Here is a 72089-nt window from a genome sequence, read left to right as displayed (position 1 = left end):
AATGTGGGCGGGATTAAAACGAAATATTTCAAACGTTGATTTAAGTGTATTTTACGAATACATGGCTGGATCGTGCGTGATACGTCGAGCGTTGTTTCTATCGATCTCGAGGAAAAAAAAGTTTACCGGTAGAGAAAATTCAGCACCGAAAGGCTACATAAATTCGCATGTCCCCGCAGACAACGAACAGCTGTTAGGTTCGGCAGAGGTAAAGCTGTTTAATATCCTGTTTGCAGTAAGTCTGTCCATCGTATACGTGAGTGCATCGCCTTCGAAAACCTTAATGTCGATGAGCGTTGGAGAAAGGTTCGCTCACTGGGACTTTGTCAAAACTGCCTTTTTAACCACGGCAGGCGCTCTTGTCGGAGTAGTGATCGGTGCGGAATAAACGGGTGTCAGTATCGCCATAATCCCCTTCTTCACAGCTACAGTAAAAACGATGACACCCCGTTAGGCATATAGACGCGAGGCATACGGACGCGAGGCATAGTACGCTAGGCATAATGGACGGCAGGCATACGGACACGAGGCATATGGACGCGAGGCCGAATAGACGCAAGGCCGAATGGACGCGAGGCCGAATGGACGCGAGGCCGAATGGACGCGAGGCCGAATGGACGCGAGGCCGAATGGACGCGAGGCCGAATGGACGCGAGGCCGAATGGACGCGAGGCCGAATGGACGCGAGGCCGAATGGACGCGAGGCCGAATGGACGCGAGGCCGAATGGACGCGAGGCCGAATGGACGCGAGGCCGAATGGACGCGAGGCCGAATGGATACAAGGCCGAAAGGACACAAGGCCAAAGGGAAGTGATGTGGAAAATGTTATTATCGTCATCATCTACACAGCATTCGATAACATGTATTTCGCTTCAAAGTGTCATTTGTAAAGCAATACACTCGCGGCCTTCGGCCGACTCGCTGTTCGAGCGAATGCTGTCCTTACTCGCTACCGCTCGTTCGGACTTAACTAAGGGAAGAAAACTCTGTTTGAGTAGACCTAGCAAACCAGTAAATCAGTCGTTTGGGTGCGAGAGGCCGCCGCTTCCGACGGCGGGTCGGCGGCCGGCTCGGACTGCGGAAACCACGGCGGCTTAGTGCCGCCTCGTTTCCTTGCCCTCGATTATGCGTCTTCGCCGCATGATTTCAAGAAAGGTATTATACCCAACTTAAACTCTGTAGGAATATAATAACACCTGAACTACATTATTGGATCTCATGCGATCGTACAACATCGCATTCGGCCTCGCGTCTATTCGGCCTTGCGTCCATTCGGCCTCGCGTCCATTCGGCCTCGCGTCCATTCGGCCTCGCGTCCATTCGGCCTCGCGTCCATTCGGCCTCGCGTCCATTCGGCCTCGCGTCCATTCGGCCTCGCGTCCATTCGGCCTCGCGTCCGTTATGCCTTTTGGCAGTATGCCTCGTATCCATTATGCCTCGCATCCATTATGCCTCGCGTCTGTATGCCTAGCATACTATGCCTAACATCCATATGCCTAGCGTCCATATGCCTCGTGTCCCGTCCCCGTAAAAACTTCCACGAAACCCAGCTAGCAAGAACCGAGAACCATACTCATCGTGACCTTGGCTCAAATTTTCTACTAAGAATAATCCCGGTTACCTTGTACGGTAGGACCGGTGCAGTTAGTGTTTATGCATTGTTAGACGAGGGATCCACACTTACGCTCGTAGAAAGCGACCTTGCGACGCAAATGGGACTGAAGGGTACACTGGAACCGTTGTGCCTACACTGGACGGGGAACACGTCAAGAAGAGAGGATGATTCCGAGAAGGTATCTTTCGAGATTGCGGGTGTAGGACAAAACCGACGCTAAAGGGTAACAGAAGCTCGTACCGTTGGATGTCTCAATCTACCCAGTCAAAGTTTTGACTTAAAGACGGCAGCGAGACGATTCAAACACCTGAAAAATGTGCCAATACAGGGGTATGAGAATGCTGTGCCAAAAATCTTGATTGGCGTTGATAACCTGCAACTGGCAGTGCCGCTGAAAGTGAAGGAAGGTAATTCTGCTGGCCCTGTAGTTGCTAAAACTCGACTAGGTTGGTGCGTATACGGTCGACTCCGGGCTGGCATTGACAAAGCGTTCAGCTTTCACGTATGTGAGAGTGTCTCAAACCAGGACCTACATGACGCTATGAAGCAATTTTTCGCAACCGAGGAGGCCAGTGTAGAGCCTAAACCCGTTCTATCAGAAGAAGAAGAGCGAGCACAGATGATTTTGGAGACTACGACAAAACGTGTCGGGGATCGATTCGAAACAGGATTACTGTGGAAGCAAGACAACTTTACTCTACCGAATAGTTACCCTATGGCACTCCGTCGGCTTGAATGCCTTGAGAGGAAAATGAACCGCTGCACAGATCTGAAGGAAAATCGCCATCGCCAAATTACATAGTACCAGTCTAAGGGATATGCCCATAAGGCGACCACAGCAGAACTGACAAATGCTGATCCGCGTAGAATCTGGTATCTTCCGTTGGGCGCAGTAACGAATGCCAAGAAACCTGGTAAAATACGCGTCATTTGGGACGCAGTGCGGATATAGAAGGAATGTTCCACCAGATTCGCATTCGGGAGGCCGATAAACATTCACAACGTTTTTTATGGCGCTCTACTCCGACAGAGAAACCTGAAGTCTATCTGATTGATGTGGCAACGTTCGGATCCACTTGCTCACCGGCATCGGCACAATACGTGAAAAATCTAAATGCGAAAAACCATTCTAACCAGTTCCCTCGAGCGACGCTCGCTATAACTGATTGCCATTATGTTGACGATTACCTGGACAGTTTTGAGAGCTCGACAGAGGCACAACAAGTGGCAAAGGAAGTGCGTCAGATACATCATAATGGAGGATTCGTTTTGCGTGGGTGGCGCTCGAATAACCTCATGTGCTAGCAGAATTAGGGGAAGTTGGCACCGCGGCCTGCAAAAGTTTAGTTTCAGCGAATAGTGAACTAATCGAACGAGTCTTAGGGTTGCTTTGGACACCCCACACCGACGAGCTCAGCTTTTCTACGCAAATGAGCACTGAGGTACAGATGTTGCTCTCCAGTGGCTGTCGACCAACAAAGCGGCAAGTATTGAGATGTGTCATGACTCTGTTTGACCCATTAGGGTTGCTCGCTCCGTTTGTTATTCACGGTAAGGTGCTGATACAAAACCTCTGGCGAACCGGGGCAGAATGGAATCAGGAAGTTGACGATGTTTCCTTTGATCTTTGGCGAAAATGGAACCAGATGATCGAGTTCATCAGTACTGTACGAATACCCAGATGTTACTTTAAGCAAGCAACTGCAGAAACGTATAAAGATGCACAAATGCATGTGCTCACCGACGCCAGTGAGAAAGCCTACGCGTGCGCGGTTTATATCAGAGTTGTAACAAAAAACGGAAAGGCGGAGTGTGCTCTACTGGCAGCCAAAGCTAAAGTCGCTCCGGTGAAACCTAAGTCTATTCCTAGGCTTGAGCTCGAGGGCTGCGAACTAGGAACGCGGCTGGCGAGACACGTTCAGGAGCACCACCGCGTTATTCTGACCAGACGCTTTTTCTGGACCGATTCGACAACAGCGCTGTCATGGATCCGAGCAGATCCTCGAAATTATCGGCCCTTCGTAGCTCATCGTGTTGGAAAAATCCTAGATTCATCGAATATAACCGAATGGAGATGGGTATCATCAAAACTGAACCCGGTGAACGAAGCAACCAAATGGGGAAAAGGCCCATACTTCAGCGATGGGAGTAAATGGTTTTCGGGGCCAGATTTTCTGCGACTGCCTGAAGAAAGGTGGCCACATACCGTGGAATCTTCCATAGCCACGACGGAAGAATCAAGAGCGTTCGTTATGCTTCACACAGCGATTTGCTCTGTTATTAGTTATGAACGATTCAGTCGCTGGGAGAGAATGCACAGAGCCATGGGTTACGCGCTCCGATTTTTGAACAACTCTCGGTCCGATCGCTCGAACTATCATCGCATTCATCGCCATGCTAACTCAGAAACAGTCGTAAATGAAATGCGATAAATGTATATGATTCCGGGACTACGCGTGTTAGTGGAAACCGTATCTAGGATGTGCCAACATTGCAAAATTCGTAAAACCAAACCACTGATGCCGATAATGGCTCCGCTACCGACAGCGCGGTTGGCTCACCATATACGCCCGTTCAGCTACGTCGGAATAGACTATTTCGGCCTACTCTCGGTGAAAGTCAAACGATCAAGCGTCAAACGATGGATTGCCCTCTTTACCTGCCTCACCGTGCGTGCAGTGCATTTGGAAATCGCATATGACCTGTCCACAGCCTCCTGCATTGCGTGTGTGAGGAGATTCGTTAGTCACCGCGGATCGCCAGTTGAATTCTTAAGCGACAATGGGACAAACTTTCAAGGCGCAGAACGTTTGCTCCGCGAACAGATAAACGCAGGATTGTCAGAAACTTTCACGAATGCGGCAACTAAGTGGACTTTTATTCCACCGGCAGCCCCGCACATGGGCGGCGCGTGGGAGCGATTGGTTCGTTCGGTTAAAACAGCAATGGAAAAAGCGTATTCGGATGGGAATTTGAATGATGAGGGGTTACAGACTTTAGTCGTGGAGGCAGAGAGCTTGGTGAATTCACGGCCTCTGACCTACCTACCGTTAGATTCTGAAGAGTCCGAAGCTCTCATGCCAAATCACTTCTTACTCGGGTGCTCGGGAGGGGTGAAACAACCAGTATCAATTACCGGGATATCTAAGCCAAAGCTCCTAATGGGCATGTGGGAGCAAATTCAAAACCAACTTACCACGTTTTGGAACCGTTGGCTGGTAGAGTATTTGCCAGTAATCCGAAGACGAACAAAGTGGTTCAACGAAACCCGTCCAGCCGAAGAAGGGGACTTAGTCTTGATTGCCGATGAGGCAAAACGCAATGAGTGGATACGAGGCCAAATAGTTTAGGTGATAAAAGACAGCGAAGGTAACATTCGACAGGCAGTTGTGCGCACCTCCAAAGGTGTACTACGACGCCCAATGACGAAACTGGCCTTATTAGATGTGAAAGAGAGTGCACTCCTGACGGGCCGCAAGATGCACCGGGGGGAGAATGTTGCAACTCATGCAGCCTTAAGAACTCCGTTGGCGAATAAAGCAAAATTGCCAGTCTCTGCGCCGACAGCTTTAAGCTCTCGTTTGCCTCCCAACCATCAAGACAGAACCGTCAGATATGATGACTAGTTGAATTAGAGCAGTTGTAACCCGCACCCGTGAGAATTGAAAAAAAATTGTGAGCAAGTTTGCGACCTACTAGTTTAATATCAGGCAGTATTTAAAATTATAATCGTTCAGAGCAACAGTCGTGAGTAACTAAATTAAATAAATAAGTCTATGGAAATTCATTACACTAAATTTAGTATAGGGAAAGACAGACAGTAGAAAGGAAAGTGCATACACGAGGAAGTGATAAAAGAAACTTGTTATTTGTAAGTAAATTAGAAACATTTAAATTGATCCCTAAGGGGTTATATACCTTTTTAGTTTTCAAAAAACCGAAAAAAAAAATTATTGCATTATCTTCGAATACAACATCTTGAGAACATTTTCACAAATTTTCATAAAGTTCTGAGCAATAGGAAGAAAGTTAGAGCGATTTGCAGCGCGCCTCGCCACGGCCGCATAAGCTAAACTAGAAACTTTACACGCGATTATCTCGGAATAGTGTTTTCCGAAAAATGACTTTGCCGTGATCCTGATTGCGGGGAAACTACTGAACCGATTTCCTTCATCTTTTTTTTTTTTTTAATTTGCGTTATTAAATTCGCCGGTCCTTGAACGATCGATTTTTGCAACATACAGCTACATTTTGCCGCAAAAAAAAATTTAATGCAATTTTTAGCGCTCAAAACGTGCATTTTTTAGGAAAAACGTTCCCGTTTGCACTAAAAACAAAATTCTCATAAAAGCGATCGTTCAAGGACCCGGCACACTTCTAAACCAATGAAATAAGAGTAGTTTTTTGATTTCGGTAGACCCGCTGAGTCTCTATCAGGATCACCGCAAGCCTCTGCAAAAAAATAGCGTTTCGGGAAAACGGCCATTACTCCAGTAATAATTGGTATATCTCAAAATCAAACGTATTTTGTTGTTGTTGATAAACTGTACTTTCAGAAAAATAGCACTTCGATGCAATGAAAATGGTGCTATGCACTTAAAAATAAATTCAAACTTCCCTCATTTTTCTCGACCAAAAAGGTATAAAACCCCTTAAGCTAGAATAAATTTATTTGCAGTTGAGCTGCACTAACCAGTCCGCTACAAAAACCTCGTTTCGTTCTCCGTGTATCGAACAACATAAAAATATCATCGTACGAAATACTCTACGTCGTATTTGACGATGATGTTGAGAAGTACCATGTCAACCAAGACGCATATTGCTTCGTATGACACAGTGCGGTACGCGGTCGCAACTCTCAGGTATATGAAAACATTGTTAAATTTACCGTACCGACGATGCATTCCCTGGCACAATCAACGCCGCATTCTCTGATTTGTGGTTGTTTGCTACGATAATCGCCGTTTTATGATGCGCTGCCTACAGCTTTCTGTATCCAATTGTTTACCACACTGCTAGTGTCCGCGGTCGTCAACTCGACCTCTCCCAATGACTCACCGTGGATCTCTTGTTTTTTTTTTATACAGCAGCATATTGGGCATTACATTACACCGGGCCCAGGATGGAACCTTGCAGTACTCCTGCGGTAATTGGGACGTGGTAATAGGGCTCTGCATGTGTTGACACTACTCAGGTCCTGGTCAGGTCTTTGCTCCTCGCCCTTACTCATTGTCCATGCTTCTCGCCCTTGCTCTTTACCTTTGCTCCTCGCCGTTGCTCCTCGCCCTTGCTCTTCATCCTTGCTTTTCACCCCTGGTTTTTCACTCTTGCTCTTCGCCAATGCTTCTCGCCCTATCTCTTCGCCCTTGTTCCTTGCCCTTGTTCCTCGCCCTTGCCCCTCGTCCTTGTTCCTTCCGATTGCTCTTCATTCATGCTCCTTGCCGTGTTCATCGTCCATGCTCATCCCCCTTGCCATAACCCTGGCTCCTCGCTATTGCCTTCGCTAATGCTCCTTGCTACTACTCCTCGCCCATGCTCCTCGCCCTTGCTCCTCGCCCTTGCTCCTCACCCTTGCTCCTCGCCCTTGCTCCTCGCCCTTGCTCCTCGCCCTTACTCCTCGCCCTTGCTAAACGTTCTTGTCCTCACCCTTGCTTTTCTCCCTTGCTCATCCCCTTGCTCCTCGCTCTTGCTTCTCGCCCTTGCTAAATGCCCTTACTCCTTGTTCTTTCTTCTCACCCTTGCTCTTAACCTTTGCTCCTCGCCGTTGCTCCTCGCTCTTGCTCTTCACCCGTGCTCTTCGCCTTTGCTTTTTGCCCTTTCTCCTCGCCATTGCTTCTCACTCTTGTTCTTTGCCCTTGCTTCTCGCCCTTGCTCCTCGCCCTTGCTCCTCGCCCTTGCTCCTCGCCCTTGCTGCTCGCCCTTGCTGCTCACCCTTGCTGCTCACCCTTGCTCCTCGCCCTTGCTCCTCGCCCTTGTTCCTCGCCCTTGTTCCTCGCCCTTGCTGCTCGCCCTTGCTGCTCGCCCTTGCTGCTCGCCCTTGCTGCTCGCCCTTGCTGCTCGCCCTTGCTGCTCGCCCTTGCTGCTCGCCCTTGCTGCTCGCCCTTATCCGGCGTGACTGTATCCATGTCTGCTTTTTAACCACCTTCCATTGTGTTCGTTGGCCTTGACAAAAGCATGGATTTGGCGATCTTTTCGCGCCAACGCCGTGTTCGTGTCGTCTTAGCGGAGTCATATTTGTTATATGAGTTCCCCCTTCCCGAAGCAGTTTTTTTTTTAAATTTTTACTGAGCTTACCTTATGGATAATTACTCAGATATGGGCAAATTGGAATGAATTCACCAAAATTTCTAAACAATCCGAAAAACTGACGATTCAGAATGCATATTCATAAATATTTTTCAAAGAGAAAATAATAGAATTAACTGAGAAGGTTGGAAAAACTAAATTATAAAAATTATTCAAAACGTATGTTTTAGGTTTAGAAAACTTAAATATCTGTGCAAACAAAAATTAATACACCTGTAAAAACCGAGAAAATACAAAATCCTGGAATTACTTCTCTAGTAGAAAGATTTTAAGACCGAAAATATTCACAAAATTGAGAAAGTTGACAAAGATTTGGAGAGTAACAGTTTCAAAGAACGAAAAATAAAAACAAAAAAATATAAAATGAGCTAAAAAAACACAATTTAAGGAACAGCAAATCTAATAATATTGAAATTTCGACATAAATTTGTTGCTAAAACCTTTTGACTTTAATTCTCAGCAATTTTAGTTCAAGTCAAATGGTAAAGTGATCAATTTCACTTGGTCTAGTTATTTCGAAGATCTTTCATAGTCTTATACATATCGAACAAGGACTGGATTATGCATAGATCAAACATATTTGCGCCAATGGTAATCTACATTAAATACAAACATTGTTAGATTGACTAAGCAAAGTTCTGAAGCGAACTACTAACTAAAGAACAGGTTAGCAAGGAATCGTCGTATTATTGACAATCATCCTGTTACGCTTCGTCAGCCGGGAATTTTAAGCGTCGCTTACTGCTAAATGATGCGGGAACGGCTCTCAGTGCAAGCTAACCGTAAAACAGTCAACTGATGAAGGCACAGCACTAGCATCCCGTTTCTTCCTTCAGATATATGTGAGCATCATTTCGCTGCATCAAGGGATGGGAACGCGGAGCTCATTGAGCTGCATGCATCGTTCTGTAGGTTCATCTCCGGGGAAATTATCCAAAGTGTGATTCTTCGGCTGCAGATACATGAGGATGCAGCCGGAAACATAGAAGCTTTGTGAAAGTGTATATTACCATGTGTCTCGATCCTGTATGCTCTAGAAAAAGGAAAAAAAGTTCAGTCGCAGTTTTATTTTCGTCCAAATCTAGCTAGCAAATAAAAGTTCCCCTAACAGGCTCATTTTTGATCAAAATCGATTTTTAACTCATGCATTTCTGTACTGTGAGCTTGAATCAAGACGACAATGACCAATAAATGCATCGTTATGATTCCAACATTTTATTCTTTTTTATCTAACTCACATCACCGTTCACTTCATTTGATTCTCATATGTCCTCATCTGCACCGTTATATAAATTTTGTTGTCCAACATATTGTTTGTGTTATTAAAACTCTAATTGTCGACCTAAAGTCTCTCCAACTGAAGCCAATCGTTTCATAACCGATTTTCGATACAGGTGCACATCGAATTCGACTTAGATCTTTATATTTCAGTGCTATAGTCAAAAAATTGTCGAAAAAAGACTAGATTATCGGTATCTAAAAAAATTAGAGACATTATTCTCCCCTGATATTTTCTAGACTTCAGTACATCCAGCTCCGTTATATACAGACAGTATTCCAACGTATATATGCTATCCACTTTCGTCAGCTTTTTTGCAAGCATTTCCTGAATGAATCATTGTGTACAAATAGATTAACCGTTGGTTGTTTTATTACTTTGATTCTTAAATTTATCGATGTTGTCTGCATTGTTTACGACGCAATGCAATGCAATGCGCTGATAAAGACGAGAATATTGGTTCCGAAAGATAGAATGTACGCAAACAGCAAAAAAAGGAAGTTGTTGAACTTTCGGATTAATACTGACTGGTTATTTCGATCGATGATATTTTTAAACTATGCCGTGGGGTACACAAAATAGGAATTATGTCGGAGACGTATTCGATTGCATGGTAGAACAATCCGCTTGCAAAATGTGTTGGTTTGATAACATTAGATGCTATCGTCAAAACGAGCATTTGCTGCATATTTAACTTTCCCTCAATTGCAGCAAATGAACCCGTAAGCAATCTTTTTTAAAGCCTTTAATTTATGGAACATAAACTATGTGCCCCTTGCCGGAACGGAACGTATTCGATTTACCTGAGCCTGGTTGCCTTCCGCAAAGGTAAAAAAACTGCACCACCGGAGAATTGAGCCAATAAATGCTGTAAGCAATAAATTCATATTAAAAATGATTTATTTCAAATAGACAATTTCGATTTTCAGAGCACCGTGTGCGTGAATGTTAAACCGATTTTTATTTATGCATTGTTCAAGCCAGGCCAGTTTTTGCGCTAGCGCGGGAATTCGCCAGTTCTAGAAGATGAAAATGTTCGTTTTTCGGCATAAGTGGTATACTACTCATGAAAAAGGGTGCTTTGCGTTATTGAATGGACCACACTGGAACCGGGATATTTACAACTAATTCTAGAAATTCGACATTGAAGCAGTGCCTCACATTTATGCACGTGAGTAAGATTCCAATGTGTTCATTTTTTTGTTGTGCTTTTTATCGTTGTTTATATTCATTTTCAGTTCATTTTTGCACAATTTAATATATCTTTTGTTCATCATTAATGTTTTATCCGCATTCATTGCTCATTTTTTATTCCTAAATTAAATCAATGAAATCAGTTTTCTGGATTGAATATCGTAGTATTACTGAAATGATAAAATAATGGAGAAAGCCAGCTATTTACATTAACCTATCGTTAGCCCGAATTTGTCTGATTACTCACATTTGCCTACCCTACTTTTAATTGTTTTTTAAAATTTTACTTTCTTTCTTCCACCATCATGGTTTCATAGTTCATAGTTTCATCATTATTTTTTATAGTTGCATTTTTCACGACTTCTATTTAACTTTTTTACCCTTATTTACATTCAACATTCTCATTTTTCTATCCCATTAGAAAAAGTGTTCTTTTTGTTTACGATTTTTTTCTCCTTTCGCATTTCTTTTGCCGTTACCCTTTCGAAGTTCCTTCTCCCATTTTCTTATTACATTTGCTTTTCTCATCTCTCTCTCTATGTCTATGTTAACATCTTCATTTTTTGGGTCTCTTCTCTATTTGTTTATCATTTCACATCCCACTTTTTGCTCTGCTCACTTTCTGTTTCCCATTTTTATTTCTATTACCCTTTCCAGTTACTCTGTCTGCTTTTTCATTCCCATTTCTTTATAGCAGTTCCATTTTTGCATCATTCCTCTTTTCCGTATTCCTCTCTCATTTGAGCCGTTGCGAACCAGAGTGGTCTAAAGACCATTTTTTTCGAAAATGAGTTTCTTGCATATTCCGCATCTATACAAAAAACTGTACTTGGGAGATCAAAAATATTTCAAAAAATCAAACTTTAAAGGTGATTTATACCATGTTGAAATTGCGTCCGAAACAGAATGGCCATTCTGTTTCGGAACAGAGTGGTCTATGTACATAAATCAGTGTAATACTATCATGTAACACGTAACATGTAGCATATTACATGTGATAAGTAACATGTCACTGGTTTTGTACATGTCACACGTAATATGTAACATGTTACACGTAATGTATTACGAAAAATGTAACATGTAAAATATTATGTAATATGTAACATTTTGTGTAACATGTAATGTTACACGTGACATCTTACATGTGACATGCTATATGTATCATATAACATGTGACACTAGCCATTTTATACGATTTACCGTCATTTTCATTGTCATTTACCAGGTTTGTGTACATAGACCACTCTGTTCCGAAACGATTCGAGGTTTACAGTGAATATATATATGAAGTAAGAGTAGTCTATGTACATTGGTGAGATAAAATCACCGATTTCGCAAAAAACTGTTAACTTTATGATTTTTCGAAAATTGCTTCTCCTGAACATTTTGCTCGACGGCACATAGACCACTCTGGTTCGCAACGGCTCATTTATCTCTCCTATTTCCCTTTTACATTATAATTTTCCATTTCAGTTTTTCAACTTCTTTCTCATTTCACTTTCCTGAATTGTTCTATCGTTTTCTATTTTAGTTGTTTTTTGTTTTCCATTCACCTTTTTTTAGTTTTCTTTTTACTTCCATTTTCAAATTGACTTTTGCTCTTTTCATCTTCCATCAAGGGGAGCTCGCAGTCTCAAGGCTACAGAGTCGGTATAAGAGGGACTTTTACGACTTTCACGCGCCTCTCTTCCATCCATCGATTTGATTCCCTCAAAAAAAAGTCACACACAGTTGAATGAGTACCTCTTCAGACAGTTATAATAGCTGTACTTGGCAGGGAAACTTACGAGGCCCTGCATAGAAGAGCAGTAGAGTCTATATATACGGGTGAAGAGAGGAGGGTAAAAGTATAAGAAATAGAATAGAAAAAATCTTTGTTTTCCCAACCGACCGTAAGTACGAAGCCGGCGCCGTTATCGTTCTCTATATAATACGGAGGCTACTGGATTGTTTTCATTGAAGACGGTAAATTAATTCCAAATTAGCCATTCTTTGTGCAATTTTAATTTAGTTCATATCTATCACTACAAAATGTTCGGTCCTTCATGCTCAAGCTTAAGCTCTTCTTCCATCAATTTTTCCCATTGTCTAATTTCCTATTTTTTGAAGTAGAATACTTCTCTCAGGAAGTTCGGCTACATAGGGATGTGAAATGAAAATCTAAAACCGAAAATAGTGAAAAATATGTCCAATTTCAAATGCTCATAAATCGGTTAGTATTCGATGGATTTCCTTCGTTCTTGCAGCAATAGATTGGAAAATCTTCTAAGATTCTTCCCAAAATAAGATAATTGTAATTTTATTATTCACACTATTGTACTATTGAAAATAGTATAGCCTTGTCAAAACGAAAAGTTCGACCTCTGATTGGTCGTTATATGCTTGCTTCCCAAGCACGGTCGACAGGATCATATACCTTGCAATTGAAAACATGCTATTTGGCCTATATAAGAGCCTGTTTCAGCCGGAGCCGCTCATAATAGTTCTAGACAGCGACAACAAGCAGACAACTAGCTCTGTGGTTGGACACCACGTCTCAGGAGCAGCGCGGTTTTTCTCAGCGTGTGTTGCCAGACAGCCGGGGGAATCCCCGTGTTGGGGCAGCATGAAGATTGCCATCAGGAAATCCAATTTTGGAAATCAAAATGCCTTTTTGAAGGCAAATAAACAAGTCATTGAAAGTTAATATTTTTTGTCAATGAAAGCAAGCATTCTGGGTTGCATCCTAGCAATTTAAATTTGTCGCACTCGTCTAATTTACTGAATGTGAAATAGCTTCCACAGTGCATGTTGTCCGTGTATCTTAATTCCCCCAATGTTAGGGCAGCTCAAAGGTTGTAATTAGCAACCGATTTTGAACCGCAACATGCTTTCTTCAAGGCAAATAAAAAAATAATTGAAGATTAATAATTTTCTGGCATCAACACAAGCAGACATTCTGTGCGGGATGCAATCAAATTGTGTTGTAGTTGTCTAATTTTCACTTTATTTAGTAAACCCCCCACTGTAGGGGCAGCGCAAAGGCTGCGATCGGCATAACCGACATTGAATAATAAACTGCCCTGTTAGTACGCATTCACAAAAGCAGTTAGTTCGACTATGCAGAGCTAATATGAAGTCGATTCAATCAATCAGCATAAACAGAATTTCGTCGTCTCCCAGCTGCCAAGTTGCAACATGATGCAACACGCAACAGCGAGCAAACGAAATCGCTTGATGTTACAAAGCGCAATAAGATACGGGTTAAAACCGTTGCGTGTGTGAGAGCACCATCGGAGTTTATTCGCTGGATACACTATCTACTGTCTACTGAACGCAATAATCTGCTTACATGCGACACGGGGACGGGAACATTTTCTTCAACGAAGCTGCGCAACACGACACAAAACATGTTATTTTGTTGCTTCAATGAGAGTGCTATCGGTCCGGTTCGACAAGAAATCATTTTTGTGCATCCGTGCTACGAAACTGAGGAAAAACTTTTAGAAACTGAAAAAAGAGGTGGAGCTTATCAAATGATCGCTCTGAGCCGGAATGAAGTCACACATATTTTTCAAGTTATGTCATTCCACCACCTATGAAAAATAATTCATTCCTATTTTCATCCCTATGTAAGAGCCTGTTTCAGCCGGAGCCGCTCATAATAGTTCTAGACAGCGACAAGTCGTCCTTCCTTAGCAGCAGCACTAGCCCTGTGGTTGGTCACCACGTCTCAGGAGCAGCGCGGTTTTTCTCAGCGTGTGTCGCCATACAGCCATTATTCCCCCCGTGTTGGGGCAGCATGAAGATTGCCATCAGGAAATACAATTTTGGAAATCAAAATGCCTTTTTGAAGGCAAATAAACTAGTCATTGAAAGTTAATATTTTTTGTCAACGCAAGCAAGCATTCTGTGTTGCATCCTAACAATTTAAATTTGTCGCACTCGTCTAATTTACTGAATTTGAAATAGCTTCCACAGTGCATGTTGTCCGTGTATCTTAGTTCCCCCAATGTTAGGGCAGCTCAAAGGTTGTAATTAGCAACCGATTTTGAGCCGCAACATGCTTTTTTCAAGGCAAATAAAAAAATAATTGAAGGTTAATAATTTTCTAGCATCAACATAAGCAGACATTCTGTGCGGGATGCAATCAAATTCTGTTGTAGTTGTCTTATTTTCACTTTATTTAGTAAACCCCCCACTGTAGGGGCCAGTGCTGAGAAAAATCACTGCCTAGAAACTCAAACAGACTGATATCAAGCCAACCTTAGCGTCAAATATCTTTTCTATGCACAAACATAAACTGTAGCTAGACAACGGTCGCTAGACAGATCGAAATGTTGATTTTCGATGAACACGTTTGTTGGTATTCATTCCTCAGTCAAAGTTCACATTCGTTTATATGCTGTCAAAGTTGAAATTCATTATCATCACCACGGAAATGAGAACGAATATCAGTGTCAGTAACTTGTACTGAATATTTGTATTACGTTGAGCTCAGATGCAATATTCAATATTAAATTTCTGGGATTCGACAAGCAACCGACTGACCTATACCAGTTCATACGTAGTTACAGCAGCCATCATAGCATATAGTTCATTAAATTTATTTAGGTTATAACGTTTAATACGTTTATTCTAATAAATGATATTTCTCATAAATAAGTTCAATCATAATCACAAACTTATTATTTGAATTCATGAACAATTGATCGGCTAAAGCGACCTGTCTATTGGTGATGATTCTTAGTTTCTTCTGTGTAATTTCATCACCTTTGAATAAACCATGCTCATACGCTTCAAAAGAATGACTAGTACGGATATGCCGGATGATATTCCCGACGTCCAAAACGACTTAGGAATGTTTGCATTCGCTCCCTAAAAGAAGATTTTTTATGTTGAAGCACTTTTTACAACGTTGAAAACATATGGACGATAACCATACCTGCACAAAGCTTTCTAGTTTTGATAATATCGTTATTACGAGAAGAGCTTCCAGTTGGTATTGCTATCCATTTCAGATTATTTTCGAAATAAAAAAAATGTAACTGCACTTCAAAAAATATCAGTACCTCAAATCGAAATTGATTTTTTTGCCTTTGAGTTTCATTTTCACGGTTGCTATTTTTGAATTGATAGATGAACCAATCCGAATATCTTCTGTTTCGTTCTTGTTGGGTATTATATTCATTTTGAGACGTCAAGTAACGATGAACACTTTTGTTTACATCGCATATCGGATAGTGAAACCGATTGTCATGGTAATATGTATCACCTACACGACGAAAAAGCATAGTTTCAATGTTGTGAAACTCATTTGATAATTTTAACCACTGGTAGGGGCAGAGCAAAGGCTGCGATCGGCATAACCGACATTGAATAATAAACTGCCCTGTTAGAACGCATTCACAAAAGCAGTTAGTTCGACTATGCAGAGCTAATATGAAGTCGATTCAATCAATCCGCATAAACAGAATTTCGTCGTCTCCCAGCTGCCAAGTTGCAACATGATGCAACACGCAACAGCGAGCAAACGAAATCGCTTGATGTTACAAACCGCAATAAGATACGGGTTAAAACCGTTGCGTGTGTGAGAGCACCATCGGTGTTTATTCGCTGGATACACTATCTACTGTCTACTGAAGGCAATAATCTGCTTACATGCGACACGGGGACGGGAACATTTTCTTCAACGAAGCTGCGCAACACGACACAAAACATGTTATTTTGTTGCTTCAATGAGAGTGCTATCGGTCCGGTTGGACAAGAAATCATTTTTGTGCATCCGTGCTACGAAACTGAGGAAAAACCTTTTAGAAACTGAAAAAAGAGGTGGAGCTTATCAAATGATCGCTCTGAACCAGAATGAAGTCACACATATTTTTCAAGTTATATCATTCCACCACGTACGAAAAATAATTCATTCCTATTTTCATCCCTATATAAGAGCCTGTTTTAGTCGAAGCCGCTCATAGTAGTTCTGAACAGCGACGACAGCAGTCCTCCCTTAGCAGCAGCGGGAGCGAGCAGTGGGTACCATCGATAGCGGATAGCGGCCACAACTGTGGCATGGCTGCGAATAAGCGTAGCAGTTTCAGCGGATCTCACCATCGATAGCAGCAGGGCCAGCAGATGCAGGTACAGCGGATATCAATGGCGGCCACAACTGTGGCATGGCTACGGATAGCGTTGCAGTTGCTCAGCAGTTGGGCCAGCGTATAGCGGCCACAACTGTGGCATGGCTATGCATAGCGTAGCTGTTGCAGCGGGTATATCAGCATCGGTGGTAGCAGGGTCAGCTGATGCAACGACACTCCCTTCACTAAAATGCTGTTTCAGTGTGGTAGCGGGAAGCATCAGCAGCATGAAGTGAATACACAGCCAGCAACTTTCTCTAAGGCCTCTGCCATAGTAGACGCGAAAAGCGGCGCGAACCGATTCGCTCGGCCGTAGGTTGATGTACAGCTCTACTGATGGCTGTACATTAACCTACAGCTGAGCGAATCGGTTCGCCTCACTTTTTGCATCTATTATGGCAGAGGCCTAATGGGAAAGTTGTATCAGTTTGTTCAGAAGAATATTATTGTCGGTAATATTACAGAGATGCGATTGCGTAAATCCGATTTTAAATTGAACAATTGTTCTTTTGAGAACAAATAACACACTTATTTGAAGAGTTAATAGCTTTTGGTACTAATAGCAGTATAGTGACAGCCTCAGCGGTAGATGCAGATGCAGCCGGTACTTCCCTGAGGCCGATGTAAAGGTAAATGGGAGCAGCACGGCGAAACAGTTCGGGTTATGCTTAGACGCGCGTCATTTTTCGTTGTTGATATTCTCCACATGAAACGACGCGCTTTCGTATGATAGCGGTGGTATTAGCGGTAGATGCATTTGCCAACACTTCCTCCAGTAAAGCCGTGTCTAGTTTTCAATGTGAAAACACCTTTCTCATTGTGTTGACCGTGCGCCTTAGTCCTCACTATCAATGATAAATTGAACAATTGTCCTTATAAGGACAACAAATGAATTAATGAAGATTAAATTTTGAATTAGAATACTTCTCTCGGGAAGTTCGGCTACATAGGGATGTCAAATGAAAATCTTAAACTGAAAAAAGTGAGAAAAATTTCAAATGCCAATAAATCGGTTAGTTTTCGATGGATTTCCTTCGTTTTTGCAGCAATCGATTAGAAAATCTTCTTAGATTACTACCAAATGCATGAAATTGCAATTTTATCATTCGAACTATTGTACTATTTAAAACTCTTAAGCCTTGTCAAAACACAAAATTCGACCTCTGATTAGTCGTTATACCGCGCTTTCCCAAGCACGGTCGGCAGAGTTATGGACCTAGTAAATTGGGAATGCATCATTTGGCCTATATAAGAGCTTCATCAGATAATAAACAAACATTTCATCGGATATTAAATTGAACAACTGAAATTTGAAGAACACAAATGATTATTTGAAGAGTTAATATTTTCTCGTTTTGCGCTATAATCCAAAGTTAATTATCTTCATCTACATGCATACTCTGACTATTATTACGTGTTTGCGTCGCTTAGTGTTTCGCTACGGTCATGCAGAACGCAAATAACGGCGCGATGCGATTCGGCAAGACGAAATCTGTTGAATTGTATAGCTCTACTTCGCCTTAAAAAGAGCTGTACATTTCACCACGGTAAGGCGAATCGCATCGCGGCGGCATTCGCGTTCTGCATAACCGTAGCCTTTGTTCCGTTCCCGTTTAAATGTGCATATTACAATTTGGCAGCACTTCAACTTTTCATTTGCACAAAATTTAAAAATATCCAATGAACTTCATTCAAAATATCAGACAAAAAGAAATTACAATACTGCCAATGAACGGTCAACGTTTATTTACTAGAAAAAATGACTGACACACAAGCAGTCAGGTTATCTTTCTTGTAAAAGTATTCTACTTCAACCTTGCGGTCGTGGCTTTGCATACAACCTTCTTGTGATTTTTTCTGTATGCCCCTTTTCCCTTTGCTATTCCTCTACCTCGTATCTTCTCTCTTTTCACTTTTCTATATCGCAGTAAACTTTGCCATTTCGTTTTCCCGTTTAACCTTTTAATTACCCCATTATATCTTTTGTTTGCTTTCTCTTTTCCCTCTCCTTATCCCAAGTCTCTTTCTTATTTCCGTTTCCTGTTTGTACCCTCGCTTATTCTTTTATTTTGTTTCTTAATTTTTCCGTTCAATGTTCTTCAAATCCCCATTCCCAAAGTTTTTTCAATGTTCTTCAGAAATTTTTATTGTAGTCTATTTTGGCTATTTTACTCTTCTCTATGTTTTACAAACTGAAAATTTTAAAATTTTGTAGATCAAACACAACCAGTCATTACTCTTACAAGTTTCATGCTAAGCAAATCCAAATGAAATGTGGCTTTTTCAATAAATTTTTATTTGTTTTTGTGATCTGGCTTGAATTTTGCACAGATCTTTTGATTGGCTAAACCTGTTATTTTATGCTATGAGTAATTATTTTTAAATCACGATTTATTTTTGGAGAAGCGCCTGTGGAAAAATGGTATAGATACGATGCATTCGGCAAAATTGTAGATAATAGTTTTGTTCATCCAAAAATTATACACTTGAAAAATAAATTAAGCGTAAAATATCACAAAAAAATAAATTGGAAATCTTAGGATCTACATTTTACAAACCTGGAAAGTTATATACCAATGGCACTTCTCAGCGCCACAGAAATACAGTAAGGTCACTTTTTACGCGGGTTGCTTTCCTCCATTGCTCAAAAACGGTACAAGATATCGACCTCATTTAAATCACGTTTTCCGTTTTAGGCCACGAGTGATCATATATCATTTTTCAAAAAAATTTACAATTTTTGGTGTAAATACTCAACATTTAAAATATTGAAATTGAGTCTCTAGATTGGCCACTATCATATTCAAACGAAGTTTTAACGTTTTAGGATGGTTTTCTTTGTTATATTTGCAACTCAAAAAAGTCGTTTTTACGCGGGCCCATACAAATTTGAAACGCATCCTCCGTGTAAAAAACGACCTTAGTGTATTCAATTGCAGTAGTTATTTTTTTTCTGCAACTTGTCTAAACGATGCTAATACTAATAAAAATATTATATAAACAATAGGGTGGGGAATCGTTATACGGAATGTTTGTATGTATGAAAATTTATACGGTTTCCCATATAAATTTTCATACAAATTTCAAATGCAATGCGCCAAGCGGAGACAAAACCAATCGACTTCCAATAAGTTTATGGTTGTTTCTGGCCCTAAAAGGAATAAAAATGACTTGGTTCTGGCCCTAAAAGGAATAAAAATGACTTGGTTCTGGAAAATCGATATTTTTTTTTACAATTACATATAACGCGGAATGATTCTCGTTTCCTGTTTTTTTTCTGGCACTATTTCGTTTAACCTAATTATCAAACGATTTTCCTTGTAACGAGTACCTTGAAAGTAATGGTTTTTTAGATTTAGCAGCACTATCGTAATATTAAATAACGATATTGTAAGATTGAATTGATTTGTTTTTTATTTCATTTATTCTGCATTACATATAATGCATGCTAGAATTAATTTCCGACTTTTGCCACGTTCAAATTCTTTTTTTCTAAATAATCTGCGGTTGACATTACCGCAACAGGCGCCAAAAAAGTAGTAATTGGCATAATATTTACTCAGCCACGAGTCCTCTTACGTTCGCTTACGTTGCTTTGCATGCATCGCTGGCGGTCGAAGAGTGGATTGACCCTGCCGAATAAGTCTATTGACCTATTGCGTCTCTGGGAGAGTTTCCTTCTTCTCTCTATTCTCGGGGATGGGATACTGGATGCTGGGTGGAAGATGCACGCTAGAAGAAGATGACTTTGCCGAAACTGCAACCTTCGGGCTTTTAGCGTGGGCAATGATCCTTGCGAGACAGGTTCCGGCAACGAAGTTACCGTGGACGGTTGATCTGAGGAATCCCAATGCTTGATCGTTGACTCTAAGTTGACTAGTGAAAGAGGTAGGAGCGATCTGCACAGTACAGATCCGCGCGAAGTTTGAGATAGACCCGTAAATAGATAAAGGCAGGTTCCATTCAGAGTGGATGTGCGTAAAAAATTCTAGTGTGCAAAGTGTGCATAAAAAATCGCCACCGCTCATCGATTGCGACATCACGGATACCCCCGCGGCTTTCCTGCACAACACGATTCCGAACACGAGCATCGTCAAACGTTTATGCCTGTACGGAACAGGCCGAAAGACCAGTAATCGGCACCATCACCCTTGATGATTCACTGATCGAGGCGCAAATATATAGGCTAGACGGCTAGAGTGGAGACACCCGATTTCGACCCAACGTAGCACTGGTAGCGTGCCGATAGGACATCGGTGAAAGGACCCGCGTGGTATGAAGCAGAACGACGCAGCAGCAGTACGCCATTGTAAGCCGACCCACCCTCATGAAACCCGGTAAAGAGTGAGTACTCCCATCTAATTTTTGTCCATGCGCATGCGACTAAGCCAGGGCCGTGACCCTAAGCCGAATCTAGTGAAGATTTGCCCGCGCCGCACACTTGCCCCTTTGACGACAGCAGAATTGCACACTGTAGAAGATAGGGAATAAATCGGGAAAGGAATGAGTTAGGATAAGAAATGACTAGGCCTAGTGAAGCGAAATTGTAAATCAAAACCATTGTAATAAAATGCTGAAACGTGATAAAAGGTACCAAATCTCACTGGAATAAACCGCAGTAGTTATACGGCAGTTATAGTTAGTTATACGGCGGTTTTTTATGAAAAGCGATAGACTGTCCTAGTAGATGGGTTAAGGTTTTTCACTGGTTCGGGGTTTCGTGTAGTTTCGCTGTTTTTTTTTTGGTATTATTTTACTGGGGCGGCCGGCTCCGAAACCAGCCCGGAAAGCTCCCGAATCCACTCTGGTCAATTTTAGTTCTGCGAAACTGGATTGGGCCAGTGATGAAAATTAACCCTCTGCCGTTCTGTTTTTGCGAGGTCGAGTACCGTGGATAAAGGTACCAGGTGGGAGAGTAGGCAAAGTATCTGACGCATTCAGCGGAGTAGAGCAGGGCATTTAGGGTCAGCGGACAGCTTCCCTTCCCGTAACGGGATAAAAAAGAACCTCCCCTTGGAAGGTCTCAGGCTGGGCAATCACATCTCGGCGGGTGGTCTCTCTTAGGAGAGTGGCGCATTTAAGCCACCCGCTTATCATCGGGGAGCGATTCGGCCGACCAGCTACATCCTGAGCTGTGTAGGTGCATGAAACTGATGGTTTAATCTGTGTTAAATATTACTAAATGGCTCAATCACTGATATATAATGTGTGTATTTCAAACTTGCTCGATAATTAGAATACGATACCAGTTGGTGAGAAACAATTCTATTTCCAAAATTATTAACACCACTTTTGCGTATTTCTCAAAATAAACTGTAGAACTGCGGTCACACATACCATAATTTGCAAGAGAAGTAAATCAATATGCCTCCAAGAACGTCTTTGTGGCCGATTGTAAAGGGTTTCTTAATCAGCATACTTTTCTGACAGTTATTGGTAACTTTGTTCACATTGTGGACTTTGTGCTTTTTTCTGGTAGAGATCGATTCCACAAAAATGGGGCAACTAATTTAATCGACCATTTTCAATTTGGCTGAAACTTTGCATAGACGTTTCTATAGGCAAAAGATACCATTTTGTGCTATTGGTTGAATTTTTTGGAACACAACTCATCTTTGAGAAGCTATTTTTTTTTTCTTCATCTATAATTTATTTGACACGGCATTTGAGAAGTTATTGAAAAATGTTATTTTGGGAAGGTATTGATGATTACAAATCTTTTAGGGCCAAAACGGTTTGTTTAATCGGTGTAACGTCTTCGGTAAAGTTGATGATAAAAATTTTGTCTTTCCGAAAAAAATATACACTCTAAAATTTATTTATCTTTTGAGAAAAAGCAAAATTCAAAATTAATTATCTAAAAATGCTCATTTTTCAAAAATTATTTTTTTTATAAATACTACAAAAAAAAACCTAAACAATGCAATCGGTCCGATCATGGAGAAATTTAGGAAAAAATGTAAAGAATTCCCCGAAATTGCAAGCCCTCGACGTCACACGACGTGGGTGTTTAGAAAGCTTATTTCCCTCTTTTAAGGGGAGTAATCAATCTACATTAAAACTTGATGGTTAATATTTTAAGCAAGCTCTCCGATAATGAAGATAACGTGAGCAAAATATCATATCTTCAAGCTTTATCCTACACGAAAATGTTTTTCACTACGTAGGGGTGTTTAGAAAGTTGATTTCTCACTTTTAGGGGTATAAATCAAACAACGAATACTATCAAAATATAGGGATTGATATTCTAAGTATTTTCTTCGAAGGTACTATGAGCAAAAAATAACGCTTTCAAGCTTAATTCTACGCGAAACTGTTTCTCATCACGTTGTCGAGTTTGCAACAGTGGCATGCTGCAGCAGTGTTGCTGGAAAAATTCAATGTTGAGCCGTTCGTCAGACATTCGATCAGTTTAAGGTGAATAACTTTTTCTACAAATTTTGTAGCGCCTTACAGTCTTGAGAAGAATTATTCCCAGGAAAATTTCCTACAAATATCATGTATTGTTATAATTTTAGGAGCCAACTGTAAATTTCTAGAGGATAAGTTTTGAAAAAGTGGATTTTCCCATATAAAATCGTAAGGAAACTTTAAAAATCGGGCGCAAATCAGGGGTTCCACCGATCGATCTGAAAAGTTACACAGTTGTTACAGGACCCATAAGAAACACGAAAAGTGCATGGGAGCTAATATTTATTTTTTGTCTCAACCTAATGCACATGTTATACCATACTAGCTCCATAAATCATAATCGATTGATGCTACAACTAGTACGCCACAACACTAGCATGTTTGATACTCACAAAGAGATAGGTTTTTATTACTGAGCAGTTCCACAAAAAATGAACCAGTGTTAATATTTTATTTATATTGTCATTTTTAATTTGGCTGAAACTTTGCATAGACGTTTCTATAGGCAAAAGATGTCATTTTATGCTATTGGTTTAATTTTTTGGAGCAAGACTCGTTATTAAGAAGCTATTGAAAATTCCATTTAGGGAAGGTATTTATGATTACAAATGATTTTAGGGTTTGTTTGATTGGTATGACGTTTTCGATAAAGTTGTAGATAATAATTTTGTCTTTTCGAAAAAACTAGCTGACCCGGCAAACTTTGTCTCGCCCATATTTGTGTTCAATTCAATAATTTTAAACATTCCAAATTAATTGATTCCTTGCGATTTGTTTATGGTCTGCAAATGCACGACGAATCGGCCATACACTGAAAATATATTTTAGTTTATTACACGAAAACGTATGTTTTATATACAAAACCTTTTGTTGTTTTCTGTAACGAAACCAATGCGTAATAAATATGAAGGTACTTTCGTCAGAACTGTCAAAACTGTTACAGATTTATATTCGTATACGTAACGAAAGGTTTTAAAAATAAACGCAATCAATTTACGAAATGTGCGTGAAGAGAATAACGAAAAAATATTTTCAGTGTAGGAATTCAAAAGGTAAAATCGTTTGAAATGATTGGTTTTATCGGAATAACAGCATCCTCGACTTTTGGCTTCTGTACATCACCTCTATTCTGAAAATATCCATATTGAGTGGTATTCGATCATTTTCAGCTGTTTTTCTGGCATCAATCTGATTCCGGAAATAACCATATTGGGTGGTATTCAGTATTTGTTGTTTTCCAGAAACTAAAAGTGGTCATCTTTGAATTCAAAATAGTGTCCAGGGTCAATGCTTGGCTTCTATGCATCATCTCTATTACGGAAATATCCATATTAATAATATTTATTAATAAGTAATATTCGGTCTTTTTCGGCAGTTTTTCCGGAACCGGAAGTCGCCATCTTGGATATCAAAATGGCATTTGAGACAATTTATGGCCCCTGAGCATCATTCTGGTTTAAGAAACACCCATATTAGGTGGTATTTGGTCATTTCGGCTGTTTTCCAGAAACCAAAAGTCACCATCTCGAATTTCAACATGGCATTTGAAGAAAATTTCTAGTCTAAGAGCGTCATTCTGGTTAAAAAAAAAACACCCATATTGGTTGGTATTTGGTAATTTTGAGCAGTTTTCTAGACATCGGAAATCGCTATCTTAGAATTAGAAATGGTGTCTGAGATCGATTCCTAGCTTCTGTGCATTATTCTGGTTCCAAAGGAACTCATATTGGAAGGTAATCGGCCATTTTCGGCTTTTTCCAGACACCGGAAGTCATCATCTTAGAATTCAAAATGGTGTCTGTGATCGATTTCTAGCTTCTGTGCACCATTACGATTCCGGAAATACCCTTATTAGAAACTGGAAGTTTCCATCTTAAATTAAAAAATGGAGTCTGGAGTCGAGTTTTGGCTCCTGTGCATCGACCCGATCATTGTAGGCTGTTTTCCGGAAAACCTGGTTGAAATATCTGTTTAATTTGTATGAGAAACTCGCCTCCCCCAGAGTACGGAGGATTATCAAACCACCATAGAAATTTAAGTTTGATTTGTATAAGAGCCCTACCACCCAGAAGAGGGAGGGGTGTTGAACCACTTTGGACATATTTGTTGTATCTAAAAACATTCACATACCAAATTTGGTTGTATTTGCTTGATTGGTTCTCGAGCTGAGCGATATTTGTGTTTCATTTGTACGGGACCCCTCCCTTATAGAAGAGGGAGGGGTGTTGAACCAATATGGATATATTTGTTACCCCTGAAGACATCCATATGCCAAATTTGATTCCATTTGCTTGGTCAGTTTTCGAAATGTATAGAAATTCGTGTTTCATTTATATGGAACCCCTCCCTTCCAGAAAAGGAAGGGATCCCGAACTATCTTATTCACCTTTCTCGGCCTCTAAAACCCCTATACACAAAATTTCACGCCGATCGGTTCAGTAGTTTCCAAGCCTATATGGATCAGACTGTAGCTGTATTTTTATATGTTTAGATAGTTGAACCGATCACCGTGACGGTAGCCACCAGTCGAGCGTGTTTCTATTTGTATTTAATTTTCGGTGATAGCTTCTAAAGGATGATTTCAAAATAACTGTCGAGAGTCACCTATTTTAAATTGCTGTCATATTATTGTTGGTCATTGCGCCTTCTGCGATCTCATTTCTTCGTTGTATGGAAATTCTATTTTCGTGAACTCCACCATTTTCCTTTAAATTTTCTCTCCAAATAGTTTTCTCGCTGTAACAATGAAGACGAACACAGCAAAACAAAGCCAGCTCAAATCAGACGCTCCGTTGTAAAGTTATGGGCGGTCGCACATTTATGCAACTTAATTTTATATATCAGATATGCACTCTATAACATTTTCTTTGGTTGCATTTTTTAGGTAATCTTTTGTAATTTTTATGAAAAAATAGATTTTTAAAAAATGAGCTTTTTAGATAGGTATCGGCTCTATTATCGTTAGGTTTTACCTATTATCGTCCGGGGGGTAAATGATGTCCTAGAGCGCTAATTTTGTGCACGATGGTTCTTCATAATACAGAGCATTTTCCTGCAAAAGATTAGTTCTCTATGTCTTCATTGACCCCCGTGCGATAATAGGCAAAACCTAACGATAATTTTACATTTTTCTTTTACCTTGTTTTCAAAAAAAAATCACAGGAGGGTTGTGTGCAGAGCCACGACCGCAAGGTTGAAGTAGAATACTTTTACACAGCTCTACTTACGGCTGTACATTAACCTACGGCCGGGCGAATCGGTACACGCCTCTTTTCGCGTTTGGCCCGGCAGAGGCCTAATGCGCACGGCCAACACAATAGAAAGGTGTTTTCACATTGAAAATTAGACACGGCTTTACTGGAGTAAGTGTTGGCAAATGCATCTACCGCTAATACCGCCGCTATCGTACGAAAGCGCTTCGTTTCATGTGGGGAATAATATCAACAACGAAAAATGACGCTCGTCTGAGCACACCCGAACTGTTTCCCGTGCCGCTGCCGTACCGCTTCCATTTGCTTCTTTATAACATCCGCCTCATGGAAGTACCGACTGCACCTACCGCTGAGGCTGTTACCATACTGCTACTGGTACCCAAAACTATTAACTCTTCAAATTAAGTGTTTTATTTGTCCTCAAAAGAACAATTGTTCAATCCCATATCGGATAAAATGCAATCGCATCTTTGTAATATTACCGAGAGTAATATTCTTCTGAACAAAATGATCCAACTTTTCCATTAGAGGAAGTGCCGGCTGATGTACGGCAAAAATCTCTCCCGATCGCTCGCGTTGGCGTTCGTTCTCAGGCAGAGGCCTGAGACGTGGTGACCAACCACAGGGCAAGTGATTTGTTTAATTTGAAGGCAGGCACAGGCACAACCCGGACGGTCCATCCAGCTTACCTTCCGACTAATGAATGTAGCTAGTTTTCCCAGAAACACTCTTTCATGGCCGAAGGGCACTACGAAATAGGCCACACCTTTCAGTTCAGTTGTTCCATTCCCTAATGTTCTTCAGAAAAATTATTCGACAATTCGCATATGATTTTTGTATCCAGCGAATTAACACCGATGGTGCTCTCACACACGCAACGGTTTTAACCCGTATCTTATTGCGGTTTGTAACATCAAGCGATTTCGTTTGCTCGCTGTTGCGTGTTGCATCATGACGACGAAATTCTGTTCATGGTGATTGATTGAATCGACTTCATATTAGCTCTGCATAGTCGAACTAACTGCTTTTGTGAAAGCGTCCTAACAGGGCAGTTTATTGTTCAAAGTCGGTAATGCTGATCGCAGCCTTTGCGCTGCCCCTACAGTGGGGGGTTTACTAAATAAAGTAAACTTAGACAACTACAACAAAATTTGATTCCATCCCGCACAGAATGTCTGCTTGTGCTGATGCCAGAAAATTATTAAGCTTCAATTATTTGTTTATTTGCCTTGAAAGACATTTTGAGGTTCAAAAACGGTTGCCGATCGCAACCTTCGGGCAGCCCTAACAGTGGGGGAATTGAGATACACGGACAACATGCACTGTGGAAGCTATTCCACATTCAGTGAATTAGACGGGCGCGACAGATTTAAATTGCTAGGATCCAACACAGAATGCTTGCTTGCGTTGTCAAAAAATTATTAACTTTCAATGACTTGTTTATTTGCCTTGAAAAAGGCATTTTGATTTTCAAAATTGGATTTCCTGATGGCAATCTTCATGCTGCCTCAACACAGGGGGAATAATGGCAGTCTGGCGACACACGCTGAAAAGAACCGCACTGCTCCTGAGACGTGGTGACCAACCACAGGGCTAGTGCTGCTGCTAAGAAAGGACGACTGCTGTTGTCGCTGTCTAGAACTATTATGAGAGGCTTCGGCTGAAACAGGTTCTTATATAAGCCAAATATCATGTTTTCAATTGCAAGGTATATGATTCTGTCGACCGTGCTTGGGAAACAATCATGTAACGACAAATCAGAGGTTGAATTTTTCGTTTTGACAAGGCTTGACTATTTTCAATAGTACAATAGTGCGAATAATAAAACTACAATTATCTTTTTTTGGGAAGAATCTTAGAAGGTTTTCCAATCTATTGCTACAAGAACGAAGGAAATCCATCGAATGCTAACCGATTTATTGGCATTTGAAATTGGACATATTTTTCACTTTTTTCGGTTTTAGATTTTCATTTCACATCCCTATGTAGCCGAACTTCCTGAGAGAAGTATTCTACTTCAAAAAATATTTTAAAGTGTATATTTTTTTGAAGAGACAAAAATATTAACTACAACTTTATAGAAGACGTCATGTATTTGTAATCATAAATACCTTACCAAAATAGCATTTTCAATTGCTTCTCAATAATGAGACTTGCTCCAAAAAATTAAACAAATAGCATAAAATGACATCTTTTACCTATAGAAACGTCTATGCAAAGTTTCAGCCAAATTAAAAATGATAATATAAAAAAAAATACTAAAACTGGGACATTTTTTTGTGGAACTGCTTAGTAACAAAAAACTTATCGCTTTGTTAGTATCAAACATGCTACTGTTGTATTCATTATTGTCACTAAACTCTAAAAAACAGTAACATCAACACATCTAGGGTATAACATGTGCATCCACTTGGTCTCAGTAGACAGGTTACTACGTTGATCGCGCGGTGTACGTTGAATATTTTGAAACTCAGCTTGGAAAATAGGTTCAATTGGTGGGTTAACACTGATGCTCGCCTAAACGCATCTTATAGCATTTTTTCTCAGCTTTCCAATGCTGGTCTCAGATCGTAAATCGATAGTTGAGATCACGGTCAAAATTGCATTTTTCTGATATAATCCAAGATGGTGGCCAAATTTAAGATGGCGGCCTAAATTCTGATCACTTCAAATGAGAAAAGGGCTATTTGTAGTACTTTACATAACGAATTTTAGAGATACAGCTCAAATAATACATCAAGAATTGCTAAAATTTCAACTTTTCTGAAAACTGTTCCGCCCCTTGGTGACCAAGGGGTCAACAAATTCGATCAAACAAAAATGGCATTATCATATTTTCTCTATTCCTAATAACTTTGTGCATTTATATCAAATTTGAAAGACCTTGTGCACCTAGTGGCCTAGTTTCAGCGAGAATTGCTCCTATAGAAATTCTTATGCAAATTTTCAGCCAAATTAAAAATGACCATTTGAAAAAAAAAATATTAAAACTGGGACGTTTTTAGTGGAACTGCTCTAGAGCAATCGTGTGCGTAGTGGAAATGCTGCTCGATTTATAGTGGTTCTTAATATGCTGACACAACATTTACAGGGCATTGAAATGATCTGCTATAATTGAGACCAAAACTGCATCGTTCAAAGGTATACAAAGTTACCAGTAGCTGTCAAACTCAGATGCGTGACGTCACCGTGCGATGGTCTATTGTAAGACGGTTTTTCCATCACCCAGGTAGGTAACAGTTTTATTCATCGTCACATCGCTGTTTAATTCAGACGGATTTGCAAGTTAATTCTTTGGTCGTGGCAAAGAAGGCCAGGGAAAGACAAAATTCCGTTCATCCCGTGCTGGGCTTAAATAGATCATCTCACTAAATTTTTTGCTCCACTTTTTTCACAGTTAGAGGAAACTTTGTAGTACTCTACCTGTTCCAGTAACCTCAATAATTATTTTCGGATGGTTTTATGTCAATGGACAGCGCTTTTTTTCAAGGTTACTTATAATTTAATAGGGAAAAGAGTTGAAAGAAAACTATGAATGAAATTTGCTGCTTCATACCTTCAGATTAATTAACCCCAACCGTGTGTATTGCTACATCTATTGCAAGAAATACATTCACATAACGCAGGCTGTCGTAATTCTACGTTAACCTTGCGGTCGTGTCTTATAAACGGTCGCTTCAACTAATTTTCCTTTCAAAACAATACACACTGTTTTCAAAATTTAGTTTTCCAAATTCTAGAGGTGCTGCCACACGGACGCTATTTCTTGTACATAGTTGGCTATTATTTAGAAAACTAAGTCTTAGCTCATAGGAACACCTACACTGTAACGTTATAGCTCATAGCTATGACTTGTAAGTTAAATTTTAAGAGCTATGACGTAGAAAAAAGTGGTTGCCGTGTGTACACTCAAGCATTATCTTCTGCGTCATAGTTGCTTGCTTTGATCTATTCCGTCATGACGGAATAGTTTATAGTCACTTTGTGATAGTTTTTTGACAGTTCAATTCTGTTCGCGCTCGCGTTGTGTTGTTGTTCTGGTTTTCTGACTGTACTTTTTGGTTTTGGCCGTGAGTGTTTGTTATGGATCGAAATCAGAAGATCCGGCTTATTGAATTGTGGGAGCAGCATCCAGTGCTGTGGGACTCGACGAATCCAGACCGAATGCGTAAGGGAGCGATTGTTTCATTACTGCGAGCTAAACTACACAATTTGTTTTACTCGTGTGAACGTTGGAAGATTCTACTTCGTAGTGCCTACTTCATAGCTATCTATTCCATAGCTTCTATAACGTTATAGCTCCGACTTTTTAAAAATTGTTTCCCAAATGTCATAGAACTATGACATAGAAATCTATCACGACTATGTTATAGACTACTATGCCATAATTTTCGTGCTCCGTGTGGCAGCACCTTAACTTCCAATTTGGAATTCGTACTTCGAGACCAACTGGGAGGGTATTTTGTTCACATACAGGTGATAATAAATCATTTAAAAATTAGCACTTGGTAGGGTTCGGTTGCATCCTGATCATTTATATTCCATTTTCCATTCTCCGTTTTTCTTCTCAAGACTTCAATACCTCTTTTCTAAACCCATGCATTCCTTTCTTTTCTGTTATTTTTGTAGTCGTTTTTATCGTTTCTTTATATTTTCGTTCTATATTTTTTCTTCGCAGATTAATTTAATTTCCGCGATTTCAAATGCCGTTTCGTTTCAATTTTCCATGTCTCGATTTTGAATGCATAAGTTTCGTACAAGTAGAAGTAAAGCTAAAACAATTAAAACTATACCACAAATTTCGATTCTTTTAAATCTCAAGTTACTTTTAAACTACTTATAAAAAAACTGATGTCTTTTTGTCGTACTAATTTCTATTTAAGCCACAAGTTTCTACCCGTCAACATTTACTCAACAACAGTGTATGCGATTTATAATCTAAATACGTTCTTTTTTATTCTCTTTTTTATTTTACGATCTATTCCATTCGAGAAGCTCCCAGATGGTCTCGAGGTACGATGCTGGCCTAACAAGCCAGTCGTCGTAGGTTCGAGTTTCGGCTCGGGAGAGTCTGTTAGTGTCAGTAGGATCGTAGCGCTGGCCCCGCAATTGTCCTGTACACTAAACAGTTGGCTGCGAAGTCTGTGATCACAAACAGGTCAAGTTCCGAATTGGAATGTAGCACCAAGGTTTTGCTTTGCTTTTCCATTCGAGAAGCATTCTGAGTATGAGTACTATGCAGAGCTTCAGCCAAAAAGCTTCTTTACCATATAAACGAAGACAGATGGCAGGCTTGATGGTGTTTTCAAGCATGCGCATACGCAGGTTGAAAAAAAGAAATAATTACTACCCATACCAAACTTAAAACTGTTTGTTAACAAGCGATTGATGCTACCGGGCTATAATATTATCCACTTGTTTGTGTTCACTGAGACTACTGAAACGTTTGGGAGGTGAACGAGCGGTGTTATTTGTTAGTAAACAGAAACTTTTAATTTTTAGATTAACGTTTCAATACTGAAAAGAGCCATTACTCTTTTATTCACTATTGTTTATTAATGTTACTCTTCAGCACGGAAACCTATAATGTCAGCGCAAAAGAAAAATGAGTATATTAAAACGACTCTCCCACAGAAAATACTGCAACAGTTGAACCGTAATAGTGATGAAGTTTTGTATACGACTGTAATTACTCCAGAGCATTTAGATGGATTTATGTCCGCTATACATAGGTTGGAGGTGGTAGTTAAACGAAATAACGATAGGTAAAAATATACCAGGTAGAAAATTAAACCTGATGGTCAAAGTAATGAAAGGTGATGAAACGTTCAGGGAACATAACAAGGCAAAAGTTCAGTTTTCCAATGAAATTTTTATCTATACTGAAGTGCTCCCCCAGTTTACGCAACTACTGTTATCGAGTGGCAGTCCAATTAGGGGTGACGCCTGGTACCCGAAAGTATTATACGGAGCAGCTGGAAAGTTTCCTGACTACAGTGACCAATTCGAAACAATGTTAGTAATGGAAAATGTGGCATTGAATGGATTCAAAGCTGGACCACGACACGACCTGGATGAAGATCATTTGATGCTGATGGCCAACATAATTGCCCAATTTCATGCTTGCACATATGCCATGAAAATTATGGACCATAAGAATCTGGATCAACTCCTTATTGGAATCACGCCGCTTAATTTCGCTGCAGATGGGAAGGAGCTCCATAGCAATGCTGTTTTAGTCAAATTGGGGCTGAATCGCGTTCTTAAGTTTATTGATAAGCATCCTGAGGAACTGGATTCCGAATCATTTAAAAAGGATATGATTAAACTACGTGATAAGTATGCAAAATCGCCAGTTGATTTGATGCAAAAGTTCCTTCAACGTGATCAATATTCGGTATTTCTTCTTGGAGATTACAATCGAAACAATGTCTTGTTCAAATATGAAGAAGGTCATCCGGCGGATCTTCGTATGTTTGATTTCCAGCTAACTCGTTATGCAAGTCCTGCCATCGATTTGAGCCTTTTCATGTGTATGAACATATCTTCCAATTTAAGAGCACGTTTATGGAGTCAAATCCTACGTCACTATCATAATAATTTAATCAAAACTTTAACTGACATATTGATTTGCAATCCAGATGATGAAAAACTGAAACCATACACGTTTGAAAAGTTCATAAAACACTTTCAAAAGTTTGCTTTGTACGGAGGAATGGTAGCAACTCATTTTTTGCCCTGGATGCTTTGTTCAGAGGAAGAATGCGCTCAGCTTGCGTACCACTTCGCTAAGGATTTGGACTCAGCCGAAATGAAGCACTGGGCAACGGTTTGCGGAGGAGAAGTTATGGCAGGAGATTGGTGGAAATTTTCCGGCACCTAAGTCAATCAGGATGTTTTTCTATAACAGATTAGGTTGAAGTAATAAAATTTTTATGCAATTCAAGAATGTTTTTCTGCGAACTCCAAACAGTTTTCAATGCTCAGATGACCACGATGGATTGCATCTAGACCAATTAGTACTTTATGATCTCGTTTAGCATAGTTTATCATTACACCTTGCACGAAACATTTCAAACAAGTTGGCAACGTGATAATACTAACGTGGAATGCATGTTGGTTATATTTTAGCGTCAGCAAAACTAGGCTGCCGATGCTAGCCAGCATTCATGCATGTGTTTGCAAAAAGGTACTAGCCATATACAATTACTAGACTCTATTTGAGCGTTGTCAAAACAAACTCAGTGTAATGTAACTACTAAACTACTGAATAAGTTAGTGTGCTTTAAGTAGCGTTGATATATACACATTTATTTTATGATTATTCTGCCGAGATTTACCGTGTAGGTAAGCAATTAGTTTAATCGTCGTATGCTGCATTAAATAACTGCAAGCGACAGTTCACAAGCAGTCTGCACTGCACTCTTGAACGGTTTGGTTGAAAGAAGAATCCGAACTCGTTACGAAATCCTACAATGACAGAATAAAAGAAGATTGAATTTATCAGAGCCATTTTACCGCAGAAGATATTGGAGCAGACGAATCGTGATAGCGATGAAATTTTGCATTCGGCGGTAAGTACTCCGGAACATTTGGATGGATTCATGTCTACTATACATCGGTTGGAGATGACAGTTGAACGAAGTAACGATGGGTAAAAATACACCAATTACAAACCAAAGCCAAAAACTAACTGCTTTGTGTTTATTTCAGTACAGAGGAAAAAATGAGCCTTACGGTAAAAGTAATGAAAGAAGACAAAAAGTTTAGGGAGCATAACAAGGCAACAGTCCAGTTTTCCAATGAAATTTTTATCTATACTGAAGTGGTTCCTCAATTTACACAACTACTCTTATCGAGTGGCAGTCCGATTAGGGGAGACACTTGGTGTCCGAAGGTATTATACGGTGCAGCTGGAAAATTTCCTGACTACAGTGATCAATTCGAAACAATTCTAGTAATGGAAAACATGACATTGGATGGATTCAAAACTGGTCCACGACACGACCTGAATGAAGATCATTTAATGTTGATGGCTAGAAAAATTGCCCAATTTCACGCTTGCACATATGCCATGAAAATCACCAAAGACAAAAACCTGGACCGTCTCGTTGAAGGAATCGCACCATTGAATTTCATTGAAAACGGAAAGGAATTCCACAGTTACGCTTTACTGATAAAACATGGATTGGATAGTGTACATGAATATGTTCGGCAACATCCAGAGGAACTAGATAGCGAATCATTTAAAAATGATATGATTAACCTCCGTGATAAAAGGAGCATTCAAATGCTGTAGCAACCCGGTATTCGTAACATTTGGGCGCATCTTCACAAGCAATCCCTTTTATCGAATAAAATATAATTGAATCCAAAGCAATCGAAGAATAGATTACGAAAAAGCATTTTATATATAAAAAATCAACGTTATCTTTTGATAACACTGGTCGATAAAAGTGAAAAAAAAAATACCCTGGAGCTTAAACTGAAAAAAATGAAAGATTATAGTATTTCAACCATTCCTGTAAATTTAAGGGTCCCGAGCCAGCTCGGGAGTACGTTAAAACACCACTGAGTAACGGGAAAACTTCGTTTAAGTCTCTGACGGCTTTTCGCACTTCCAATTTGGCTAGTAGCATCAAAGTTCGCAGGAAAGGTTAAAAAGCTATAATCTTTCATATATTTTCAGTTTTAGTTCTAGGGCAAATTTGTTTTTTCGTTTTCGTCAACTAGTTCTCAACACAAGGGCAGCTGGTAGCCAGTAGTTATGCTTGTTGAGGGTTGGGTAAATGGATGCAAGTCGCTTTTTCATCGATTGAAACGCAACATGATTCTAATCGCTCATATGATTACTTCATTTGGCAAGGTGATTCCTGATCCAACGTAAGGCAATTAAGATGATCGGAACATTTAACGACCAACGGGTGACAACTAAAAATTTGGAATTTTTTTCTACAGTTGCCAAAAAGGTGGAAGAACTTAGCTTAGCTTAGCTTAGCTTGACTGACTGCACATATCAATGATTGCACTCCGTGATTGATCCGAATCAGTAAAATTGTACAGTGAATCAACTGAATGGGGTTGGGAGTGACCAACCATTCTCATTGTACAAGTTTTAGTGACTCAATACTTTAAAGGATCAATAACGACGCCGGCCACGTCCTTGCAATCAGGTGGGAAGAGGGGAGGGATGATAATGTGACCCTTGCTATTTGAAGACCGTGTTTACCTCTGCATCTCTACAAGATTACACGAAGGAGGTTTTTGTTAGTAGGGGAGGGCTCGTTGGATCAGGATTCACTTTGATAAGTAATGCGATTATACATATAACTCCTATCCGTCTCTATTTAGCTATATTTGGTTTATTCGATAGCCAGCCGGCTGACTATAGAAACACAATTAGCTTATTTATATTTGGTACCGGTTTAGACCAATAGTCATTACCAATGCCTTTGGGGCCGCGCACAGATGTGCATGGTTTATTTCGATGGAGCACAAAATTATTTAAATTTATCGATTTGCGACCGATTTTCACAATATAATGTTATTGAAGCCACGCATATTAGACTATACGATGTGGATCTGATTCAAACCAATAAACTTTAAAAATGCCAATCCCGAGTACCAGAAACGCACTTCGATAAATGTGGTTCTTTCAAAGGTATACTTTGCGTAGCCATTAGATTATTCAAGATATTTATAGACCGAACGAAACCTTTTCCGATTTACGACACGTTTATATCAAAGCAACGCACGAGCAATCTCCGGCTAAATGGTACAACCGACCCGCATCTCCTCGGCTGCGTCGGTACGGAATGTTTTTGTTTTTTTTTCACCTTTTTCGTCAAACAACACGAACAAGTATCTAAGCATTTGTCTTTTTTTTAAGGGGGGGATTTTTTAGTAGCTTAAGTATTTATGATAAATATTAGTAAATAATGAGTATGTGTGTCCAATCACCAATGGTGACTTCTCAACACTGTTAGAAATTTATAATTTTAATTGTTAGGATTTGTTTGCTTTCGCAATTAGGACTTATCATTCGTAGGGATTTAAACCTACTTGTCAGAAAAGGGGAAGTAAACTTACAACAAACTTAATTGCTAACTTATTGGCTATAAAGAGAGCTCATCGTAGCAATTGAGGATTGCAACGATTTTTGTCGAAAATTGTTAATAATTTTATTTGACATAGCTTCTAATGGTTCAACACCAGTAAGTCTATGTAATTCGAGTGTACCAAACCAAGGAGGACGCTCCAAGATCATTTTTAGATTTTTGTTCTGAATCCTTTGGAGCATTTTCTTCCTTGTTGAACAGCAACTTGACCAGATCGGTACAGCATAATGCATTGCTGGTCTAAAAATTTGTTTGTAAATCAAAAGTTTGTTCTTTAATCAAAGTTTAGAATTCCTGTTAATGAGAGGATATAAACATCTCGTATATTTGATGCACTTGGCTTGTATACTCTCAATGTGCTCTTTGGAAATAAGTTTTTTATCGTAAATTAGTCCCAAGTACTTAACCTTGTCAGACCAACTTAAAATAAACCCATTCATCTTGACAACGTGATTATTGTTTAACTTGAGGAAAGAAGCCCAAGGCTTATGCGGAAAAATTATCATTTGAGTTTTAGAAGCATTGGGTGAGATTTTCCACTTTTGCAAGTAGGAAGAAAATATATCTAAACTTTTCTGCAATCGACTGCATATGACACGAAGACTAATTCCTTTTACGGAAATGCTTGTGTCATCGCAGAACAATGACTTTGTGCATCCTGGAGGTAAATCAGGAAGATCTGAAGTGAATATGTTGTACAGGACTGGACCCAAGACTGAACCTTGAGGTGCACCTGCTCTGACAGGAAATCTATCAGATTTTGAATTCTGATAGACAACCTGCAGAGTTCGATCAGTAAGATAATTTTTAAAATTTTAATTAGGAAAATTGGAAAATTAAAAGTTTGCAATTTCGCAATCAAACCTTTATGCCAAACACTATCGAATGCTTTTTCTATGTCTAAAAGAGCAGCTCCAGTGGAATAACCTTCAGATTTGTTAGCTCGTATCATATTAGTAACTCTGAGCAATTGATGAGTAGTGGAATGCCCATGTCGAGATCCAAACTGTTCATCTGCAAAAATTGAATTTTCGTTGATGTGTGACATCATTCTGTTAAGAATAATTCTCTCAAACAGTTTACTTATTGAAGAAAGCAAACTGATTGGTCGATAACTTGAAACTACAGCTGGGTTCTTATCCGGTTTTAAAATTGGAGTATTTTTTGCGTTTTTCCATAATTTGGGAAAATATGCAATTCTGAAGCAGTAATTGAAAATTTTCACTAAAAATTCGATTGTGCTCTCAGGGAGATATTTGAATAATATATTAAAGATTCCATCGTCACCAGGTGCTTTCATATTTTTGAAATTTTTAATAATTGATTTAATCTCATACAAGTTAGTTTCAATTATTTCTGCAGGTAAGAAATTCTGGGAAGGAATTAAATCAAATTGACGGGTGACTCCATTTTCAATTGGACTCACATAATTCAATTTTGAGTTATGAACACTCTCAAACTGCTGAGCAAGTCTTTGAGCCTTTTGTTCATTGGATACAAGAAAACGTTCACCATCTTTTAAAACTGGAATAGGCTTTGGAGGTTTCTTAAGAATTTTCGACAGCTTCCAAAACGCTTTTGAATATGGTTTCAATTTTTCAACTTTAGTCTCAAAATTTTGATTTCTCAGAAGAGTAAATCTATGTTTAATCTCTTTCTGTAAATCTTTATAAATAGTTTTAAAAACAGGGTCACGAGAACGTTGATATTGACGTTTCAAACGAATTAGAAGTTGAAGATTTTCGTCAATTATTTGTGAATCAAATTTCACTTGAGCCTTTGGAACAGAATAATTCCTGGCATCAACAATTGCACATTTTAATGCTTCCAAAGCGGAATCAATATTCCCTTCGTTTTGAAAATCAAGCTCATTATTGAAATTTCTCTCAATATGAGTTTTGTATCTTTCCCAATTAGCCTTGTTATAATTAAAAAATCACAAGAAGGTTGTATGCAAAGCCACGACCGCAAGGTTGAAGTAGAATACTTTTACAAGAAAGATAACCCGGCTGCTTGCGTGTCAGTCATTTTTTCTAGTAAATAAACGTTGAAGTGCTGCCGAATTGTAATATGCACTTTTAATACGACATCATTAAACGGAAACGGAACAAAGGCTACGGTTATGCAGAACGCGAATGCCGCCGCGATGCGATTCGCCTTACCGTGGTGAAATGTACAGCTCTTTTTAAGGCGAAGTAGAACCATACATTTCAACAGATTTCGTCTTGCCGAATCGCATCGCGCCGTTATTTGCGTTCTGCATGACCGTAACGAAACACTAAGCGACGCAAACACGTAATAATAATCAGAGTATGCATGTAGATGAAGATAATTAACTTTGGATTATAGCGCAAAACGAGAAAATATTAACTCTTCAAATAATCATTTGTGTTCTTCAAATTTCAGTTGTTCAATTTAATATCCGATGAAATGTTTGTTTATTATCTGATGAAACTCTTATTTAGGCCAAATGATGCATCCCCAATTTACTAGGTCCATAACTCTGCCGACCGTGCTTGGGAAAGCGCGGTATAACGACCAATCAGAGGTCGAATTTTGTGTTCTGACAAGGCTTAAGAGTTTTCAATAGTACAATAGTTCGAATGATAAAATTGCAATTTCATGCATTTGGTAGGAATCTTAGAAGATTTTCTAATCGATTGCTGCAAAAACGAAGGAAATCCATCGAAAACTAACCGATTTGAGCATTTAAAATTTTTCTCACTTTTTTCAGTTTTAGATTTTCATTTCACATCCCTATGTAGCCGAACTTCCTGAGAGAAGTATTCTAATTCAAAATCAAATCTTTATTAATTCATTTGTTGTCCTTATAAGGACAATTGTTCAATTTATCATAGGATGTAGTGTTTATCTTACATCTCTGTGTAACCTTGATAGTGAGGACTAAGGCGCACGGTCAACACAATGAGAAAAGTGTTTTCACATTGAAAACTAGACACGGCTTTACTGGAGGAAGTGTTGGCAAATGCATCTACCGCTATCATACGAAAGCGCGTTGTTTCATGTGGGAAATATCAACAACGAAAAATGACGCGCGTCTAAGCATAACCCGAACTGTTTCGCCTTTACATCGGCCTCAGGGAAGTACCGGCTGGATCTGCATCTACCGCTGAGGCTGTCACTATACTGCTATTGGTACCAAAAGCTATTAACTCTTCAAATAAGTGTGTTATTTGTTCTCAAAAGAACAATTGTTCAATTTAAAATCGGATTTACGCAATCGCATCTCTGTAATATTACCGACAATAATATTCTTCTGAACAAAATGATTCAACTTTCCCATTAGGCCTCTGCCATAATAGACGCGAAAAGCGACGCGAACCGATTCGCTTGGCTGTAGGTTAATGAACAGCCATCAGTAGAGCTGTGCATTAACCTACGGCCGAGCGAATCGGTTCGCGCCGCTTTTCGCGTCTACTATGGCAGAGACCTTAGAGAAAGTTGCTGGCTGATGTATTCACTTCATGCAAGCCTGCTGCTGATGCTTCCCGCTACCACACTGAAACAGCATTTTAGTGAAGGGAGTGTCGTTGCATCAGCTTACCCTGCTACTATCGATACTGATATACCCGCTGCAACAGCTACGCTATGCATAGCCATGCCACAGTTGTGGCCGCTACACGCTGGCCCAACTGCTGCGGAACTGCTACGCTTCTCCGCAGCCATGCCACAGTCGTGGCCGCTATCCGCTATCGATGGTACCCACTGCTCGCTCCAGCTGCTGCTAAGGGAGGACTGCTGTCGTCGCAGTTCAGAACTATTATGAGCGGCTTCGACTAAAACAGGCTCTTATATAGGGATGAAAATAGGAATGAATTATTTTACGTACGTGGTGGAATGATATAACTTGAAAAATATGTGTGACTTCATTCCGGCTCAGAGCGATCATTTGATAAGCTCCACCTCTTTTTTCAGTTTCTAAAGTTTTTTCTCAGTTTCGTAGCACGGATGCACAAAAATGATTTCTTGTCGAACGGGACCGATAGCACTTTCACTGAAGCAACAAAATAACATGTTTTGTGTCGTGTTGTGTAGCTTGGTTGAAGAAAATGTTCCCGTCCCCGTGTCGCATGTAAGCAGATTATTGCGTTCAGTAGACAGTAGATAGTGTATCCAGCGAATAAACACCGATGGTGCTCTCACACACGCAACGGTTTTAACCCGTATCTTATTGCGGTTTGTAACATCAAGCGATTTCGTTTGTTCGCTGTTGCGTGTTGCATCGTGTTGCGACTTGGCAGCTGGGAGACGACGAAATTCTGTTTATGCTGATTGATTGAATCGACTTCATATTAGCTCTGCATAGTCGAACTAACTGCTTTTGTGAATGCGTTCTAACAGGGCAGTTAATTATTCAATGTCGGTTATGCTGATCGCAGCCTTTGCGCTGCCCCTACATTGGGGGGTTTACTGAATAAAGTGAAAATTAGACAACTACAACAGAATTTAATTGCATCCCGCACAGAATGTCTGCTTGTGTTGATGCCAGAAAATTATTGACCTTCAATTATTTTTTTATTTGCTTTGAAAAAGCACGTTGCGGTTCAAAATCGGTTGCTAATTACAACCTTTGGGCTGCCCTAACAATGGGGAAATTAAGATACACGGACAACATGCACTGTGGAAGCTATTTCACATTCAGTAAACTAGACGGGTGCGACAAATTTAAATTGCTAGGATGCAACACAGAATGCTTGCTTGCGTTGACAAAAATTATTAACTCTCAATGACTTGTTTATTTGCCTTGAAAAAAGCATTTTGATTTCCGAAATTGGATTGGAATAATGGCTGTCTGGCGACACACGCTGAGAAAAACCGCGCTGCTGCTGAGACGTGGTGACCAACCACAGGGCTAGTGCTGCTGCTAAGGAAGGGCGACTGCTGTTGTCGCTGTCTAGAACTATTATGAGCGGCTCCGGCTGAAACAGGCTCTTATATAGGCCAAATAGCATGTTTTCAATTGCAAGGTATATGATCCTGTCGACCGTATCGACCGTTTCAAAAATGTTTCAGTAATAATTGTAATATGCACATTATTTACTGTTAAAAATTAAAAAGCTCATTCTCATTGGCCTTCAATGAGCGAGCGTTCCAATCTAAAATTTTGATCGGTTTATTTAAAATCATTGCTAAATTTTAAATTAGAAACAATTTTAATTATAAAATTTGTACCTATTTCAATGGCTTCAAACATTCATTTTGCCTGCAACATGGCGTTCATAAGATCGAACCTTGCCTGTTGCAGAAAAGAAAGTTTACCTGCCGTAATAGGCCTCAGGCAGTTGACACTAGAAAAAATATTTTCGGTAGCAATATTAGCTGGGGTAATAGGTGTACAATTATTTTCTAGCGTGTTTTGCTTACCCATATTAGCGGTCATTTTTGAACTACCAACATTTGGCGGTAGAACGTTCGAACTACCTGTAACCTGTGCATAAGTTAAACGAGTATGCAGAGGGGTAGAAGAAGTGGGCGTTATTGTAATGCTTGGAGAATTTTGTTTTGATTTGGAAATTGATATTTGTTTACCTTGCCTTGCCTTAACAATTGCTAAACGGACTGGGCATTGGTAAAAATTTGACATATGGTTGCCATTACAATTCGCACAGCGAAAATTTTTACTCTCTTTCACAGGACATGTGCCCTTTTTGTGAGAAGAGTCTCCACAAATGAGGCATTTTTGGTCCATGTTACAGAACTTTGAACCATGGCCATGACGTTGGCAAATACGGCATTGGGTGCTTTTCACCTCCGCCAAACTTCCTATAAGTTTCCCACTTTACACGCACGTTATATAAAGCATGTGCTTTTTCAAAAAAATTTAAGTTATTAACCTTACTGCGGTTAAAATGAATTAAATAATTAACAAGGGAAATTCCAGTGCGCTGACTGTTTTCGCCTTTTGTTTCATTAGAATTACTTGGGTAGGGGCTATGCCAAGTAATTCTGTTAAAGTAAGTTTGATCTCATCAACGGTTTGATCGTTCGTGAGACCTTTCAATACGACCTTGAACGGCTTGGCGCTCTTCGTTACCTATGTAAAAAATTTATTCATCTTTTCAGTTAAATACTGAATAAGACGATTACGACCCTCTATAGAGTCGGCTAATAAGCGGCATTCGCCTCTACGACCAAATTGATACGTAACTTTAACGTCAGAAACAAACGTTGAAAGTTCCTTTTTGAGAATATTAAATTCAGAAGAAATAGTAACCACAATAGGTGGAACTTTCTCCTTTTTTAAATATTTTACATTTTGTATAGTTTTATTACTAATAACTTTTACCAGCTTCTTGCTCAGGCAAAATATCAAAAGGGTTGTCACTACAGCCACCCGAAGTGTCAGAAAGAGACGCCTCTCTTTTCCTCCCCGCAGTGATGCGTGGTTTCTTTTTTCGTCCTGCCATTTCAGGTGATATGAAAAAAGTTGAAACAAATGGTAAATTCAAAAATAGGTAGTCTTGAGAAAGACTGATGGGAAATAACTTTCAGGTAGTCTTTAAAAGACACACTGACAAAACACAAACTTTGAAGCTATAGGCAGTCAAAGACCAGTCCACAAGCAACCGAAAACACGTCTGACCTGTAGGACAGTTCAAGACGCACTGGCCTAAGCATTTGTCTCTTGCCAATCCCGAATATCTCCCAGATGGCAAACGCACTTCAGTGGATGCGGTTTTTCGAGATACATCGCGTTGTCATTAATTTAATCACGATATTCATCGACGGAAAAAAATTTACCATAAACATGAATAAATCTGAGTTCACCTCGCGAAGTCATTACATTTCGAAGCCCCATATATGAGCAGACCAAACCAAGGCTGAATACGCATTAACACCGTAACATTGCACGCGACCGCTTTATTCTCTCCAACCGACGCGGACGCGCTGAAATATAGCGCTTTTATCGATTCTTTTTTACTTCTCGACACAAGAGTAAATTTCTATTGAGTATGATTCCTATTAAGTAGAAAAACTGGCAAAGTTCCATGCATTCAAAGCCATAAAAATTTTGAACATGCAGATACACATATTCGCCATACCTGCATAACTGTATTGAAACCGAACAGAATTCTAAGTCTACACTGGGGTCGCTTTTTACGCGGTTGGTTATACCGCATTTAAAAGATTAGATAAGATATATTCATACTAAACTTATTTGATACCGCGTACTAACCATCTTCCGAATCGAGTAAAAATAATTCGCGTTATTGTAGAAATATCGCGTTCAAAAAAACGCATAAAAACCACCCGCGTCAAAAGCTACCCCAGTGTATTTAAACCAACTGCCAAACCAATCACAATCAAAGTAAGTTTGAATATTATCGTTCTGAAAAACGGTTTAAATACAGAAATATTTACCCAAAAGCTAGGAAAATCATAAAATGAAATCATCATCATGATACTTTAGGACAAACAATGTCGACTTGCCGTAGTTAAAATAAAACGTGTCTACTTCTGGATCAAAAGATCGGATCGGAACTCTATCTGGGCACACCGGTTAGCCAAAAAGACCTGAGACATGCTGGTTTTTCAAAACTTGCAAAATTACACCACAGGCGAACGCATCAATCAAACCTTTTGGTATCTTAAACGATATAAAAATAATGTCAACCGTCGTGCACTACCTCGCATACAGCTTACAGATTGGACAGATACAAATGGTACAACACTTCGATGATGTCTGAGTCACTTACTGGAATAGAGGGCGATGCAATTTCTAAAAATATATACACCAACATGGGAAGTTGCTCGTGATACATATGAGACAGTGATTACTCAGGTGGCGGTATTGACTAAATACAAGCGGCATTCATCTCGGAAGTATGAAAAGCAGATTGTTTGTGGGATGACTAGCTTATGCTGCGCTTCAGATGCTCGACAAATGGCAAAATCCGAGAATACCCTACTTCAGAAGAGACGTATCACAAACAAAAATAAGGGTATACCAGCTGCGATGGTGGAAGCTCTATAAGCTACAGGAACTCTATAAAAAAGCGAGTCGGATGATAGTCCTATTTGGTATTATTGATAGCTGGATTTCACAAAAGCAATTTTCAGGCTGTAAAATACTTCAAACACAAATCTAATACCAACAGTAAATTTAATCATTTTGAAATTCTCACTAGAACCGACACAAAGAAGTTTTTTTTTGTGAGCTAGACACTTTTCAACAAATTTTATATATATTTCGGCTGATGACAAGCTAGATGCTTGAGTCACTATAACTTACTATGCTCACAGCAACACATTAATTTATCTAAAATCCTATACCTATTAGATTCCATTCCAAATTCGCTTGAAATTTAAACAGATAAACGTTGATGACTGCGAGACGCATGAATCGATATCAAAAATCGATCCTGCCAATCCAGACATTATTTCTGGTATTGATGTACCTTATTGAAAGCACCTCTGCAATATCACACAGTACATATATCGATTCGTGCACACAGCACCCTCATTGAAGGATATTAACTCTTATTTTATAATTAAATACAGTCAACACATCAGTCACACTATCCAGACTTGGTGAGGTAATTAATTGAAATGAAGATATTAGCACAGACAAACAGGCGTGCCTCTTCGAAGAAAATTCCTGAAAAATCTTCGTCCTTATTCGAAACGTTACACTCATGCGCCACCATGTGAGCTTATTGCCTACCAACTTATTTTCTTAAAACGGGTTTTGTCTCCGCTAATGGGTGTGCGCGCTTGCTCAAATCAGCAACAGAGACATTACTGACGGTTTTTGTCTTTGATAATAAACGTACCCGCTTGCTTATAGCGACACTAGCGGCATTACTGCCCACTAAGCAAAATCTCAAAATAATCGTTATTTTTCTGGTCGATGAAATCGTCTTCGAGTGGCACCTCTTTTTGTCTGTGATATTAGTGTAAGTCACGGCATCATCAATATTATCGATAATGAGAATCGATTTAGTAATCGAAACGATAAGTTTCATGATATTATCCATTCGAATTCAACCCTAATGAAAACTGCAAATGCCATTATTTGTTAGGGGTTCAATAATGAATTTCTTTCGGTAATTAGAGTTTGTGTGCCAAATATGCTGATTTCAAAATTTAGTTTTTAGCTGTCTTTATGTCATGAACATAAGCTTGACATGTCTATTTTGTGACTTGAATTAACCATCATTAAATCTGTAGATATACGGAACACTGCTGTTGAAACCAACGGCTATGCACTTGCAACACCTATAGCATGGTTATTACACAATAATGTAAGAAAAAAAACATATATGAACGCCCCCCTCAAGCAATATTGAACTTAGCTTTGAGTACATGCAGCCGGGAATCCAGACACCTTCCAAATTGTACGAGACTCCTTTGAAAGGCCCTCATTTCACTCTTCACGTCCAGTAGTCAACGCTGCCCACTCGTTCCACACACTCGAAACCGTTTTCTTTTCGTAAAACAACCACTTTTTAAACTCAAACTGGAAGAAACAGGCACATCAGCCATTGTCCGGTAACAGCGTTCTGCCAAAAAAGGTGGAAGAACTTAAAGAAAAACTGATTTATTTCTCATGAAGACATTCATTGTGAACTTACAAAAAATATTGAACATTTGAGATAGGTCCGTTACCTCCCGACGAAGGTTCCTGATGATGCCGAAACAAGAGCGTTGTACGGCCTTCAAGTCCGCTTTTCGAATGCATCTCTTGATTCTACCGATCAACTGTTCGCATTTCGTTGGTCTCCAGTTATTTTTGCACCGAAGGAACTCAAAATCCCAAAGAAATCTTCGATTGAACGACACTGAGATGGATTCGTTGTGTTGCGTATTTGGGGTACAAATGGAGTCGGGTGTTGGTTCAGAAACGTTTGTGTTTTTTTGACAAACTATAATGATATTTTCTCTGGCCAAGACACATACTTCTCATCTGTATGGTGTTTTGGAATAAATGGAATCATAATGTTGTTCAAACATTCGTTCTGGATATATTTTGATTAAAACCACTAGGCTCACGGTTCGAATTTGACAAAAAGGGAAAAGCCCTTTTCTGTCCACCGCTCTGGCCGGTCTTCCTCTACCTTCCTGGCGGATCATAGTTAAGGTTTGCAAGAAACCATACACAATAGAAATCGGAAGATTTCCGCTTTCAAAATGGTTTACAATGAACTTTTTGCTAAAATTGTAGTGTAGTTGATAGCGAACTGTACAATGCACTTGTGTAATGCTCCTTGTTAGGATGCTATTTTGAACCGAACTGAGCATGCATGAATGAAACACAAAATACTGGCATAAGGAGGAAAGACAGAGCTTTCATATACATGTTTTCACTTCTCTCGTGTTTGTGGTGGCGTGAAAGAGCCCCAAAAAATTCCAGATTTTTAGCTGTCACCCGTGATATTTATGGTATATAGATTTTCATGTCACCATTTCACCAATAATACCGCATGGAATCATGAACAAATTATGTTTATCGAAACAATCTGTCTATCTAGTTTACAGAAACAACAATTTATAGTAAATCCGACGTGAATTTATTTGAATAAATCGTGTATAGTATAGAATTTGTATCATGATCGGAACCAAAAATGTATCATAATCGGACCAGCCATTTTATTTCAGATCCACTTGAATGAAAGTACTTTTTTCTTTACAACTTGACTGTCTAAAACTATTCTCAGCATTCCAAAATGAACACTCAAGGAAAAAAGTTTTTTCCAACATAAACGTTTCCATCAGTTGTGTCTACGTGAAATCCATCATTATATCAAGCATAGGTACAGATAAGCGGCGAAGTCTCAGAAGTAAGCTGTTCCGATTACGATACAAAATAGTCCTTTGCATTTCCTCAATAATTCCAACTTTAAAGCAAACATTTTGAACAAAAGTGTTTTTAAATGGAATTTGGAAGGTATGGGAGCATTTTAGGAAGAAATATACTGCAATCCTTGAAAGTTTTATTCCATTATCACTGCTTGCAAATAAGTCATGATAGCAATTTTGTTGAATGTTTGATGTTTTTTGTATCTAATAGTGGAGAAATTTTGTACAAAAACAAATTTTCGAGAAAATGTACATGATCTTACCCTTCTCTACCAACGAAAATATCCTTCCTGTGATCGTTGTAGTGATGCAGAAATTAATACAGTCTCCAAACAGCTAAAATCCCTTCTATTTTAACCGAAGTTATGGGCTGTGACGGTCCTTTTTAGTTTAGTTTAGCCTGTACAAATAGACTTCAATTATTGAGACCTGCAGCAGAGGATCCCCTGGAAAATAAAATGGTTATAATAGTTCTTAGCCCTGGCTTTTGCGTAAAAACTTTATGGTTAAACCCCTAAACTAAGGTGTATTGTGACCCGTGTTGAGAGATGTATGACGGAGTAGAAGCAAGAGGTTCAAAATATTCCCAGCCGCTAACCGATCCTGTGGAATACCTGGTGTTCTCCGTCGTACCTAACCCAACTGCGTTAGGATATTTGTGTCAGGCAACGGACCTTTCTTTGGTGGCGACTCGTGGGATCAAAAAATGAATAAAACCAATCAAATATAACAATAAACCTTACTCTACCGGAACAAATGGAGTTGGCGTACAGTCCTACACGATCGCACGCAATAAGCAGGACCGAGGAAATGGAACTGGAGGAGGACTTCAATCACGACAGCGAATCGCTGGGCGAAGGATCTTCGGCTTCATCACTTGGCGTTAGTTCGTCGAGCAAGAAATAAGTGTACCCGGAGGGTTATCATGCCGATCCGGAGATACGATTGAATGACAGGAGGAAATCTAAGTCATATCGTGCTGCTGTCAACGTCTCCCCCAATCGCAACGGCAGCGTCTGAAGAGATTGTCGAGTCTATACCATTCACGCGAGGAGGCCATAGGCGTAGTTCGTGAACCAGTCGACCGCTCAGCGACAACGGTCGATTGAACAGCAGGCCAAACGCAAATGTTGAGGGCCCGATAAGCAAAAAAACCTTGAGATCGTGAAAGGCCCAAAAAATCGAATGTACTCGATGTGCCCACCATTTTTCCGATGACATCCCAAGACAGTCCTTCGGTATCGACAATCACGTGCTCGTTATGACAGATTTCAAAGTCCTTAAACTAGGATGAGATATTTTACAGGCTTCTGCTACAACATACGCTCAAATCGAATAATCCAACAGGTCAAGGTCCGGATCTCTGGAGAGCCGCAAATCTTTCAACCAAAACATTTTTTTTTTCATCAGTCATTGTTGAATCCTATTTGACCCATAATATAGCATCCTGTTGTAGAGCAACGTATTGATTCTACGAAAAGTTGGCTTCCGTCCAAGGATGCACTTGGTTCTTTCAAATGGCGATATACGCTTTGGTATTCATTTTAACACCAGCATCAATGAAAACATGCGGCATTTGCAAACATTTGGACACAGTCATGCCAAAAACTATGAAACCCGCCGTATGTTCGATTTGGAACAAAACTATTACTTTTTCGGTCTGTGTAAGAAGCTCTTCGTCAGAGGACAGGATTAGAATTTTAACACTCTTCATTAAAAAAAAAGAAATCACCACGAAAGACTCACTCGTAGAGTCGTAGGTTCTTCATCCGCTCCATAATGAAGCGGCATATCGTTCTAGCTCTTCTAGAAGCGTGAAGTTGTCTATGATAATTCTTAGCATCGATTTTACAGAAATCTTGGCTGAATAGTGAGGACTCTGCGCGTGAGTGCAAACCGCGGACCTTCACTTTCGGGGATCTGCTGCTTAGGACCATCCTGTAGACTTTTCAACGCGATAAATAGTGGCCAAAAAACATCCTACCACCCAGGAAACCTCCTTTGGCGTCTACTGGGCGTGCAGCAAACTTCGTTCCAGTTAAAATGCTATCTTCTCTCATTTTTTCCAGTTTTATCTTCAGGATATTTTTTTTACTTTAGTCGACTACTGTTATCAAAGGATGACGATTAACCGTTCCTGTTAGGGGAGCTCGCAGCCGCAAGGTTCAACAAGCGGGTGGTCGTGGGTTCGAATCTCAGTAGAATCTGGCCATTTGGTTGTCAAAGGACTTTAACATGGGTTTATTCTCAGTCTTTCCATTACATACCCTTCCTCAAAGCTGAATTAGTAAAATACGAAGTGCCCTGCCAGTCGTTGCCATCCAGTGTGAGATAGATCTCGTCATCCATCACCAGGTCGCGATTTGCTTGGAAAATCGACGTGACCATCTTATTCAACCGCTGCCGCTGCCGCTGCGCCATTGCCTGCAGCGCCGAGACCAGTGGATGAGACTGCCGCTGCCCGTATGTTCATGTTCGCCAGGTACGTTTTTATTGTTCGGCCGGTTGCACCGATCAAGCGGCCGAGCGCACGCAGCGATGTAGCAACTTTTCCCTAAGTCTTTTATTTCAACATTCTTGACGCTCAGGGTTGTCGGCCGGCCGAATTAATCGCTTTTGCGTTTGTTTACGGGAAAAATTCATTGAGACCTCTGAAGACGCACTTTTGACTTGGCTAGAAGCACCAAAACTTACAGGAATGTTTGAAAAACTATAATCTTTAATTTTCGCAGTTTGAGCTTAAGTGCATTTTTTCTCTTTTGTCGACCATTTGTCAATACAGGGGGAGCTGGTAGCTGCGAGGTATGCTTCTTGGGGAGCCTTTGGAATACTTGGCAACAAACTTTATACAGAGTTTTCGAAATCTTACTCTGCCAGAACAAATGTTAACATTAACATACACCACACCGTGCAGCCCTTCAAGGCCGCACGTAACAGGCAGGACCGAGGAAATGGAAGAGGACTTCAACCTCGACAGCGAACCACTGGGCGAAAGATCGTCGGCAAGGGGAAACCTAAGTCACCTCGTGCTGCCGTCGAACGGCTCTTCCAATCGCAACGGCGTCTGAAGATTCTGCCAAGTCCAGACCACCTAGTTTGTCAACCAGTCGACCAGATTGGCCGCTCAGGTCAGGTCAAAACCAAGCGACATGAGTTGACCGTGATAAAAGCCTGGAGACTTAGCATGCGCGGAGCCATCTGCACCGCGACAAATGGCAAGTGTGTTTTATAAAGAAATGATAGAGGCGCCTCAACTGTCTATCACCTCGATCGACTATTCAGTTTCTCTACCTTCTCCTTAATAGTTAAAAGCTGCTCGCGAAGCCATTCTCGACTGCATCGCAGACTAGGAATAACCCGCCATCAGGCCTAAGTTTGAGAGTAGCTTACTGAAAAATGGCCTCCTGCAACTTGACTGTTCACAGTTCGATGGCTGGAGACCACGGCGTCTTCTCGAACCGTGATGGCACACCTTCGTGTTTTTTATACAAAAAAGGCTCTAAAATTAATAGGGTACCTCTGGGACAGAGTTTTTCGACTACTTTAAAACCAGGACGATGGTTTCTCCATACATCCATGACAAGTTGACTATCGCAACGTCACTGGTGAAACAGTCGAGCGATTAAAAAGCTACAATCTTTCATTTTTTCCAGGCAACTTTTTTCGCTTTTGTCGACCTGTTATGAACACAAATTTGCGTTAGAGATCCAACTGAAAATAAATGAAAGATTATAGCTTTTTACCCGTTCCTGTGAATTTTGGTGCCCTGAGCCCAGTCGGAAGTGCGTGAAGTCATCAGAGAACCCGTAAGCAAACGTAGAGGCGACGAATTTGGCGAGCAATTAGTCTGTGGCCTTCTGACACTCTCCGAAGCTGGCTAAGCGTATTTAAATTCATAGGAACGGTCATAAAGCTATGATTCTTTAATGTCTATTTACACTTGGAGAGGCCAAAATTATCTTATATCATGGCTACTAATATAACATTAGGAAACAGAATAACACACATACACATACCGTAGAAAAAAGCATCTAGACACTTATGCACGAATTTTAAACTACATCAGCAGAAAACTTTGTTTCCAGCGAAACTAAATTAAAACGACATCAGTTATTGTAGTTACCATTTTTTCCTTTTTTAACGATGTCAGCACTAAGTAACATTGAACTACGTTTAAAAAAAATAATTTTTCTCTTATTACACTGGGGTCGCTTTTTACGCGGTTGGTTTTACCGCATTTAAAAGATTAGACTAGATATACTTATACTGAACTTATTTGATACCGCGTACGAATCATCTTCCGAATCGAGTAGAAAAAATCCGCGTTATTGTAAAATTTATTATTGCCGGTTTTTTTTTGTAAGCTGCTAGAAGTTTCACTAAGTTTGAATTCTGCTGAGTACAAATAGCTTGCCGCTCTCAATCTCAAACCTTGCACAGAACATTTCATACAAGCGATCAACGTCTAACTACTAACGTGGAATCTATGTTTATCATGTTTAGGCGTCAGCAAAAGCAGGCAAATAGTCGGTGCTACCCGGCAGCAATACGTTGTGTGTGCGCATGTGTGTGTTTACAAGCACAAGCTGTAGGCAAACAATCAGTTTAATCTTTACGCCCAATCACCGGTTTCATCGCTTCAGGCGACAGTTTGCGAACATTTCGTACTTCACTTTTGAATAGATTGGTTGGTGTATAGAGTATTCAATTGGATGTTTTACAATGCCAGAGCAGAAGAAAATTGAATTTTTAAAAACTATTCTACCGCAGAAGATATTGGAACAGTTGAACCGTAATAGCGATGAAATTTTGCATACAACTGTTAGTACTCCGGAACATTTGGATGGATTCATGTCTACTATACATCGGTTGGAGATGACAGTCAAACGAAGTAACGATGGGTAAAAACACACCAATTACAAATTGAATTCAAAAACTAACTGTTCCGTTTTTATTTCAGTACAGAGGAAACAATGAGCCTTATGGTAAAAGTAATGAAAGGTGACGATGCATTTAGGGAGCACAGCAAGGCAAAAGTTCAGTTTTCCAATGAAATTTTTATCTATACTGAAGTGCTCCCCCAGTTCACACAACTACTGTTATCGAGTGGCAGTCCGATTAGGGGTGACTCCTGGTGCCCAAGAGTACTATACGGTGCAGCTGGAAAATTCCCTGACTACAGTGACCAATTCGAAACAATGCTAGTAATGGAAAACATGACATTGGATGGATTCAAAGCTGGACCACGACAAGATTTGGATGAAGATCATTTAATGCTGATGGCTAGAAAAATTGCCCAATTTCATGCTTGCACATATGCCATGAAAATTAACAAAGACAAGAATCTGGATCGTCTCATTGAAGGAATTATACCGCTGAATTTTCTTGAAGAAGGAAAAGTATTTCATAGTTACGCTGTATTGATAAGATTGGGGTTGGAACGCATACTGGAGTACATTGAGAAAAATCCGAAGGAACTAGACACTGAGTCGTTCAAAAAGGATATGGTTAAGCTACGTGATAAGTATGGTAAAGCGCCAGTTAATTTAATGCAAAAGTTCTTGAAACGTGATGACTACTCTGTGATCCTGCACGGCGATTACAATCGCAATAATGTCTTGTTCAAATACGAAAATGACCGACCGGTGGATGCTCGAATGTTCGATTTTCAAGAGAATCGTTACGCGACGCCGGCCATCGATTTATCCTTTTTTATGTGCATGAGTATGCCGACTGGTTTGAGAGAACGTTTCTGGAATCCTATGCTACGTCATTACCACGAAAGTTTGACCAATACCCTGACTAGTATTTTGAATTGTAAAGCAGATGATGAAAAAATACAGATCTACAACTTTGAAAACTTCATGAAACATTTCCAACTGCGTGGTTTGTACGGAGGAATGGTGGCGGCACATTTTTTGCCCTGGATGCTCTGTCCGGAAGACGAATGCGCCCAACTTTCGTATCATTTTGCGAAGGACTTGGATTCCCCTGAAATGAAACATTGGACATTGGTTTGTGGAGGCGAAGCTGTAGACAAGCGCTTGGTGGAAATTTTCCGACATCTGAGTCAGCTAGGTTACTTCGGTATAATAGACGAAGATTGAGCATTATCATGATAATGCTAATCATATAGTCGAGTTTCTCTATTATAGTTTTTATCGAAAACGATTTTACTGTTAAAATATTAAAATATATAGGCTTTTTTTGTTTTACGATGATATAACCGATGTAACGGTTTAATTTTCTTTAAATAGTATCACAGACAAATAGATAAACGCTCTGCTTCATCTTGAATTTTGCCCTTTTGGCCCAACAGTGCGTAACCATAGAAAATGTCTACTTTTCAATAAAAATAATTGAAAATGCGAATTGACTCCAAATACAACTTTCACTTTATATATATATATATATATCTCTTTCTATTAACCTGACAATTATAAATGCGTTAATTTCAGATCTCTCTCGGTAATTATATAATAAATCGGTAAATTTCAGTATTCGTGTACCAATATAAGGAGAAAGATACCTCCAGAGTTTACGAGCTGATCCACAGCAATATGAACAATGGTTTCTTTTCATTAAACCAAAGATAGCAGCTGTGTGTGTTCATCGTTATGATTAAAAAAAAGTTTAGGAAGGTGATAAGGTTGGTCACTGCACCTACGCAATGAATAAGAGTAAGGTTTCAGGAAGAAACGTGACAAAAATGATATTATTGGATATTATTGAAATCGAAGTACTTCGCTTCAAAGCTTTAATCATAAATCTCCAAATAGGTTTTACTCTTTGATTCGAGCAGCAGATTCTGCTGCAATCGTCATGATAGAGTTTTTTTAGAGGGATTGTAAGTAGGTAAATACACTAAATAAGAGTAACACGAAAGGTGTTTTACAACTAGAAAGAATATTTATTACAAAGAATCGAGCTCCAGAGACACAATCAGCATCTTCGTTTTTTTACTTTAATCAATCTGCCAGAAATTGCATATATCCTTTTCGGGAGCAATGTAACATAACATTAGCAATACGCCTGTTAGCATTTTCACCCCCAGCTTGCCTTAGGATTTTCCCGAACTGCTCCGCATAGACGTCATTTTCGAAGTAGTGCACAATTTCGTCCAGTTCTTCAGGTGATGCCATCATTGTTGGGATAAATTTCACCGCAATCATTGCACCATAGATGAAATAGTTCGACAGATGTGACATCAAATTTTCGTAACTGAAAAATAGCCATTGAAGGAAGTTTTCACAAATTTGTTTTATAATTTACCTGTACAACTTCAGACGATCATCGTTGGCTGGTAGTTTTGTAATCTCCAAAATACATCTGAATAATTCCTCGTGATAAATTTCAAGTATTTTATCCCATAGGTACTCTTTAGATTCATCGTTCATGTTCATAAACATGAAAAAAGACAAATCCACTGCGGGAGATCCAAAGCGGTTTTCCTGGAAGTCGATCATTAGAACGTCGACCGGCGTTTCTCCGTCATATTTAAAAAGTACATTGTTTCGATTGTAGTCTCCGTGAAGAATCACAGAATAAACATCATCTCTCTGTATACATAGTTGCATTAGTTCCGAAGGTTTCCCTTGATATTTTTTCTGCAACCTTGCAATGTCCGTTCGAATTTTATCATTTTCCAAAATACTAGGATTTCGATCCAAATATTCGTATAATCTAGCTTGGCTGTGCTTAAATACAACATTATAACTTTTGAAGCAGACTTCACCATCTTTGATGAAATCTAATGGAATGATAGTTTCAACTAGCCGCTTAAGTCGATCAGTGTTCAAAATTCTCATCGCATAACTGCACGCGTGAAACTGTGCAATATTCCGTGCCATCAGTGTCAGATGGGCCTCGTCTAGGTCAAACCGTGGGCCTAATGTATAGCCAAGTGGTTGGACATTCTGCATCACCAGAATAGTTTCAAACTGCTCACTATAGCCGGAAAAATTTCCTTGCTTCGCAAAATAAACTCTCGGGCACCATGTATCGGTGTCAATGTCAGCTTCAGCGTCCGCAATCAATTCACGAAAAGCTGGAATTATGTTGCCGTAAACGTTAATTTCGTTTGGAAACAAAATCAGTCCCAATGACTCGCGGCGAAACGTCTCGTCCCCTTTCATCACCTTCACCAATAGCGTCAAATTACGCACCGTACTGGAATAGAGGGACAAAATACAATAGGTGATAATTTGACCATAAATAATTTGTACTTACTCAGCATCTTTTTCTGCCGCCACAACATCCAGACTGTAGATGGTGGCCATGAAGCCATCCATGGATTTCGGTGCGTTCAAAACACATTTTACTACGTGCAGATTTTTGAGATCTACATTTTTGGCAAACACTTCCTGCAGTAGCTCGTTTTGCAGAAACTTCAGCTTACGATCGTCTTCCATCCCCTAGCTCACACCGCACAGTACTATCGGAAAGATACACGATTACGGGATGAGTGTAACAGAGCCAGCATGACTTAGACGCTTTCAATGTTTGAACAGTAATCGCATTTCGTCTTATCAGCAGTCGGCTGTCTGAAATTTTTGCAACATCGTTCGGATGGATGAGTGACTAGAGTAAGTGTTAGCCTTTGGAGTTCCTGCTAAATCTTAACATCTTCATTTATGTTTTACGCAGATTACGTTCAGCCCATCTAATGTGGTTGGATGAGGTCAGAAAGACGATAGTAATGTGATTTCAATTTTAAATTCATGAATGAACAGTAGGAATAGTTTAGCTCGAATTTGTAAGTTATGAGTTAGGATCCTATCCGTTCACTATGGCTTGGTTATTGCGTATACTTTATGCACGCTACATCATGTTAAAGAGAATCTACATAACAGAATCCAAGTCAGTCACCGTTGTTATTAGAACCTAACTGAAACGATGAAATTAGGTTGCTAAAACAGGCATGGGGTACTTGAGGTATTCTGGTGTGACATAAGTAATTCGTCGTGTTTGTATTGTATAATCGTAGTACGTTCCACACAAAGATATCAGATTAAAATTGGAATTTGCATACGGTCCTAAAACATCTGTATTTAGAAAACAAATTTATTCATCCAATATCCCTAAACAGACGTAAATGATTCTTTCATAATTGTCTGTCGCGTTGTTCAATAGTTTCTGCAAGAGCAAATGATTTTCACGAGAAGCCAACGAAGCACAACTGCTGTACTTCCCTTTTTCGCTCTCTCGCTAAACGCTGCACACTATGTGTAAAATAGACAGAGCACTCACATCCTATGACAAATCACTATCATATAATGTAAATAATATTTGCGAATAAATTACTTGGGTGTGTCTCGGAAGCAAAGACTTATCAGACTTTTTCATGCGTGTCGTATGACTAGGTAAGACAACAAATTACATGATGACTGCAACAATATTCGAAGCTCTACGGAATCAAATTCCTGCAATACATCATGTAATATTACAGCCGATAATAAAACGAAGCTTCTTTTTATCGTAACACAATTGTTAAGCCACTACAACCGGAATTCAAAGATAAAAATTGTCCGCGACGACCTGAGTGCTCAGCGAACACAAAACTAGTTTGTGCGCTTCTGTTCAAACAAGATTTTCGCTTCTGCCAAAACTAGTTATTGTGTGCGACTATTTATTTTATCTGCTCTTTCTTCCTGTTTAGCATATGTGTTGAACTTTAAAAAGAGGTGAAGTAGTATAGTCAAGTTTTGTGTGGTGTTGTAGCGTGCAAAGAAAGAAAGCGCTTTGCCGGCTAAACTGTCACGCAAATGGACGAAAATCACCAATTGTTCCAGTACAATATCACAATCGACCGAACGTAATAATTGCAGTGATGGAATTGTTTCCACTTCGAGTCGAATAACTAGCCAAAGAGCTATAAGAAATAGGCATTTGGGGCTAAACTTGGCGAATACGGGGGTTGCGAAGACGGTTTTTAGCGCATTTTTTTAGTTAATCGGTCGTATCGCGAGCAGACTGAGCGGGAGTGCTGTCTTAGTGAAAGAGCACTTTCGCCTTGATTTCCACGTCAAATCGATCCAATACGACCCATTATACGGGTTGTTGATTGTTTTACCATGTTCGAAATAGTCGATGAATGTTATGTCTTGTGATATTAGAAAAAAGAAAAAAAAAACAAATAACACCGAGCAAGAAAAAAAGATCAACATTAGATGATGTGTATGCAAATTACACCGCCAATAATTGTATGCAAATGAATGATGGAAATTAACACAATGTTATTATTTTTACTAATCATTTGGATTACCTTTTGACGGAACTTTCACCGGTTTGTTGCTAAACTGCGCATATATCGAAAAATCAATAATATTTACAGAACAACTTGAATTCTTTTCTCCCCCTTCCAATTTTAATCATTTATGAAGCGAGGGGGGAAGAAGGAGTGACATAGAATACGTAGAGTACGTTTCACTTTAATGGGGTGCCGTTCCGAAATATCGAAAATAGAGTGAAACCACTGAACGGATTTGAGTAATATCTCGCTGGGTAGAAAACAAATTTCTCTAATTTATGAAACTAATTTTTGAAATATTTTCAATAGTAAACGGGGTAAAATTCATAACCAATTTGTTTATGGTTTAACCAAGCACGTGCTCGCGAAGATGCAATCCAGGAACTTCTCTAGTGCAGCCTACATTGAAGTATACCATCGATTTGAGTTTGTAAACGATTTGTCATTGTTGTTGCTTTGTTCGCTCGAGTACACAACGGCACGCACACCGGAAGTATAACTGTCATGATTCACATATAAAATCTGCAACAATTTAGTCTTCATTCTTCATCCGATCATTGTAGCAAACGGATTATTTACCGAAAATCGGATCGATCAGTAGCAAGCAGACTTTCCGCAGCGTACCAGGCGACAATTTTATGTTGTTTCTTTTTTTCTGCAAAATATTCACATTTGATTGCAGCATTCCGTAGCAGACGGCGCCTTGGTTTTAGCGCATCCAAATTATTCAATTGATCTTTTTGATCGGCCTTTGCTAATAGCGATAAAAACATTGAAGTCTCGCGTTTCTTCTTAGCGTTCATCTTTTGACCGCAACGACAATCGAAAATGTTTTAATTTCTTCTCCATTACCTCGTTTTTACTGTATTTATACTGTCTTTATATTGTTACACACCAATGGCATTTTTTAACTTATTTATCAAACGATTTTCCCGAGTTGTGTAGTTGCATTACTCTAGCTGTTTAATTTCTATCACACATATTAAACGACTCAATAACAACAACAAACAAATTACAAACATAAGCCAAACTAGCTCGATAGTCAAAATATGATCGTCAAAATATGAATATGATATTAGTCACTATGATCGCAATTAGTGGAAAACAATTTTAGCATCACATTTTAATCGCTTCATAATTTGCTAGGTAAGAAAATTCAGCACTGTTTCAAGACCGCGTTTGCGGGCTTGAGAAAGGCCAACTGTAAGTAGTACTTGGCAGGAGGTATGTAGCAATTCACTTTGAGCTAGTGTATTTCAAAATAGCTTTACTTTAGACCCAGCGTACTCGTACTTGCAATAGTACGGGAGGCTAAACTGCACTTCGAGCGTAACGTTAAAAACAACGCGCAGGGCAGCTCAACTTTTTTTTTTACTTTTTACTTTCCTCCGTAACACCGTGCGCGTAGCCCCGCCCACTTGGCGTGGTAGTTCTCTTCGTAGATATTTGAGACAATCGTACGGATTTATTTCATCACATCATTTTAAAATCAGTTCTAGTTCACAATCATTCTTCGTGTTTCTCGGGGTGGTAAACGTAGAAGAAGACGAACGGCCAGCCCTAAGGTCACTAAAGGCACGGCCTGTACCTGTAAGTTATGTGGGTTAGCACAGAAGCTACCATTGATCAAGTGACTGCAATGTAGCTTGCTGTGGAATTGTTGGAATTGGCGGGGAACGCTGCTAGAGGTAATAAAGCGATAATCATCCTGCAAGTGGCAATTCGCAATGACGAGAGACCGGACGAACTTCTCTTCGGCGTAAATAATTTCCCAGCAAAATGTTCTTCCGAATGTTCAAGCTGTTCTGTTTTCGAAGAAAACAGGAAAAGTGGCCTCAACCATCCTTTTTGGACGATCACTTGTTTTTAAATGAAACAGTTAATGAGTTTTTTGACTTGGAATATGTTGTAAGAAATGGATCAGCGGTTTTCCAGGTTGTTATGTGATGCGCAGAAAACCTAATGTTCTGTCACGAAGCAGTAGTTAGACGGTACATTATAAGGTAGAATATAAACCGGAACACGGCCTTCTGCCGTAGTTCACTAATACAAGAATAGTGAAGTAAATAGAAAATATCTCGATGAAAGAGCGAACGGTTCTGCTACGCAAACATTGGTGAAGTAGTTTGCCTTCCCCGGTGCCGGAGAAAACGGAGGGAAAAGCCTCTCGCTTTGAGTTACGTATAGGTGTTTTTTTCCTTTCAAACTTAACGGTACACGCAAAAGTTGGATGGTGCGAAACCAGTACAAAATTGTGCGTTTTTAGCGCAATTGTTGATGTAATTTGGAACCAGTACAATGCTGCGTGTTGGGCATAACGCAATTAATGCTCTAGAGTTTCTTCAATGTATTTGGTAGCTCCAAACAACTACACTTAAACAGTTTCAACTGGTATCAAGCAGCATTGCAAAGCGAGCGAGAAGCAAAACCTTTCTCCTCCTTTCTGCTTGAGGACGAGACATATGCTACGCTTTTCAAGTCTTTTGCACATACGCTTTCGAGATACTTATTCTTCGCCATGCCTCTGAGTAGCAGAAACACGCACCGACAGTATGAGTGAGACTAACAACACTGGTATCAAGTATATACAGTACGGGTGTCTCGCTCATTTCATGAAGCAACGAGACATCGCCTTGCGCGTCACAATCCGAACCAAATAAGAACCGAAAGAGCAACCTGTGAATTGTATGTGACGTGTCTAGTCTAGTCGCACGTACATGGAAATTGTACGAGCGAGAGAGCCATTTCTCTCGTCGCTTGAGAAAAAAGCGCCTGCACAGAATGACAAATAAAAATTATTCACAATTTACAAGTATTGCCATAAAAAATCAGCAACGCTTTTGTGGCTTTGTGAAATGGAGGGTTTTCGGTGAAGCTAGCGTTGATTACAAAATGTTGTGAACATAATTTTGTTTCGTTAGTTTTTGCAAATCATTCAATGGTACTTTCAAATGACCAAATCCAACCAGATAAATCGATCGAGTATTATGGCTATATAAATCTAGTGAGTTCACAAGTTGTTGTTCACTGCTTGTACAACTCCATGAGTAGCAGTCACTAATACACTCGATGTGAGAAATAAAGTGTCGATATATATTCGATATATATATATATATATATATATATATATATATATATATATATATATATATATATATATATATATATATATATATATATATATATATATATATATATATATATATATATATATATATATATATATATATATATATATATATATATATATATATATAAATATATATTCGATACATATTCTGATTTCAATTTGTGCCAATGTTTTCGCAGTACAACTGTTGCGTTGTCCTTTTCACACATTTATTGTGCGATTTTAGTGCAAAATTTGTGCGAATCGGGAAGTACAAAGATTGTACAAGACTTGAACTTTTGCGTGTATCACAAGTCTTACGAGTGGAAGCCGTTTCAGTCAGCGTCAGCGTAAACAAGCAATGAAGTAGCTCGATTACGTGGCCGGAATACCAATCCATTATTGACATAACCCTCCAAATACCAGAGGACTGTTTTCAGATGGCTTCAGTATCCGTCGATGCAGATTGAGATCTGTTTAAGAAGTTTTTAGCTGCACTTATGTTTGGCATCATGCAGCTCTCGATAGGCTTGCGCTCGCTGTAACTGCTTCGTTGCTACATTTCAATTTTAGATTTAGGTCCAATGTGGTTGATGCTGGTGCAACCCAGCATTCTGAAACCTTCGTTGAATCATTCCAGAACGTCGTAAAAGGACAGATCTCCACTTCCTCATATTCCGTTTGCAGCATAACCGACTCGACAGGTTTCATGATTGGTGGCGCACTCCGTTGTTCGTCAAATACAATATGGCGTGACGTGAACAATATCTTTCTCTTGACATTGTCAACTTGATAGCCATTCATCACGATCTTTTCGGACTTCTGACTCGTAGTTTGTCGATTTTCGGCTTCCTACATCTCAAACGGCGTCTTTTTCTCTCCCAGGCCAGATTTCGGACTTCAATTTAGTAAATATGCAGCGGTCTACTGCCTGGACCCATAAGCTCTTGAACTGGGACTTGTTCGGAAGTGTCCAGTTCATTCTCTCTGCACCTTAGCCTGCCGCGGACTGTATGGTACAGTTGCTTCTATTCGTATACCTTCAGTGCGGCAAAGTTTCTGGAACAACTTGTTCGTATAATCCCCGCCGTTGCGATTTTCATTCCGAAAAATGCATAATACTGGTTGAACTTTTCCTCGACTTTATTCATTGAATTCAGGATATATACCCTCGTGAAGTGGCTATAGTTGTAGAAGCGTGAATGGCCCGCAAACATCGGAATGGCCCAATTACAACGGCTGGTATGAACGTCTCTGTTTCATCTCGTCGGACGGTTTCCTCGTTTGTTTGCCAGCTAGGCTTACCTTACAGTCCCCAGTCATGGTGTGGCCTTGGAGGTACGTAAGAGTCGTCTCCATTCCACTCGATCCATGGATGCAGTTCGCCAGCTTTGCAATCTGCGTAGGGTCCGCAGGTCGTCTTCCACCTGATCGATCCACCTGGCCCACTGTGCACGTGTCCGTTCCGTCCCTGACGGATTGGTTTCAAGAACCATCTAATGATGGCTGTCGTCCGACATCCTTACAACATTCCAAGCCCACCGCAACCTGCCAATCTTAGCGGTGTGGACGATAGATGGCTCCCCAAGCATCTCCTGCAGTTCGTGGTTCATTCTCCTTCTCCACATTTCGTTCTCTATCTGCATTCCAGCGAAGATGGTACGCAACACCTTTCGCTCGAAGACCGCAAGAGCGCGTTGGTCCTCCACAAGCATTGTCCATGTCTCATGCCCGTAGAGGACTACCGGTTTGATCAGCGCCATAATGTGCCGGCAGTTATCAGTGAGCCTAAGTACACGAACTCGTCAACTTGAACTCGAGGTGGGAGGTTAGCGCTGCCTTAACGTGTATGTACTTCGTCTTCGATGTATTGATGTCCAATCCGTTTGACTCTTCTAATGATACCTTCCAAGGCAATGTTAAACAGTAGGCACGACAGACCATCACCTTGGCTTTAACCTCTTCGCGTTTCGAAGAAACTCAGGAGTGCCCCCGATACTCGAACTACACACATCACTCGATCCATCGTCGCTTTGACCAACAGCTTTAGTTTGTCCGGAAATCTGTATGCGATGCAGCGCTACGACTTCAAAGTAGCGTGGATGTAGCTCGTCGTAGGTTATCCTGTCGCAACCTGGAAAGCAGAGTATTTTGCCGTTCCATATCCTAAGTTTCCAATGCTAGTCCTTATTTTGTTGCCTAGGTCCATGCCGAATGTTCCGATCCGTACTATCTCTTAAGTTGTTTGTAACATATTCTTTTCCGGGCGGCTCGTATGGCCTTCCCCAACTCTCGTCTCGCCGGAGGACCATCGTGTTAGCTCTGTTTTGAGTCCCAGGCTGACACCAGGACGTTGATCAGCTGCTCCTAACATGAAGATCAGGTACTGTTACGAGCCGTACCATCTTGGTGTACAGACGCTCGGGTTGGCGAAACGTTTCCTCTACCGCCGGAGTATGATTTACGCGCCTACGATCACGTCGCATCTTCTCACTTAGCTATTGTCGGATGAAAACATTGCCCAGGCAACACCAACCAGTTGTATCCATGTTTCAACCGGCAGTCTAGTGTAATCATATGATTCGTGGAGGTTCGAAATTGGAGCTTGTGAGGGCAGGAGCTATATTTGACGCTCCTTCCAGGTTGTCAACAGTGTGTGTCAAAACGACGTCTTCCTAGTCAATTTTTACATTAGCAGCAGCCAGCTGCCGAAGAACCTTCACGGGAGCAGAATATTCTACACAGGCATTCGAAGAGTACCTACAGTCTTTTATCTGTTTTCTCGGAATACTTTTTCTGTTGCTGTAAGTTCGCGATGGCTATGCGCACTAGCAGTTGGGTAATCACATTGAGAACGGTTTGGTAACAGAGCATCATGAAAGTAAACGAAAAATGTACTCCGTGTGCCGATTCAGCTTTATTTAAAGGATTTGTTTGGAATATTGAATGTAGAAGAGAAAAGAAGCTGTTTTTTATACGGACGTTTGTGTCTGCACTACACAAGCAGCGAGTTTTGGTAACAGCCCAAATCCATCGGAAACATTTTTCCCCCTTTTTATTTTCCTAAGACGAATGTCTGCTGTTGAAAAAGGCCGTAGGAAGAATGAGCGTGAGAAGTAGAACACAGACTGCTCGGCAGTGCCGAGTCGGTACTTTACCGGCGGCTTTCGTGCAAAGAAAAGCAAAGTTGGCAATAGAGCTGCTGTGTACTGAAGAATCTGTGTATCGTACACCGAATGTATTGTACAACCATACTTACATGTCATCATCGACATGGAAAAAACATTCGTGTATAAGAACTAGACGATAACGTTACTGTCGTAAGATATTTTTTAGTCGGCTCACCAAAATTCTCACCACTGAATAAACAACTATAGAGCTTTCTGACAGCTCAGTCACGCACACTTAATTCGGGTTGCTTGCCTCATAATTGACTCTTGCTCTACTCTACCGGGTTTGAACAAATCGAAAAATATATTCTTTTTTGAGTTGCGCGGTACTGTAAGATACTATCCACAAGCTAATCACACAGTCCGCGTAGAAATAAATTATCTTTCAAGCCAGCGCACAGTGGTTTGAAACGCGAAAAACGTGATCGTCAGTATTTTGAGTATTTTGGGTATAAAAATGCCATTTAAACGCTACAATGTATTCGACAAAGTTTTTGTAGACTTTAAGAGGCATCTTTTGATGCAAATAAATTTTTGATTATTTCATCTAAAAGTGAGATAAAAAATTTATTTTTTCATTTACTTATCAAATCAAAACGAAGTCTTCAGCAAAGTTGTAGACAATTTTTTGTAGAAAAACTTTGCTGAAAACACTTTGGTTCTACCTCTTGAAAATCGACCACATACAGGTAGTTTTATACACAGACATTCTTGAAGTTTCTAAAAACTGAAGTTTCTGAAAAGAAAATGTCAGCTCAGAGATAGATTATTATTATTTTTTTAAATTTTGTCCATACGGTGGTACCAGTGGGGACAAAATTAAATAAAATAAAAGTATCTATCTCTGAGCTGACATTTTCTTTTCAGAATTCAAACATTGGAAAAACGTCAAAGAATGTTGCTAATTTTGTTGGAAAAAATCCTTGTCATCTGCATACACTAGTGACATAAAAATTTATGCGGAAAAAAAAAATTGTTTTTTATTATCATCTTTCCAAATAATGCACGGTGCCTTAAACATAAATGCTTTTCGTTCTTTCAAATGAAAAATCGAAAATCGTTTTGATTCTGTACATCTTTGAAGAAAAAAACACGAAAAACCGCCGAAAAACCAAAAAAAAATTATTTTTTTTTCACCCACGCCCAAGTCTTTAAGAGACTGCAAGAAACTAATGAAACTTCCTGGGGAAGATAGCACTAATCCCCATCTTGAGTGAAGTCTGTTGTTTTTGCAGCTTTTAGAGAAATTTCATTTTGAAAAAGTGCATTTTTTTATCTAAAATGCCCTAAACCCTATGAAAAAGTTGAAAATTTACCCAAGGTATGTTCAGCAGAATGATATATTTTTTAAATATGAAAAAATATCTAGAACATAGAAGACCTCTAAAATCACATGAGAAAAAGTTATTTAGTATTTTTCGGTTTTTAGAAACTTCAAGAATGTCTGTGTATAAAACTACCTGTATGTGATCGATTTTCAAGAGGTAGAACCAAAATGTTTTCAGCAAAGTTTTTCTACGTAAAATTGTCTACAACTTTGCTGAAGACTTCGTTTCGATTTGATAAGTAAATCAAAAAATAATTTTTTTATCTCACATTTAGGTGAATTATTCAAAAAATTATTTGCATCAAAAGATGCTTCTTAAGGTCTACAAGAGCTTTGTCGAATACACTCCAGTTTTTAAATGGCTTTTTTATACTCAAAATGCTAACGATCACGTTTTTCGCGTTTTAAACCACTGTGCAGCGGAAGAAAATAAACATTTCGCAATCAATGCAAGGATTTGTTTGCCTCATTTTCGATCCGACTTATATAGTGTAAAGTGCACCAATACATGCACGATTGGAGAGGTCTATGAGGATCGAAACGTCTACAGTTTCTCAATGTGACAACCAGGAGCGCTGTAAATGAGAAGAAGCGTCCAAACTAACTGAAACAGACTTTAGTTTTTTTCTGATTCAGGCAAACACAAGAATAGTTTATTTGAAATATTGACGCAGAGTTATGGAATGGTAGAGAAACTTACCTTTAATATTTACCAGTACATTTTAACCTGAGAGAGAGGCGCCAGCTCAATGACAGTTCAATTTTATTTTCGTCTACTTCGTTTTTGTTTTTGTGCAAGAAAAATATCTCACAATCGTTTTAATCAAGTCAGCGTGCGCATGTGTTACTCCTTTTGATGATGATATTATTCAAAAATATGTTAAAACTTGAGATGACTGTCATATCGGTTGAATATTATAATATATTGTTGATGTAGCGAAAGTAGATTCATGGATTCAGTTTCCGTCCGCGCAATTGATAATTAGTAGTTCTGATGATATTCTGTGAATTAAGGTTAACTTGCAATAAGATCTGTCGACATTTTGTTTTCATCGATCTTCGATTGATCCAATGCTTTTAATGCGGTGGTTAGAATTCAGTGACGTGAGAGGCGGTTGGAAACGGACACATGCATTGAAGGTATGCAATGCATGTTGACAAGCTCAAAATAATAACGATGTGTCGCTTCCGCGCAATGCTCTTCAGGCTTATAAATAAATGTTAGGAACTCAAAACAATTTCAATTTTACAGTGACAGGCATCAGCAATGTTTTATTGATTTTGGGTGGTTGATGCTAGTGCTTTCGATTAGTGCTTTTAAGGTTAACATAAAAATTTAGGCAGATTATTTTCGATATGGTCTGTGCCGTCATTGCCTAGTGAGATCCCACCTATATAAGCTTCACATCTATACTGTGGGTGTCATAATTATTATTGTTCTTACTTTAAGCTTATTCCTATTTCTAAATCAGATGGTTATACATTATTTTACTCAAAAAACCTCCAACTTGTTTTACAATATATGTAAAGAGATAATAACTTCACTGTCAATATCAAGTGAATATTATATTCAAGTGAATATTATATTAAAAAGTGAATATTATATACAGTGAATATTGATTACATAGTGCAAGTTCATATTTACTTGTAAATTAAAAATAAACTATACAGTATTTTAATTCTAAATGCATGGTTGAGCGACGTCGGTTGAAATATTGATATGCAGGCTTTTGATAAAGTGAGAACTTTCGTTATAATGCTGAAATCACCAAAGCAAAAAAGTTAGCATACTTACAGCTAAATTAGACTGGAAATAACCCAAAATGAAAAAAAAAAACAATAGATATAATTTAACTTTCAGAAATATTTATTAAAAAATTATCTTGAAAAAATAAATGCCGGAAAAATTTACATCGACTACGATACTCTCCATATTTCATTTCATCAGGTTCCCAGTGACATTTCTAGCCTGGTTCACGATGACATTCGTGAGAACAAAAACAAAGCCAGCTGGCGCCTCTCTCTCAGATTTTAACCATATGAAGACGCAAATGTTCACAAATTTCATGTCTTTGTGTCTGTTTTGCTTTTCAAAGTTAATCAGATTTGAACTGTAAAAGAGCGCTCTTCAATAATTCTCTAAGTGAGCAAAACTGAACGAATATTACAGTTTAAACTATTAAATGTAATAAAACAATGAGAGAATTTTCTCTGAAATCCATTTTCCTTCAAACCACGCGTGTCACAGAGCTTATAAAATACTCATTTGACTGCGGAAGCTGTTATTCTCAAGTTTTAACCTAAAATAAAAGTTTCCATAACGCCAGTCTTAATCAGTGATCGATAATTTCTACCAGTGCAGTCATCGACTATTACCAGTAAGATAAATAACTCACTTATCGTCGGTTCGTTTGGACATTTCTATAGCTTCAGCTGATTTTCGCTTAGCGTCCTCGGATAAAACTTCAACACAGCGAGAAAAACAGAACGGCAAACTTTTGGGGTAGCTCAAATCGTCGGGACAAACTGCCAATAAGTGATTCATTCTTTTCACCGATGAAAACTGATGGCCGAAACCGGCATGTATTTTTAGACAGCCACGAACTTCTAACAAATATATAAAGTATTTTACTTGACCTAATTACTCAATTAAATTATGTGACTTTTACACATCACCAGCAAAGGGTCGTTCTAGCAAATACCAATATATGTGGTACCTATTTTCACATATTTTTGTAACGTATGCAAGTACTTAGCGTTCAATTCACTCTGTTTTTTTTCTCTCTATTTTACACTCTGGAAGTCATAATACAATAGACAAGATTAAATTTTATCATACACTTGGACGTTCGGATCCAATCCGCTAGTGGTGATTATAAAAAACTTCATAGTCCATACGAAGCACTCTATCTTTATTAAACAAACATAGAGCCATGCCATTGGAGCAACATTCAAAACTAATCGGCTGTTGTGCATGAATGAGCAGCCTATCGAAAGTGAAATCATTACAACGCTATTCGGGATTTATCCCGTACCGTTTGTGTTCCCTGTACAGTTCATAAACCATGGCGGCTAGTTCTTTGTCCAATGCTGGTCCGCCACGCGTCATCGTATCTTCAATAATCTGCTCGGTTGACATACTTTCCATTGCGAAGGTATTCTCCAATGGCTCGTGTAAAATTCCGAGGAAACTGGACGCAATGTTGAATCCGTACAGATAATACTGGGCAAACTCTTTCCGAAACGATCCATAGCTGTAATATGCCCGGATAGGATTATTATTGATACAGTGAACAGAATGAGCTGAATAACTGGAATACATTTTACTGGGGGAGTAAGACGGATTACGAGCTTGTATATAAAGCGTAAAAATTTTCGCCTTATAGAAAAAATAAGATTACTTTGAAAAATTATTCATGGTAATATAATGTAAAATTGTTGAAGTCACAACAAAAAATTTTCTAATTTATCAAACACATACTACAAAATGAATGAATAATTTGAATTTAAATAGTGACAATTTTTGCAGTCGAAAAGAGTTCTCTCCCGTCTTACTCCAGCATCCCTGCTGATTAGTTAATGCGTGCCATGACATGTAACCCACGCAAACTGATTTGCAGGCTTCTACGGTTCTGCGAATACGAAACCACGCATATGTTCGCTCATTAACTTCCTGATTGGATTACTGCGTGTGTCCACTGAGGCTAGCTCACCTGAAATGTTGTGGTAAATCGTTCGAATTAGTTCCGATAATACTGCAAAGCGTTCGCACCAACTCCTCGTGATAGGTTTTGAATAGAGCCTCGAAGTGTTTCTCCCGCACATCATAACTGGTTGAGTTGGCAATAAATACCGTGAAATCAAGCATCGGCGAAGCATACCGAAGGGTTTGGAAATCGAACATCATCACGTTGGTTGGTTTATCCGGGGCCTGAAACGATAGCTAACTATTATCCGCTTCTAGTCACCAACTATCACATCGTCAACCCTTTCATCGCCATATTTGAAAGCTATATTGTTCCGCAAATAATCACCATGGCATATCACAGCGAGCGGTTCTTTTGGTTTCACGCTTCGTTTCTGCTGACTCCAGGGATCCTCTAGTACAAGGGCGAGTTTTTTCAAATAATCCTCAGGGACAGCATCCTTGAAAGCACCCTCGCGGACGGCTTTGATAGCTCGCTTGGGAGCTGTTTTCATCGCCGTCAACCAGCTCATATTATCCAGATCAGAACCATATCGCGATTCTTTAAACTTTTTAATAATACTTTCAAACAAATCTCTTTTTTTCATCTTCAAAGCATAGCATTCACCGTGAAATCTTCCCAGCTCACGGACTGTGGCGAACATGTTAACGATAATGGAAAAACGATTTATTATTTCCTTCGAAATGGAATCGATTTTCTGGCGATAATCAACAAACCTGCCAGCAAACAGTAGTCCAGCGGCAAATTCACCACCATCGGTGCCATTTTCCAACCGTCGGCACTGAAATCGCTCAACACCATCACGGCCTCTTGTGGTTTCCGATGCGAGTAGAAGTATCTGGATGAAGTGAGCAGTGATGGGAAATGTTAGCCACACGAACGACTGTGGAATAAATCTTGTGTTTAGCGCTTACCTTGGATAGAGATCCGATTTTCCCAGCGTGGGAATAATCTCGGTGTAAGCGGTGGTTTCATTCTCGAACAGAGTGTCAAATTGGCAGCTGTTGTATAATTCTTCCGGCAGGTCAGGGGTTACCTATGGGAAAGAAAGAGATTGGAATAGTAAATGTTTAATCAACAGGGTAAAATTTGGTTCAATAACTTTAAAGTAAATATACACAACTGAGGGTTGTGATGCTATGATGGCAATCCGTAATTATCAGTGAGTAATTATAATGTTGTCATATGTTAGTAGTACCTACTAATTTATTCCTTTAAAAATTATAGAGGTCATTGTGGTGTGGCTCAAAACAGCGTCTGATCTTTATATTAGGAGTGGCTAATCAACGACCAGCTATCTACGTGGGACTTTGAACAGAGCTGACCCGACGGTCCCACAGTGTGATAGATGGTTAGGAAAGGCTTAATGGTCGTGTTATTGGTCAACCTGACGTCTGTTTTGCAACTCTAAGACTATTTAGAAGGCGGCCGCACAAACAGCTCCTCATTTAGGCCCGCACTAGGTTGTCCGGAGTAGTGTTCAACCCGCTCATTGTCAAAATATCGCTTCTCGCGCGCGCAATGCAAGGGCATACGAAGAAGACATGCTCAGAAATTTTCGCTTAACTACACACTAGGGAAACGTAGAACATCCCACGTGCTTGATGCAGATTCTGTGTCAGGTGAAAGCTAACTTCTGCATGGCGCCTCCCGACCCATCCGGATAGGATTCGTCGGTGCATCCATTCACACTTCATGGAATGGGGCCACTCCCGCTGCCAATTGGCCATCATAGATGGCCTAATGGTACTTCGTATATCTCTCGTGTCGCATAGGCCGAATCAATCTACCGTCCTTTTTGATTGTTATGCTGATAAGCTGAACGAAGTCACGCTGGCTAGAAGTTTTCGAGCTACTGGACATAATACCAGATAATCGTGCAATTGCCTTTTAGGCCCTATTACAGGCATACTCGATATGGCTTTCGAAAGTGAGGTTGTCGTCGACCATAAACCCCAGATGATTTGAAGAGCGCTTAAAGTTTCAATTCCCAAAGTAGCTTCTTCCCCCACAAAGATATCCAAAAATACACTTGGAGATCACCCGGCCAATCATATCGACCACCTTCAAATCGACGCCTGGTTCTTCTCCGATATCGTCGACGTTAGCACTTACGGCAGTGCGAGTAAAGATTCGGATCTCTACCTAGTAGCTGTGTGCATGCGCTAAAAACTATCGATGGTGCATAACACTCGCCGAAGTCGAACACCACGACCAAATATTGAGCAACTGCTGGGCGCCGAGGTTGCACAAGAATTCACGCAGCAGCTGGAGGCAGCGTTACCCACGGTAGAGCAGCTTGGCACAGCTACTCTTGAAGATGACTGGAGGAGCGTCCGATCCGCCATTGGTAGCACTGCTGTAGCGCTACTAGGTACAAGGGCTGCGAATCATAGAAATTACTGATTTGACGGCGAATGCAAACAGTTAGTCGAGGTAAAGAACGGGTGAGAATGCTGCAACACCGTACGAGAGCGAACGTGGAAGGATACCGACAGGCACGGAACAGTCAAAACTCAGTCCTCCGAAAGAAGAAGCGCCAGCAAGAGGCCGAGATCGCGTAGTGATGGAAGAACTGTACCAAGCTAACGACACTCAAAAGTTCTGAGCGAAGCTGAACAGCTGCCGTAAAGGCTGCGTACTGCAAGCCGATATGTGCAGAAACTCGGACAGAAATCTCCTTACGGACGAGTGTGAGGTGATCGAAAGGTGGAAGCAGCACTTCGATGAGCATCTGAATGGCGATGCAGTAGAGTGTGAGGACGGTATGGCAACGCAACTGATCTTGGTGCACGAGCAGAAGACAACAGATTACTAGCTCCCGATTTCTTGGAGAGGGAGGAAGAGATTGGTCGGCAGAAAACAATAAAGCTGATGGAGTTGATCAACTCCCCAGTGAGCTTTCAAAATGGTGGAGAAACACTGGTTAGAGCCGTGCACTGGGTCATTGTCAAGATTTGGGAGATAGAACGAGTACCGGAGGAGTGGATGGAAGCTATTGTGTGTCCCATCTACAAAAAAATAGCGACAATCTGGAGTGCTGCAATTACCGGGCAATTACTCTGCTGAACGCCGTCTACAAGGTACTCTCCCAGATACTCTGCCGTCGACTATCACCATTTGCGAAGTACTTCGTGGGCACTACCAGGCGGGATTAATGGGTGCCTGTGCTACCACGGATCAGATATTGCGGCTTGAAGGGTTCTGCAGAAATGCCGCAAATACAACGTTGCAACACCACTTATTCATCGATTTCAAATTGGCATACGACACAATCGATCGAGATTAGCTATGACAAATTAGGCACGACTACGGATTTCCGGACAAACTAACGCGGTTGGTCAAAGCGACGATGGACCGAGTGATGTGTGTAGTTCGAGTATCGAGGGCACTCTCGAGCCCCTTCGAAGCCCGAAGAGGATTAAGGTAAGGTGATGGTCTCTCCTGCCTAGTG

The 72089-nt window shown here is 39.8% G+C and overlaps 4 protein-coding genes across 11 annotated transcripts; 3 read left to right on the top strand and 1 right to left on the bottom strand.

Moving 5' to 3' along the window:
* The first annotated feature begins 3046 nt into the window (after positions 1 to 3046).
* On the top strand, positions 3047 to 4048 carry LOC129728919 (uncharacterized). The gene has a single exon (XM_055687395.1). The coding sequence runs from the start codon at positions 3047 to 3049 to the stop codon at positions 4046 to 4048; it is 1002 nt and encodes a 333-aa protein (XP_055543370.1).
* Positions 4049 to 31160: 27112 nt separating this feature from the next.
* LOC129726480 (uncharacterized) lies at positions 31161 to 33083 on the top strand. Of its 2 annotated transcripts, none has more exons than XM_055683233.1 (2): positions 31161 to 31607; positions 31769 to 33083. In XM_055683233.1, the coding sequence occupies exon 2, from the start codon at positions 31932 to 31934 to the stop codon at positions 33015 to 33017; it is 1086 nt and encodes a 361-aa protein (XP_055539208.1). In that variant the 5' UTR covers positions 31161 to 31607; positions 31769 to 31931; the 3' UTR covers positions 33018 to 33083. The 2 variants fall into 2 exon arrangements, with proteins under 2 accessions (XP_055539208.1, XP_055539207.1); XM_055683232.1 differs by having other exon boundaries at positions 31707 to 33083.
* Positions 33084 to 48894: 15811 nt separating this feature from the next.
* LOC129726478 (uncharacterized) lies at positions 48895 to 53299 on the top strand. Of its 2 annotated transcripts, none has more exons than XM_055683231.1 (3): positions 48895 to 49555; positions 51577 to 51974; positions 52039 to 53299. In XM_055683231.1, exons 2-3 carry the CDS (start codon positions 51971 to 51973, stop codon positions 53178 to 53180), a joined length of 1146 nt encoding a protein of 381 aa, XP_055539206.1. In that variant the 5' UTR covers positions 48895 to 49555; positions 51577 to 51970; the 3' UTR covers positions 53181 to 53299. The 2 variants fall into 2 exon arrangements, with proteins under 2 accessions (XP_055539206.1, XP_055539205.1); XM_055683230.1 differs by having other exon boundaries at positions 48905 to 49555; positions 52034 to 53299.
* Positions 53300 to 53962: 663 nt separating this feature from the next.
* On the bottom strand, positions 53963 to 56669 carry LOC129726477 (uncharacterized). 6 transcript variants are annotated; one of them, XM_055683229.1, is made up of 4 exons: positions 56377 to 56669; positions 55299 to 56117; positions 54346 to 55242; positions 53963 to 54294 (listed from the first exon to the last, which is right to left on the bottom strand). In XM_055683229.1, the coding sequence occupies exons 2-4, from the start codon at positions 55358 to 55360 to the stop codon at positions 54042 to 54044; spliced, it is 1212 nt and encodes a 403-aa protein (XP_055539204.1). In that variant the 5' UTR covers positions 55361 to 56117; positions 56377 to 56669; the 3' UTR covers positions 53963 to 54041. The 6 variants fall into 6 exon arrangements, with proteins under 6 accessions (XP_055539204.1, XP_055539202.1, XP_055539200.1 ...); XM_055683227.1 differs by having other exon boundaries at positions 55303 to 55507; positions 56323 to 56668; XM_055683225.1 differs by having other exon boundaries at positions 55303 to 56117; positions 56377 to 56668.
* Positions 56670 to 72089: the final 15420 nt, after the last annotated feature.

The sequence above is a fragment of the Wyeomyia smithii genome, chromosome 3, assembly GCF_029784165.1.
Source record: "Wyeomyia smithii strain HCP4-BCI-WySm-NY-G18 chromosome 3, ASM2978416v1, whole genome shotgun sequence".
Classification (NCBI taxonomy): Eukaryota; Metazoa; Arthropoda; class Insecta; order Diptera; family Culicidae; genus Wyeomyia; species Wyeomyia smithii.
This window is presented reverse-complemented; position numbering and strand designations above follow the sequence as displayed.

Coding starts and splice junctions, on each gene's coding strand:
- LOC129726478 (XM_055683230.1), top strand. CDS start 51,796: ATGCCAGAGCAGAAGAAAATTGAATTTTTAAAAACTATTCTACCGCAG. Junction 51,975..52,033: donor GTCAAACGAAGTAACGATGG/GTAAAAACACAC, acceptor TTTTTATTTCAG/TACAGAGGAAACAATGAGCC.
- LOC129726477 (XM_055683227.1), bottom strand. CDS start 55,484: ATGGAAGACGATCGTAAGCTGAAGTTTCTGCAAAACGAGCTACTGCAG. Junction 55,243..55,302: donor GCGGCAGAAAAAGATGCTGA/GTAAGTACAAAT, acceptor CCTCTATTCCAG/TACGGTGCGTAATTTGACGC. Junction 54,295..54,345: donor GATCGTCTGAAGTTGTACAG/GTAAATTATAAA, acceptor GCTATTTTTCAG/TTACGAAAATTTGATGTCAC.
- LOC129728919 (XM_055687395.1), top strand. CDS start 3,047: ATGAGCACTGAGGTACAGATGTTGCTCTCCAGTGGCTGTCGACCAACA.
- LOC129726480 (XM_055683233.1), top strand. CDS start 31,932: ATGGTCAAAGTAATGAAAGGTGATGAAACGTTCAGGGAACATAACAAG.